This window comes from Lissotriton vulgaris, chromosome 10, assembly GCF_964263255.1.
Source record: "Lissotriton vulgaris chromosome 10, aLisVul1.2, whole genome shotgun sequence".
NCBI lineage: Eukaryota > Metazoa > Chordata > Amphibia > Caudata > Salamandridae > Lissotriton > Lissotriton vulgaris.
Genome location: NC_141698.1, coordinates 24838380 through 24910468, shown reverse-complemented (window position 1 = coordinate 24910468; position 72089 = coordinate 24838380).

Sequence of the window (72089 nt, the reverse complement as noted above, 5' to 3'; positions counted from 1 at the left end):
CCCCAGTCTGCAGAGCTGTGCTGCCTGCTCTGGCCCTGTTAATGCGTCCCTCTGCCTGTGAAGTGATGCCTCAGTCTGCAGAGCTGTGCTGCCTGCTCTGGTCCTGTATATGCGCTGCCTGTGAAGTGTTGCCTCAGTCTGCAGAGCTGTGCTGCCTGCTCTGGGCCTGTATATGCGTCCCTCTGCCTGTGAAGTGATGCCTCAGTCTGCTGAGCTGTGCTGCCTGCCCTGGACCTATATATGCGACTTTCTGCCTGTGAAGTGATGCCCCGGGTCTGCAGAGCTGTGCGGCCTGCTCTGGGCCTTTATATGCTCCCCTCTGCCTGTGAAGTGATGCCTCAGTCTGCAGAGCTGCGCTGCCTGCTCTGGGCCTGTATATGCACTGCCTGTGAAGTGATGCCTCAGTCTGCAGAGCTGTGCTCCCTGCTCTGGGCCTGTATATGCACTGCCTGTGAAGTGATGCCTCAGTCTGCAGAGCTGTGCTCCCTGCTCTGGGCCTGTATATGCACTGCCTGTGAAGTGATGCCTCAGTCTGCAGAGCTGTGCTCCCTGCTCTGGGCCTGTATATGCGCCCCTCTGCCTGTGATGTGATACCTCAGAGCTGTGCTGCCTGCACTCGTACTGTATATGCGCTGCCTGTGAAGTGATGCCCCAGTCTGCAGAGCTGTGCTGCCTGCTCTGGCCCTGTTAATGCGTCCCTCTGCCTGTGAAGTGATGCCTCAGTCTGCAGAGCTGTGCTGCCTGCCTTGGGCCTGTATATGCGTCCCTCTGCCTGTGAAGTGATGCCTCAGTCTGCAGAGCTGTGCTGCCTGCTCTGGCCCTGTTAATGCGTCCCTCTGCCTGTGAAGTGATGCCTCAGTCTGCAGAGCTGTGCTGCCTGCTCTGGGCCTGTATATGCGTCCCTCTGCCTGTGAAGTGATGCCCCGGGTCTGCAGAGCTGTGCGGCCTGCTCTGGGCCTTTATATGCTCCCCTCTGCCTGTGAAGGGATGCCTCAGTCTGCAGAGCTGCGCTGCCTGCTCTGGGCCTGTATATGCACTGCCTGTGAAGTGATGACTCAGTCTGCAGGGCTGTGCTGCCTGCTCTGGCCCTGTTAATGCGTCCCTCTGCCTGTGAAGTGATGCCTCAGTCTGCAGAGCTGTGCTGCCTGCTCTGGGCCTTTATATGCTCCCCTCTGCCTGTGAAGGGATGCCTCAGTCTGCAGAGCTGCGCTGCCTGCTCTGGGCCTGTATATGCACTGCCTGTGAAGTGATGCCTCAGTCTGCAGAGCTGTGCTCCCTGATCTGGGCCTGTATATGCACTGCCTGTGAAGTGATGCCTCAGTCTGCAGAGCTGTGCTCCCTGCTCTGGGCCTGTATATGCGCCCCTCTGCCTGTGAAGGGATGCCTCAGTCTGCAGAGCTGTGCTGCCTGCTCTGGGCCTGTATATGCGCCCCTCTGCCTGTGAAGGGATGCCTCAGTCTGCAGAGCTTTGCTGCCTGCTCTGGGCCTGTATATGCGCCCCTCTGCCTGTGAAGTGATGCCTCAGTCTGCAGAGCTGTGCTCCCAGCTCTGGGCCTGTATATGCGCCCCTCTGCCTGTGATGTTATACCTCAGAGCTGTGCTGCCTGCACTCGTACTGTATATGCGCTGCCTGTGAAGTGATGCCCCAGTCTGCAGAGCTGTGCTGCCTGCTCTCGTCCTGTATATGCGCCCCTCTGCTGCCTGTGAAGGGATGCCTCAGTCTGCAGAGCTGTGCTGCCTGCTCTGGGCCCGTATATGCGCCCCTCTGCTGCCTGTGAAGTGTTGCCTCAGTCTGCAGAGCTGTGCTGCCTGCTCTGGGCCTGTATATGCGCCCCTCTGCCTGTGAAGTAATGCCTCAGTCTGCAGAGCTGTGCTGCCTGCTCTGGGCCTGTATATGCGTCCCTCTGCCTGTGAAGGGATGCCTCAGCCTGCAGAGCTGAGCTGCCTGCTCTGGGCCTGTACATGCATTCCTCTGCCTGTGAAGTGATGCATCCGTCTGCAGAGCTGTGCTGCCTGCACTCGTACTGTATATGCGCTGCCTGTGAAGTGATGCCTCAGTCTGCAGAGCTGTGCTGCCTGCTCTGGGCCTGTATGTGCGCCCCTCTGCCTGTGAAGTGTTGCCTCAGTCTGCAGAACTGTGCTGCCTGCTCTCGTCTTGTATATGCGCCCCTCTGCCTGTGAAGTGATGCCTCAGTCTGCAGAGCTGTGCTGCCTGCTCTGGGTCTGTATATGCGTCCCTCTGCCTGTGAAGTGATGCCTCCGTCTGCAGAGCTGTGCTGCCTGCTCTGGTCCTGTATATACGCCCCTCTGCCTGTGAAGTGATTCCCCAGTCTGCAGAGCTGTGCTGCCTGCTCTGGGCCTGTATATGCTCCCCTCTGCTGCCTGTGAAGTGATGCCTCAGTCTGCAGAGCTGTGCTGCCTGCTCTGGGCCTGTATATGCGCCCCTCTGCCTGTGAAGGGATGCCTCAGTCTGCAGAGCTGTGCTGCCTGCTCTGGGCCTGTATATGCTCCCCTCTGCTGCCTGTGAAGTGATGCCTCAGTCTACAGAGCTGTGCTGCCTGCTCTCGTCTTGTATATGCGCCCCTCTGCCTGTGAAGTGATTCCCCAGTCTGCAGAGCTGTGCTGCCTGCGCGGGTCCTGTATATGCGCTGCCTGTGAAGTGATGCCTCAGTCTGCAGAGCTGTGCTGCCTGCTCTGGGCCTGTATATGCACCCCTCTGCCTGTGAAGTGATGCCCCAGTCTGCAGAGCTGTGCTGCCTGCTCTCGTCTTGTATATGCTCTGCCTGTGAAGTGATGCCCCAGTCTGCAGAGCTGTGCTGCCTGCTCTGGTCCTGTGTATGCGCCCCTCTGCCTGTGAAGTAATGCCCCAGTCTGCAGAACTGTGCTGCCTGCTCTCGTCTTGTATATGCGCCCCTCTGCCTGTGAAGTGATTCTCCAGTCTGCAGAGCTGTGCTGCCTGCGCGGGTCCTGTATATGCGCTGCCTGTGAAGTGATGCCTCAGTCTGCAGAGCTGTGCTGCCTGCTCTGGGCCTGTATATGCGTCCCTCTGCCTGTGAAGTGATGCCTCAGTCTGCAGAGCTGTGCTGCCTGCTCTGGTCCTGTATATGCGTCCCTCTGCCTGTGAAGTGATGCCCCAGTCTGCAGAGCTGTGCTGCCTGCCTTGGGCCTGTATATGCGTCCCTCTGCCTGTGAAGTGATGCCTCAGTCTGCAGAGCTGTGCTGCCTGCTCTGGGCCTGTACATGCGTCCCTTTGCCTGTGAAGTGATGCCACAGTCTGCAGAGCTGTGCTGCCTGCTCTGGGCCTGTACATGAGTCCCTCTGCCTGTGAAGTGATGCATCCGTCTGCAGAGCTGTGCTGCCTGCCTTGGGCCTGTATATGCGTCCCTCTGCCTGTGAAGTGATGCCCCAGTCTGCAGAGCTGTGCTGCCTGCTCTGGTCCTGTATATGCGTCCCTCTGCCTGTGAAGTGATGCCCCAGTCTGCAGAGCTGTGCTGCCTGCCTTGGGCCTGTATATGCGCCCCTCTGCCTGTGAAGTGATGCCTCAGTCTGCAGAGCTGTGCTTCCTGCTCTGGTCCTGTATATGAGCCCCTCTGCCTGTGAAGTGATGCCTCAGTCTGCAGAGCTGTGCTGCCTGCTCTGGCCCTGTTAATGCGTCCCTCTGCCTGTGAAGTGATGCCCCAGTCTGCAGAGCTGTGCTGCCTGCCTTGGGCCTGTATATGCGCCCCTCTGCCTGTGAAGTGATGCCTCAGTCTGCAGAGCTGTGCTTCCTGCTCTGGTCCTGTATATGAGCCCCTCTGCCTGTGAAGTGATGCCCCAGTCTGCTGAGCTGTGCTGCCTGCTCTGGGCCTGTATATGTGCTGAAAGTGAAGTGTTGCCTCAGTCTGCAGTGCTGCCTGCTCTGGGCCTGTATATGCTCCCCTCTGCTGCCTGTGAAGGGATGCCTCAGTCTACAGAGCTGTGCTGCCTGCTCTGGGCCTGTATATGCGTCCCTCTGCCTGTGAAGTGATGCCTCAGTCTACAGAGCTGTGCTGCCTGCTCTGGGCCTGTACATGAGTCCCTCTGCCTGTGAAGTGATGCATCCGTCTGCAGAGCTGTGCTGCCTGCTCTGGGCCTGTATATGCGCCCCCCTGCCTGTAAAGGGATGCCTCAGTCTGCAGAGCTGTGCTGCCTGCTCTGGTCCTGTATGTGCGCCCCTCTGCCTGTGAAGTGATGCCCCAGTCTGCAGAGCTGTGCTGCCTGCTCTGGTCCTGTATATGAGCCCCCCTGCCTGTGCAGGGATGCCTCAGTCTGCAGAGCTGTGCTGCCTGCTCTGGTCCTGTATATGAGCCCCCCTGCCTGTAAAGGGATGCCTCAGTCTGCAGAGCTGTGCTGCCTGCTCTGGTCCTGTATGTGCGCCCCTCTGCCTGTGAAGTGATGCCCCAGTCTGCAGAGCTGTGCTGCCTGCTCTGGTCCTGTATATGAGCCCCCCTGCCTGTAAAGGGATGCCTCAGTCTGCAGAGCTGTGCTGCCTGCTCTGGTCCTGTATGTGCGCCCCTCTGCCTGTGAAGGGATGCCTCAGCCTGCAGAGCTGTGCTGCCTGCTCTGGCCCTGTTAATGCGTCCCTCTGCCTGTGAAGTGATGCCCCAGTCTGCAGAGCTGTGCTGCCTGCTCTGGCCCTGTTAATGCGTCCCTCTGCCTGTGAAGTGATGCCTCAGTCTGCAGAGCTGTGCTGCCTGCCCTGGGCCTGTATATGCGTCCCTCTGCCTGTGAAGGGATGCCTCAGCCTGCAGAGCTGAGCTGCCTGCTATGGGCCTGTATATGCGCTGCCTGTGAAGTGATGCCTCAGTCTGCAGAGCTGTGCTGCCTGCTCTCGGCCTGTACATGCGTCCCTCTGCCTGTGAAGTGATGCCCCAGTCTGCAGAGCTGTGCTGCCTGCTCTCGCCCTGTATATGCGCCCCTCTGCCTGTGAAGGGATGCCTCAGTCTACAGAGCTGTGCTGCCTGCTCTCGGCCTGTACATGCGTCCCTCTGCCTGTGAAGTGATGCCCCAGTCTGCAGAGCTGTGCTGCCTGCTCTCGCCCTGTATATGCGCCCCTCTGCCTGTGAAGGGATGCCTCAGTCTACAGAGCTGTGCTGCCTGCTCTCGGCCTGTACATGCGTCCCTCTGCCTGTGAAGTGATGCCCCAGTCTGCAGAGCTGTGCTGCCTGCTCTCGCCCTGTATATGCGCCCCTCTGCCTGTGAAGTGATGCCCCAGTCTGCAGAGCTGTGCTGCCTGCTCTCGCCCTGTATATGCGCCCCTCTGCCTGTGAAGGGATGCCTCAGTCTACAGAGCTGTGCTGCCTGCTCTGGGCCCGTATATGCGCCCCTCTGCTGCCTGTGAAGGGATGCCTCAGTCTTCAGAGCTGTGCTGCCTGCTCTGGTCCTGTATATGCGCCCCTCTGCTGCCTGTGAAGGGATGCCTCAGTCTTCAGAGCTGTGCTGCCTGCTCTGGTCCTGTATGTGCGCCCCTCTGCTGCCTGTGAAGTGTTGCCTCAGTCTGCAGAGCTGTGCTGCCTGCTCTGGTCCTGTATGTGCGCCCCTCTGCTGCCTGTGAAGTGTTGCCTCAGTCTGCAGAGCTGTGCTGCCTGCTCTGGGCCCGTATATGCGCCCCTCTGCTGCCTGTGAAGTGTTGCCTCAGTCTGCAGAGCTGTGCTGCCTGCTCTGGTCCTGTATGTGCGCCCCTCTGCTGCCTGTGAAGTGTTGCCTCAGTCTGCAGGGCTGTGCTGCCTGCTCTGGGCCCGTATATGCGCCCCTCTGCTGCCTGTGAAGGGATGCCTCAGTCTTCAGAGCTGTGCTGCCTGCTCTGGTCCTGTATGTGCGCCCCTCTGCCTGTGAAGGGATGCCTCAGTCTTCAGAGTTGTGCTGCCTGCTCTCGGCCTGTACATGCGTCCCTCTGCCTGTGAAGTGATGCCTCAGTCTTCAGAGCTGTGCTGCCTGCTCTCGTCTTGTATATGCGCTGCCTGTGAAGTGATGCCTCAGTCTGCAGAGCTTTGCTGCCTGCTCTGGGCCCGTATATGCGCCCCTCTGCCTGTGAAGGGATGCCTCAGTCTGCAGAGTTATGCAGCCTGCTCTGGGTTTGTATAGGCGCCCCTCTGCTGCCTGTGAAGGGATGCCTCAGTCTTTAGAGCTGTGCTGCCTGCTCTACTCCTGTGTATGAACCTGTCGCCTCTGAGCTCTTGTGCAAACAAAGGTCAAAGGTCGTGTTGTCAGCCTCTGGAGATGCAAGCCCTCCAGGTTTTAGAACCTTGTGTTAGATGCACTGAACATAAAGCAGCAGGCTGGCACCATGCCCTGCCTGTCAGGGGGCACAAACACCTGTAGGCACAGGGCAAGGTTGCAGAGGGGGTGAGGCCGAGGGCCTGACTTGCTGGGAGGTCTAAAAGGCGAGCGCTCAGGACCGGGGAAGAGAGAGGTATCTGCAGATGAGGTGAGATTTAAGAAAGCAGGGAGCGAGGGATGCGCAAAGACGTGTCTCAACAGGGAGTAGGGACCACCCCGAGCCTGTGGAGGAAGAGAGCGCTTCAGAGTGAGAAGAGATCTCACAGGCTGAGGGAAGGGACCACCCCGAGCCTGTGGAGGGAGAGAGCGCTTCAGAGTGAGAAGAGATCTCACAGGCTGAGGGAAGGGACCACCCCGAGCCTGTGGAGGGAGAGAGCGCTTCAGAGTGAGAAGAGATCTCACAGGCTGAGGGAAGGGACCACCCCGAGCCTGTGGAGGGAGCGAGCGCTTCAGAGTGAGAAGAGATCTCACAGGCTGAGGGAAGGGACCACCCCGAGCCTGTGGAGGAAGAGAGCGCTTCGGAGGGAGAAGAGAGCTCACGGGCTGAGGGAAGGGACCACCCCGAGCCTGTGGAGGGAGAGAGCGCTTCGGAGTGAGAAGAGATCTCACAGGCTGAGGGAAGGGACCACCCCGAGCCTGTGGAGGGAGAGAGCGCTTCAGAGTGAGAAGAGATCTCACAGGCTGAGGGAAGGGACCACCCCGAGCCTGTGGAGGGAGAGAGCGCTTCAGAGTGAGAAGAGATCTCACAGGCTGAGGGAAGGGACCACCCCGAGCCTGTGGAGGAAGAGGGCGCTTCAGAGTGAGGCCAGATTCCTCAAATAGACAGTGAGGGGACAAACAGGACCTGGGGATGGAGAGATAACTCTAAATACTGAGAAGAGATCTCACAGGCAGTGAGGAAAGGGGCCACACGAGACCTGTGGGGGGGGGGGGGGGGGGAGACAACTCTGAATACTGAGAAGAGATCTCACAGGCTGAGGGAATGGAGTCTGCCTCTAGGAGCTTGCTTCAGCTTGGAGAGATAGCGCTACCTCTGCAGGTTCCTCTGCCCCCCCCCCCTCCCCCCCACACGCACACACGCACACACTCACGCACACACACACTGCTCTTCTCTCCAGGCTGCGTCCTGCGCCCCCTTCATTGCTTGTTAACGAGGTTGCATGAGGTCGTGTGAATGACGGATGCCCGCGCCCGGAGCTGGCATGGCATGGGCACCGGGGACCAGGCAGAGGCCCTAGAGAGGGGGGGGGGGGGGGGGGGGGGGGGGCAGAGCAGGCATCAGTGACTGTGCGAGTGTCTGGAGCCGATAGACCTGCCGCCTCCCCGCGCCTGCCTGTTCGATACAGAATACCGCATAATTATCCGCTACCGGTGGGCGGGGGCACCGGCAGCCGTGTGGGCAGTGCGCCACAGTATTGGGGGTGGCATGCCTGTGTTGAAGCGCTGCAAAGCTCCCCAGCCCCCTCTGCACGCTTTCCAGCCTCCTAGGTAATACTTCAGTTTCCTGGTTTTTCTTTTTTTTAATTTCTTTTTATTCTTTTCCATTTGTAAAAGGTCTGATTTTTTTTCTCATTTATATTTTTAAATATGTTACTTCATCTATTTTTAAACAGTGCGACATGTCATTTCTATCAAGCTGCGACATATATATATTTTTATTCCTTTTTCAGAAAGTGTGACATTTTTCTTGCTTAAGTGTCTGCTTTTAAAGGGGCGTGGACGCATACGTTTAATTTTCTATATTCAGTGTCATGCTTTTTTGTCTAATGTTAGTCGTTAAAGGATGCAGATAGCCGTTATTTTTCATTTTCAGAAGCAGCTTCTAATTTATATTTTCAAAAGGCGCTGAATCATTTTTTTAAAAATAGATTTATCTTTAAATTGTTTGACCCGATTCGTTCTCGTCTCATTGCAATAGATCCGTGAAGCCGAATCCTTATTTTTACATTTTTAACTCCTGTGAAGTCTTCTTTTAGTTTTGTGTTTGGAGCCGCGCGCGCGCGTGTCTGTGCGCGGAGGGCCAGGTACCCAGCCTTCAGGGTGTGTTTGATACGAGTGTGTAATGCGTGCGCGCGCGCGCGTGTCTGTGTGCGGAGGGCCAGGTACCCAGCCTTCAGGGTGTGTTTGATACGAGTGTGTAATGCGTGCGCGCGCGCGCGTGTCTGTGTGCGGAGGGCCAGGTACCCAGCCTTCAGGGTGTGTTTGATACGAGTGTGTAATGCGTGCGCGCGCGCGCGTGTCTGTGTGCGGAGGGCCAGGTACCCAGCCTTCAGGATGTGTTTGATACGAGTGTGTAATGCGTGTTGATTGCTCTGAGCCGGGCGGCGAGAGTGGGCCCGGCTCCTTCCAAGAAGCCTTTGAAGGCCGCTCGCCCTCAGCCCCCCTCCCCCCTGCACCACTTCCACTGACCCCCCCCTCTTCTCTCATCTTCTTTTCTCTGCAGAGAGGCTGTCATTCGGGACACTGAGCGGAAGTACGTGCTCCACGCCTGAGGATTAATTGAAACACTTCTTGCATTCATAAGGACTGTGGGAGAGAGGCGGGAAGAGATCAAGGTGGAAGGGACTGGAGGAGGGGCAAAAAACTGTCCATCTTGCAACTTTCAGAAACAAAAAGCAACTCCCAGGCTTGAGGTAAAAGGCGAAGCAAGGCCCTGCCGGAGCGAGCAAGCGCGTGAAGGGTCAGTGCTAACGACACAGCCGTCCAGCCCTGGAGAGGCTTGGGCTGAAGCCCACGCCAGCCTTCCCATGGTCCAAGAGCGGCCCTTGTTGTGTGTGGAATGGCGACGCCTTTGGCCAGTATGTTGACCACCGCCCTTCGCTCTGTGTGAGGTGCCTGGAGAATCTGTGGGCTCAAGCGAGGGCTGCCGCTATCGCCCCCCTCTGTAGATGCATGCCTACGTATGTCGCCCTTGGACTTGCGTGGCGATTGAGGTTTGATGCTGAGGCACAGGGACGGTGCCCGCGAGTCTTGGCTAGTGCTGTTCAGATAAACCCGCAAGCATGGCAGCCGGAGTGGCGACGTGGCTCCCATTTGCAAGGGCGGCCGCCGTGGGGTGGCTGCCCTTGGCCAAGAGGCCTATGCCCAAGCCGCCCAGCGACAACAAGAGGCGTAGCGACGAGATCCTGGTGGTCAACGTCAGTGGTAGGAAATTCCAGACCTGGAAAAACACGCTCGACAGGTACCCGGACACCTTGCTGGGCAGCTCTGAGAAGGAGTTCTTTTTCAACGAGGACACCCAGGAGTATTTCTTTGACCGGGACCCTGAGATGTTCCGGCACATCCTGAACTTCTACAGGACGGGCAAGCTTCACTACCCTCGGCATGAGTGCATCCAGGCCTTCGACGAGGAGCTTTCCTTTTACGGCATCATCCCTGAGATCATCGGGGACTGCTGCCTGGAGGAGTACAGGGACAGGAAGAAGGAGAACCAAGAGAGGCTGGCGGAGGACACTGAGGCCGAGATGGCCACCGACACCCCGCTGCCTCCCGACAGCACCTTCCGCCAGCGGCTCTGGCGGGCCTTCGAGAACCCACATACCAGCACCATGGCTCTGGTCTTCTACTACGTCACAGGCTTCTTCATCGCCGTCTCGGTCATTGCCAACGTGGTGGAGACCGTGCCCTGCCGACCACCTCCGGGGCACATCAGGGAGCTCCCCTGTGGGGAGAAGTTCCAACTGGCCTTCTTCTGCATGGACACGGCCTGTGTCCTCATCTTCACCTTTGAGTACCTGATGAGACTCTTTGCTGCCCCCAGCCGCTGCAAGTTCATGCGCAGCGTCATGAGCATCATCGACGTGGTGGCCATCATGCCCTACTACATTGGGCTCGTCATGCCAGAGAATGAGGATGTTAGCGGGGCCTTCGTCACCCTCCGAGTCTTCCGGGTATTCCGGATCTTTAAATTCTCCCGCCACTCCCAGGGTCTCCGGATTTTGGGATACACCCTCAAGAGCTGCGCTTCCGAGCTGGGCTTCCTCTTGTTCTCCCTCACCATGGCCATCATCATCTTCGCCACCGTCATGTTCTATGCTGAGAAGGGCACCAGCAAAACCAACTTCACCAGCATCCCTGCCGCGTTCTGGTACACAATCGTCACCATGACCACCCTGGGGTAAGTCCCGCTCTGCTGTTGCGTCTCTTGTGCTAATACGCGCCAGTACCTCACTGCAGTGGCCAAGGGCAGGGAGTATGTGCTTGAGGTGTTTATGATAAGCCACTTTTCCTTAGGCCATATTACTGTTGTAGTTTTGATTGTGGGTCTGCTTGGTTGTAAACTTTCCCTAGTGACTCATCTTGAGATGTCGAGGCTGAGAGGTATTACCTGGTGGACACGAGGGATTCAGGGCAGCATTGAACGTTCAGGGTTTTTGAACGTATTAATCGATTCTGGCCTGGGTGGGTCAGAAAGTGATCTTCTTGCTCGTACCATTGTCATGCAGTAGCTCATTGTTGTTTTTCTTCAAGACAGGGTGTGGCGCGTGCAGACAGGTCACTGTGCTTTGTCCCTTGCAGTGTTTGGGGGCACCAGGCAGCTTCACTTGTTGGTTCACATATTTGCTGTTGTTAAATTGGATTGTATCAGACTGCTTGCTCTCTTCCTTGTGCCTCTTCATATAAAGAAATCGGGTATGCCGATACCCCCACAATGTGCATAAGGCACACCGCCCAGCACGCAAGAATACCGGCACAGGGTGTTGGTGGTGACGATGGTCAGACATCTGGTTTTGAACCTGAGATCAAATGTTTGTTCGGAAAACTCAAGAAGGTGCTCGAGTCAATGGGAGTTTGTTCACAGGGGGGCTCATGACATCCAATGGGGTCATGCTGGAAAGTGACTGGAGGCACAATTACTATTCTTACTCTGCTGGGGGCATACCTCAGGGCTCATGACTTCCACTGGGGTCATACAAAGGTCAATGTGAATTAAGGTTTGCTATAAAAGAAAAAGCATTTCATGGTTTATTTGTGAGCTGTAGGCTGCAGAAACCGCTCTGGCGAGCTAGTCTCATCACTCGCAGGAGCCCGAGCTCTGAAGCTGTTGTTCAGGCAGACCCAGCCACCTTTACCTGTAATGGAAGATGGAGGGTGGTGGTGGGTGCTACCTGCTGGTGTCTGTTACCCGCTTGGCATGGCTGAAAGATGACACAGGGCAGCTGAGTTAAACTCTTTTCTGTTGCCAGAATCATCTTCTCATCAGGCCTTGGCTAATTGTTAACTTGTCTCTCAGAGGCAGGGCAACCTGATATACTGTATGCGGATTATCACCCGACGCTTAAGGGACTGAGTGGCTTATAGGGACACTGTGACTCTGATTGACAGATTGGGAAGGTTCGGGCCTGGCAAGTAACTGACTCTACCTGGGCCATGCCAGCCTGCCAAGAACTCACACAGTTTCTTCATAGGCCTCAGCTTCGGCGAGTAGTAACTGCAAGGCCAGTTAAAATAGCACATGTAGCAGTGAAAGGTGTCATTGGATGTCTATTAAAAAGCTACCCTAAGTGGGAAGGGTATGCCCAGACGTGGGTCCCGTGCTCGCTCTGCCGCTGGATTCGAGCTAACCTGGCTGATGCTGGGTGATACCCTGAAACCAGTTCCAGGATGCTTGTTTCCGGTCCAGGGAGGACCTGGCCTGGTAGTTTGGGCTGGACTGTTCCCATTGGGCGCAGGGTCAAGACTGATTAGCAAATTGCTGGGTCCCAACTTGGGTGACGTGGTGAGCCAAAAAATGGATTTTACCCAGATCTGTGACTGAGTGTGACTATTTGACAATGTTCAGCATTCCGTCCATCATCTTTTTGTGTTGCTATAAAAAGTGATGTCAGACCTTTCTCACTCGCCAGTAACAGCTTTCAGTCAAAGCACACATAATGGCCCAATTATTCCAAAGCGCGAAAGCAACGTGATAGGGGCTGCATTGCATTGCCGCTTGTCTCTTGAGCACATGATAGAAGTGGCTGGAATCACAAAGAAGGTGTTGAGAGCTGCCAGTGGGTGTCTGTTACACAAGGAGACACATAGTCCCCACGTTCATGTTCTTTCCTATCGCCAGAGTCAATTTCCTGTCCAAAAGTCGCTCTCACATGTCCGACTGTTCTTGGCCTGTTACCTGGGCACCTTTTTTAAAGCAATGAAACAGGAGCTGCCTCCAAGAGTATTGGCATGGAAAGTGTGAAGCCACCAGGTCTATCGACTGTGGCTATCATCTGACTGCAAGTATTTGTTCCCGATTTGAAGGCTCCGAAAAAGATCCTTCTGTTTTTCTAGAGGGAAAGTGACTTGATGTAGTGGACATTGCTTCTCAGATACAAGTCTGCATTGATTGTACAGAGGACTCTGTGTGTGGGTGTGTTCTGTAAGGGGAGAGCAATGCATCTAATGGGAGTGTAGGGGTCGCCACAGGGATAGAACACTGGAATATTTCAGAGTCCCAGACTTCAATGAAGCAAGACAAACAATAAACTTTCCGTTGTAGGTTAGAGATTTGGGACTGAAGCCTTTTGCTTGTTTAACGCTACACTCCTGATTATCTGGTTGTTTTGTTTCCATCTTATACTTATGTGTATGCATTTTAAAAAGTAACAGCTAAAGTTATCGTCAAATCCTGGAAATGTAAACCAGAATTCATGGCTGTTTAGGGCAGGAGCGGACCATGTAGGTAAAGCCGTTCCGAGTAGGTCAAACAAACATGCTGTAGAGGCTGGGCTTCAGAGAGCCACAGCATGTTTGTTTGACCTACTCGGAACGGCCTCAGTGCACGGCGGAATGCTTATGGACAGATGACTTATATTGGATTCATTTCAAAGTATGGGGCGCTACTCTCGTTCCGGATAAAAATACTATTTAGAATAGGAACTGATTATTTTCACTGCAAGACGCAAATGTCTATGGATTATTTTTGGAACTTATCCATCAATTATTGAAGCCTTGAAAAAGTTTATTTTAAAGGAAACACGTGTCGGCTGGCGGTCCAACGTCTGACAGGAGGAACATTGTATCACGCTTTCCATCCTTAGAAAACAATGATACTGCTTCTAAATATATGGCCAAGGTTGTTTGTTCCATGTGTATATTAAATTGAACAACAAGTAAACATACATTCTTTGGGTTGCTGGTGTTGCAAATTGATCTATATTGAGAAATATGTATGAATCAATGTTTAATTGACTAGAGTGCTGAGGTTTATATCTATGTTTTGACATTACCACTGGGTTAATTTGGGCCACAGTGGGTTAACACCATACTGCACATAGAGAGTGATGTGCTACCAATAAGACCACCACTACCATTTGTAATTATTGCCCAGCTCCTTCCTGTTCCTGGGCCTTGCTCCTTCCTGTGCCTTGCTCCTTTCTGTTCCTGTGCCTTCCTTCTTCCTGTTCCTGTGCCGTGCTCCTCCCTGTTCCTGGGCCTTGCTCCTTCCTGTTCCTAGACCTTGCCCCTTCCTGTTCCTGGGCCTTGCTCCTTCCTGTTCCTGGGCCTTGCTCCTCCCTGTTCCTGGGCCTTGCTCCTTCCTGTTCCTAGACATTGCCCCTTCCTGTTCTGGGCCTTGCCCCTTCCTGTTCCTGGGCCTTGCTCCTTCCTGTTCCTAGACCTTGCCCCTTCCTGTTCTGGGCCTTGCCCCTTCCTGTTCCTGGGCCTTGCTCCTTCCTGTTCCTAGGCCTTGCCCCTTCCTGTTCCTGGGCCTTGATCTTTCCTGTTCCTGGGCCTTGCTCCTTCCTGTTCCTAGGCCTTGCCCCTTCCTGTTCCTGGGCCTTGATCCTTCCTGTTCCTGGGCCTTGCTCCTTCCTGTTCCTGTGCCTTGCTCCTTCCTGTTCCTGGGCCTTGCTACTTCCTGTTCCTGGGCCTTGCTCCTTCCTGTTCCTGTGCCTTCCTTCTTCCTGTTCCTGTGCCTTGCTTCTACCTGTTCCTGGGCCTTGCTCCTTCCTGTTCCTATGCCTTGCTCCTTCCTGTTCCTGGGCCTTGCTACTTCCTGTTCCTGGGCCTTGCTCCTTCCTGTTCCTGTGCCTTCCTTCTTCCTGTTCCTGTGCCGTGCTCCTCCCTGTTCCTGGGCCTTGCTCCTTCCTGTTCCTAGGCCTTGCCCCTTCCTGTTCCTGGGCCTTGCCCCTTCCTGTTCCTGGGCCTTGCCCCTTCCTGTTCCTGGGCCTTGCTCCTTCCTGTTCCTGGGCCTTGCTCCTTCCTGTTCCTGGGCCTTGCTCCTTCCTGTTCCTGTGCTGTGCTCCTCCCTGTTCCTGGGCCTAGCTCCTTCCTGTTCCTGGGCCTTGCTCCTTCCTGTTTCTGTGCCTTGCTTCTTCCTGTTTCTGTGCCTAGCTCCTTCCTGTTCCTGGGCCTTGCTTCTTCCTGGGCCTTGCTTCTACCTGTTCCTGTGCCTTTCTTCTTCCTGTTCCTGGGCCTAGCTCCTTCCTGTTCCTGGGCATTGCTTCTTCCTGGGTCTTGCTCCTTCCTGGGTCTTCCTCCTTCCTGTTCCTGGGTCTTGCTTCTTCCTGTTCCTGGGTCTTGCTCCTTCCTGTTCCTGTGCCTTGCTCCTTCCTGTTCCTGGGCCTAGCTTCTTCCTGTTCCTGGGCCTAGCTCCTTCCTGTTCCTGGGCCTTGCTTCTTCTGGGTCTTCCTCCTTCCTGTTCCTGGGTCTTGCTCTTGCTCCTTCCTGTTCCTGGGTCTTGCTCCTTCCTGTTCCTGTGCCTTGCTTCTTCCTGTTCTCCGAGTTCCCATTTTCTGGTCGGTTGAGGTGCCCACAATGCTCCCTGTGCAGGCTCAGAAGTCTCAAGGCGCTCTATAAGGCATGGCTCGTGCATCAGTTACATCTTGTGGTGAGGAGGAAGGGTCCGTCTAAGGCGTGGAACCATCCCCGCCACTTTGAAAGATCTTAGCTTCTGTTTGGGAAGTAACATACAATAAAGCTTGGTCAAACCTCTGGGTGTGGTGTATCTGAGCCCTGAGTATCTCAAGAAGCAAAGAGTGACAGGTGAGAGTCAGTGCATTCATCGACTGATAGCCTATTGATAGAAGAATTACTAGAGATGACACTCATTTAAAGATTGTAGCACGTCATGGAGGAGCGAGATAGCAATGAGGATGGGACGATTAGGGTGATTTCACATCCACATACTGAGATGACAAGAATTTAAATTTCTTTTAGCTCCAGTGCCCATCCTTGCAGCTGCGTTTAGAGTGGTTTGCATGGGTGTTAGGTGAGATTCAGCTGAGCCTGTGAGGATAGCGTTCCCGTAATCACGTCTGGATAGAACCAGGGCTTGCGTTGCAGTCTTGAGATCATTAGGCGGGAGGGAGGGCTTGATTTTGTTGAGTAGTTTTAATTTGCAGTGGTCACTCCTAGCGGTGGACTTTTTGTGCGCTCAGGTTAGGGTCCAGTAAGACACCCAATGACTTGGCGGAGCAGGCCGGGGTTAGGTCGAAGTTTAGAGTCCGTAAGCTTAATCCATTCTTGGGCCTGGTGGGTTTGTCCGTTGAAGGATTTCCGTCTTGCCTTGGTGAATTTTAAGCTGGTGTGTGATAGCCAGTTTTGGACTTTTTTTTTAAGTATCCTTAAGACCGCGTATGTCGTTTGGGGAGGAGACTTCCAGGTAGAGCTGGATGTCGTCTGCGTAGAGGTGGTGGGTGATGTTGGCTTGATTAATTATGGTAGTGAGGGGCTCCATGTAGATATTAAATAAAGTAGGTGAGAGGACTGAGCCCTGAGGGACACCTCTGGTTATAGTGGAGGTATCAGAAGTTGCATTGTCTATTTTAATTTGTTGAGAACGGTTATGAAAGAAAGAAGTGAACCATTTCAGCACCATGCCGTCTGCTCCGATCCGCTGTTAAAGGGTGTTGAGAAGACGTTTATAGTCTACCTGTTGCGCTGCGAGGTAGATGCGGAAGAGAAGCAGGGAAGAGTGGATCTCTGTTGCAGCCGTGGTAAATAAAACGAATTTCGTTGCGCGCACTGCATCGCATTTGGGTATGCAGGGCCCGCAACAAAATTGGTTTTATTTATTTATATGTTTACATACCTGTAAAGCTCCGTAATCCATAGATTACTACCCCCCACCCTGCCCCTCCCCCTCCCCGTGTCACCGCCCTGCAGGTACACCCATTACCGACGCAGCTGCTCTGTTGCACTGTGAGGCCGACACTGAAGAGAAGCATTGGGAGAGTGGATCTCTGTTGCACCGCATATTTAACTGGTGAACGAGGAGAATGCTTCACCTTTTTCCTTGCTGTGCATTTGGCCTAGAAAAGGTGCCCGGCAGAGGTGTGTTTGGTGCTCAGACGCCCCTTCACCCCGGAAGCGGTTCGCGTGATGTGTCCGTAGCACCCAGGTGGGTTCGGCTCTGCGGCGGTCATCATGTGCTCTTCCCAGCAGGTCTGGACAGGTCTTATGAAGGAGGCGAAGACTAAGGCTGACCAAACATTATCAGGAGAAGCTCTTAGAGAACAGAGTAATGCATCTTAGGAAAAATCAATATCTGAGTTGATTAAACATTTACATGCTATAGTTACTGATGATGGAGATATAAAGGAGTGTTTTTTTCAGATATTCTAAAATATGCATTTCAGTGAAATGTAATTCTGTGCCCTGTGCGGAAACAATGAATCAATGATTTGCCAATAAACAACTGAGCTGTATTTTGATCCGAGATTTACAAAAGCCCTGAAAAACCATTTGCACAAGCCTGCCTCTGAGGTGCAGGGAAGGAGTAGGCATAGGCTGGCTTCGGTGTTATGTGACCCTGCATCAAACCGGAGTGATGCAGCTATGAAGAGTGGCGCGAGAGACTGACCTACCACAGGGGAGTGATGGCGCCTTAGCCCATATTCGGAGGGTTTTTGTTATTGTAAAACGAATGGGAAACAACCAGTGAAAAGTCGACTGATTCTGGGGTTAGAGAAAATTGCATCAAAAGTACAATAAAGTTAATAATAACTTACAATTTGAATGATATGATTAAATATACGGAATATGTGGAAAAGAAAAAGAGAAAATGCATATATGATAAATACTATGCTAAATACTAAATAACACTTTGTTTTGTTGTATATCCTAGGTAGCAGGTAGGCGGGTGGGTGACTAACCATTGTTTCTGGGCTGGGAGACAGAGCTGGTGCCTTTCCTATAGCTTTAATGTTCATGGAGCTCTTTATGCATGTGGTTACCTAAGGCATAAGAACATGTGCTAGAAATCTTATAGTAATATCTTTAGGATGTATTGAGGTAAACTTAAAGTTCTGAGAAAGGCTTAGTTATGCTTTTTTGGATAAACAACATAACTATAAAAGCATTTTTACTGGACTTGTATCAGAACCAGCACCCGCTGGCACAATCCGACAAGAGGCCGGCGAAGACTAAGGGCATAGTGAGGTAGATTCCTCACCTCCTTCAAAACCGGTGTCCCCTGGTTGGTCAGTCGCACCAGAGTGTGCAAAAAGTGTCCTAAAAACCAGGGACTGACTAGGCCAGGGCCGCCTTCCATGAAAATGCAGCTTCTATGTGGGCGCTCGCTGCCACCTGTGCCAGCAGCCTGGACTGGCATTGGTTGGCACAACAGTGAGGATCTGAGCAGACCCTCACTGGCACCCCGCCAACAACCTGAGCAGAGAGGCCATGGACTGAATATTCACTGGAGTTTATCCACTCCGAGACAAGTTCGCCACCAACCCTGCAGTGGGCTTACAGGTTGCCAGGTCTGCTCTGGGGAATATTTGGCCTGCTAGAGCAGGCACTGTTCATGCTTTGTTTCGTGACTCTCTTCTTGTCATCTTTTTGGGGAAAAGCAGCTGCATTCAAAACAAGGGAGACATGAAGGGTACCTTGAGCAAGGGTATAAGGCTGTATCATGCGGTCCTGTCAAAGAACCTCTAGCACTCATTGGCTGATTTTATTTGTAGGCGCCTTCTTTCTTGGTGCTCCAGTCATCCATGACCGTCTGTCAGAGAAAGGGCGGGCACTCCAGGTAGTCAGAGGCCTCCTCGCTGCCCCACGGTGTACCTCCACCTCAGTGGGTGGATCCAAGCTAGCTACTTCTACTTACATCCATCGCTTGCCCACCAGTGCTGGGGCCTTTCACATGTTACGGCCTGGTTTGTCTTTGAGGACTGTTCAGAGCATGTGAACAATGTTGCAGAGGGGCATTTGGTTATATCACTTGCACAAAAGCTCTCATGAAACAGGTGACGTCACAGTCAGTGATTGAAACCTACCAAAGACCTCCCCATGCCGTAGGAGCTCATTCTGTAGAGAGTGACAGAGGTGACTCCAGTCGGAGCCGAGTTGGAGCAGATGGCCTTTGGTCTGATCTGAGGCTCTGAAACATGCTGGCATCCTTGGCCCACCATCGCAGAGGCACCTTGTTGCTAAGAAGCAAAAGATGGGTAGGCCTCTGTTGCTGGTGAACTGGCCTACCTGGACAGGCCTTCAATGACAGGGATGCACTCTTGCAATTCACGTTAAAACTGCTCTTGCTATGAGCCTATCGGGAATATATGATGTTATAATGCAAACAATTACAACGCATGCCTTTACATCGCATCTACCTTTACAACGCATGATTTTACAACACATGCCATTACAATACATTTTTAGAAACTACCTTTGCAAGGCATTTCATTACAATGCATACCATTACAACGCATACCATTACAACGCATAATGCTTTTATGGTAACAGTAGGGTAATTTTTGGATAGTGTAGGTGTAAAATTACTTTTCCCACTCCAGTGAGTGCAACAGTAGGGAAAGTGTTGGATAGTGTAGGGGTAAAAATTACTATTCCCATCTACCCCAAAACCCATACCCACCCTAAAACAAAAAAACTCCATAACTTACCTAATAATTCATTGTAATGGCATGCGTTGTATTGGTATGTGTTGTAATGGCATGCATTGTTGTGACATGCGCTGTAATGCCTGCGTTGTAATGGCATGCGATGTAAATGCAGTTGTGTTGTAATGACTGCATTGCAAAGGTAGTGCATTGTAATGACTGCGTTGTAATGGTTGTTTCCTGCCTACCCGTATCACCCAAGTACCTTTCAATTCTAACTTGCAGCCCCAGTGTCCGAGGTTCCCTCACACCATAAGACTAGGACATCCTCCGAGGTGCCTCTGCCAGATAATATAAATGGATACCTTCTTGGCTTAAAGTGGTGCATGGATCTACAGGGTGTACGAAGACGTAAGCAGGATGCTGCTGAACTTAACACCAATATCCATGACCCCAGATGGGAACTCTTCCGACATCTGAATCCCTTTCAGGGCTAGAGGGAGCATTTTCATAGGAGCACCAGGTGCTGAGCATCCATGCCACTGCAGTGAGGGGATACACTACAAAAGATACCACGGTACCCCAAAAGGCCTCAGATTCCCATAATAGGAAGAAATACAAGAAGGGTTCGGTCAGTACCCAAGCTCAGCTCTTCCTGCTTCTCTGGGATAATAGCATCTGGTTCCAAGCTACATCTGGCGATGAAGCAGCCTAGAAGCTCATGGACCACATTCTTGATCAGTACCTCCTAGGATTATAGGATTGTTCACATAATCCCTCTGGTAGGTCACAGGACCTCATTTTTCACATCAGGATTCATTTTGCATATCTCAAAGGAACTCATAGATGAGTCTTTGATTCTAGGTGCCTCCTACAACACTCTGCCCTGATGATGATCCTTTCTGCTTCATTCTGCGGTGTGGGTCGAAACGTCGACAATTTCAAATGTGGACTGTTTTTTTATTTGATTGTGGATTTCGACACTCGTATTATTAGAGTTGAAGATAACATCACATTGTCCCTATCAGTCACATGTACATATTATTATTGAATATAGCACTAGCGCACTATTTGTTCACAATATCACTTTCAATGCGTCATCACTATATAGGAGCACCTTGTCTTTCTGGGTTCATTTTCAGGACTCATTTCTCTTCTATACTGTTAAAATCTGAGTTTACATTTTGAACCATTTTTTGTGAATTCAGAAAAAATGTACAAAACACATAACAAAACCTTACTTCTAAGAAGGGTTCTTTATTACTATTGCCGTGAAAGTCAAGGGCTACACTTTCCCCATAGGGACCACTTTTATGATAATAATTGTCCTACCCAGGGCCCCGGGTAACTGGGCCACCCCTCTTGCTCTATGAAGTCTCATAGAATTAGAAGCAGCATGACACTTTTCGACAATGGAAGGAGACTCCGCTTCAGTAACTCCATCAAAGTCTTTGAATCTAATGCGTGAGAACTTCCTGAAGGAAGCCTTCAAGGTCTATCAGATGCCATTGTCAGACTCTGCGATTCCAAAAAGAATAGTCAAGAAACATACAGTACTTTTGTAGTAAATTGTGTGCTTTTCCTCACTTGAACAGACACAGCACTGGGTAGTTTCGACAGCTCTGAGAAAGGGTAGAGAAGTGTAGAGCGGTGGCAGAATTTAGAAAGCACTATGAGGTGGAATTAAGTGTGGGCCGAAAATTCGTTCCGCTCGTGGAATTTGCGGATTTTCCGCGATCCGCAAATCTCACGAAATCGCAGAAAATCCGCAAATCCGTGAGCAGGACGAATTTTCATGAAGCACTTACAGGGTTACAGCAGCAAGTGCACAAGTTGAAGCTAATTTCTTTGTAACCATTTACAAAAGGGTTACAAAGAAATTATCTTCAACTTGGGCACCTGCTGTAACCCTGTAAGTGCTTCCTGAGTGGCTCCTTGTTGCCTACTTGCAACTATTCTCTGACCCTGCTCTGACCCTCGAAGCAGGGTCAGAGAATAGTTACAAGTAGGCAAGAGGCGCCTGTCCCAAAAATTAAACCTCAACAGGAAGCACTTAAAGATATAAATAAAGCAGGTGCCCGAGTTGAAGCTCAAATTCAGTAACGTAGTAATCAGCCCTAAAAAATTGTGAGCAAGGTCGAGGCTGGGCAAGTGTCCTTTATCCCCATATCAGCCGTTGGAAATGAGCTGTAATCCTTGAGGAGGTCTTTGCATCCATGTGTTTCTCGAGCGCCATCCCCGTGTAGTTCCTGTGACCAGGAGGCTGCTTTCTTCTAATCTGCTGCTCTGCTCGGTCTCTGACCCTTTATAAACAAGAGGCATGTGAACTCGAATTGAAGCCCCGCCGCACACACTAGCGCTATGAAACATATTCCCGCCCTTTCCTCACTATGATGGACAGCTCACTCAAGGCACCTCGGAGCCTTTTGGTGCGGTGGCAAAGTTACAGGTACACATGGTCACTGGAGACACATCTTCTGTGATCACAAAAGGTGATACTGGTGAATTTTTATAATAACATGCCATACAAGGAAGTGGAATTGATTTTGAACAAAATGATCCATCATATCCACAAACTGAGAGATCAAAGCACGGGGGACCACACACTACTGTGGGTGGGAGATTTCAATTGTGCCATCTGTCCGTCTTCTGAGTTAGGTTTATGCGGCCTTTCAGATCGCGAGGAGGATGGTCCTTTTCACTTCTCACACACCAATCTGGGGTCTCTCCTTAACAATATCATATTCTCTTTTGATCTTACCTTCATCAATCAGGCATGCTCCCCCCCAGTTCCCTTTGCCCCAACATATAATGGAAGAGGCTGTGAAACTACAATCGATTTTGCACTAATATCTCCCACTAATCCCAATTTTATAACTTTTTGGGAGATTGGGGATGACCCAATGAGCGATCATTATCCTATTATTTTTGGGGTAAGGTTGACAGAGGGGAAAGCAAAGGAATCTAGCGGGGCTCTTTATCCACTTGAGGTCACCCTAACAAAGATCAATGGCTATGTAATAAAGTGGGAGAAAATGAACCCTACAACCTTCTTTCACAACCTCATATCATCCTGCTCTACAGACATATTTGTCTGTTTAGAAGAAGACACTGATCCAAAGGCCATCATGGCAGCCTTTTCTAACATTCAGCGATACATAAAAGATACGCTAACTAGGAGCCACAAAAAGAATGGGAAGCACACACATGGGTGGTTTGACTCCAGGTGTACAGCTGCCCTGAAAAATTTAAAGAAAGTTTTATCCGCTATCCCAAAAGACAGGGTTCAAATTTGCCAGGCGAGACGAGAGTATAAGAGGGCAATTAACCAGCGAAAGGCGACAATGAAGAGGGAGGCCTGGGAAGCCTTGGGGGAAGCTGCTAGGAATAAGGACACTAACCTCTTTTGGAAAGTCATAAGATCTGTATATAACACAAAAGACAGTGACAATTCCATAGACGTAGCAATTACGGCAGAGCTCTGGGTAGAACATTATGGCAAACTTTATCCCAATAGCCAGGGTGACACCCGGAACCAACAAGAGGCGACTTCACCCTTGGATAAAATAACTGAGGATTACCCGTCAAGTGCCACCCCAGCATCCCCCTATCCAATTGACCTGGTTTTTACCACTCTAGAAGTGGAAGATGCCCTTAGGGAAAGCCCGTCAGGGAAAGCCCCCGGCCCTGATCACACCCCAGTGGACGTCTACAAAACAAATCTGGATTTCTGGGTTCCCCTGTTAACTAACGTATTAAATATGGGAAAAAAATGTAGCTTAATTAACACCTGGTCAGACGCAATTGTAGTGCCCATCTTTAAAAAGGGGAACAGGGACGATCCTGCTTGCTACCGTCCAATATCGCTATTGGACGGACTTATGAAAATCGCAGGAAGGATCGTCCTTAACAGGATCCAGTACTGGGAAGCAGAGAAAAAGGTCATCTCGGAGCTCCAATATGGGTTCCGAAAGGGACTGGGCACACAGGAACAATGCTTAAACCTGTCTTTATTGGTCTCCAAATACTCTGAGGCCAAAAAAGGGGACCTGTTCGTTACCTTTGTTGACCTTAGCTCCGCATTTGATTGTGTGGACCATGCGCAGCTCTGGTCAACATTGGAACACATTGGGGTGGATCCTATCATTATCATATTCATAAAAGAATTATATAGAGACGCTGGTGCCAGAGTGAGGTTCGGGACCCAGGGGCAATGCACTCAAAAATTTGCCATAAATAGAGGAGTTAGGCAAGGCTGCATACTTGCGCCCCTCCTATTTAGTTTTTACATAAACTCCATCGCAGAGAATTTAATAAATTTGCCAAGTGACTACCCAGCTGTCAATGGTAGGCCTGTACCCATTCTCTTATATGCCGATGACGCGGCAATTATGTCTAGGACTAAGATAGGGTTGCAGAGAGCCGTAACTGAATTTTCATCTTACATGGGGAAAAGAAACCTGAAAGTGAACATCTCTAAAACCTTCTCCATGTCCTGCTCCCAAAAAAATAAGAGACCACAATGCTCAATATACCTGGAGCAGCAAAAAATTGAGATCACGGACACCTTCTGCTACCTGGGCGTTGTTTTTGAGAGGAGAGGAAGCTGGAAATATGCAGTATCTGCCAGGAAACTTGCCTTCAGCCGTGCTATTGGGGCCCTGCGAACTTTCGCAGCAAAAATTGGGGGTAAACCTGTTGCCGAGATGTTACAGATCTATCGGGCAAAGTGTATAGCAACGGCCACCTATGGAGCAGGTCTATGGAGTTTCGAGAATGTGTCCTCACTACAAACCTGTGAGAACATTTTTATCCGCTATTTACTAGGTGTGAACAAAACTACTTCGACTTTTATGATCCACATTGAGACTGGCCTCAAATACCTCAGTGACATTATAAAGTTATCACCTTGTTTGCTTTGGCATAAAATTTGGACCACCGTGGAATGCCAATTGAACAGAGAACTCATCAAAGACTGCTTGACCTTGGATGGCGCATCAAAAATTAAATGGCTACGATACGTCCAGATGATGTTCTCTAACATTGGACACCCCGAATTTTATGATGACCCAGAGTCTTTAGAAACCTTGTCTAGGCCGGCTCTCAAAAAACTTTTAATTACATACCTAGAAAGCGCCAGATGGAACACTGAGAAACTCAAAAGCACTACCCTGAGTTACCAGAAAATTACCCCCACTGAAGGTTTACAATTGTATCTCAGGATTGAAACTGCACCCTACCCTCGCATGCTTCTTACTAGGCTGCGTTTAGGGACTTTCTTTCGCATGGTCACTTTCCCAAAACAGAATGATTGGACCTCGTCGAATCTAATTTGCCCATGCGACGATCATTCACCACAAAGTAACATTCATATCATGTTCTTTTGTAATCTGTACTCCACCCCGAGGAAATTGCTCCTTTTACCTCTACTTAAACGCTGGGGGATAAGAACATGTAAAACTGCTTATCTGAAGTTACTCTTGCTAGATGAGGTGTATGTTATCTTTGTTGTTTCTCGCTTTTTAATGTCAGTAATGAAACACAGAAACTCAATGACCTAAGCTTTATACGTTTAAATCAACTAAACACTTCAATATGAGGCCTTCCGTTTAAATGTCTATCACAGACTTTTAATATCTGGAAAAATGTTTTATAGATTTTTTATAAATTTTGTCTATGTGGAAACTGTTTTTAGATTTATGGTATAAACTGTACTTGTACGCTTTTATGATTTTCTGATAAATCGAATAAAGCTTAATTTGAATTTGAATTTGAATTTGACACATCTTCTGGCCCTTTACGCAGCTGCAGTGTAGTGACAGCACTATACATTTACCCAACGAGGGAGCACTTACTGGATTAGCCAGTAGAAAGTACTCCAGTGCAAATCGCAAAAATATCCACGATTTCGCGGGATAATCCACGAATTTGCAGATTTTTTTGCGATTTCACGGACCGTGAATTCGCAAATTTCGCCCATACTTAGTAACGTGGAATCAAGAGAAGACAGCCTTGGTATTCATGAGATAAAGACACAGGAAGTCTAGGGTGGTGGAAGAAAGAGGCATGAGATGGAATCAAGACTAGACAGCATTGGTATTCATGAGATAAAGAGACAGGAAGTCTAGGGTGGTGGAAGAAAGAGGCATGAGATGGAATCAAGACTAGACAGCATTGGTATTCATGAGATAAAGAGACAGGAAGTCTAGGGTGGTGGGATTAAGAGGCATGAGATGGAATCAAGACTAGACAGCATTGGTATTCATGAGATGAAGAGACAGGAAGTCTAGGGTGGTGGAATTAAGAGGCATGAGTTGGAATCAAGACTAGACAGCATTGGTATTCATGAGATAAAGAGACAGGAAGAGCAGAGTGGTGGAAGAAAGAGGCATGAGGTGGAATCAAGATCAAGCAGCCTTGGTTCATGAGATAAAGAGACGGGAAGTGTAGAGTGGTGGAAAAAAGAGGCATATGGTGGAATCAAGACCAGGCAGCCTCAGTATTCATGAGATAAAGAGACAGGAAATGCAGAGTGGTGGAAGAAAGAGTCATTAGGTGGAATCAAGACTAGGCAGCCTGGGTAGTCATGAGATAAGATGACAGGTAGGGTTGGGTGGTGAAAGAAAGAGCATTGAGGTGGAATAAAGACTAGACCTAGCAGGTGAACTTCGCTCTGTTCACAGAGTTTGCAGAGTTCTCTGCACTTCGCACTCCGTGGAGTTCACGGAGTGCAGAAAACTCCGCTTCGTGATGTGCAGCAGAGTGTTTTGCCCACTCGTGATCGCGAACGGTTAGCTCATGATTGCGAACGGTAAGTTCGCGCGCGCGAGCTGCCTCTCGGGTAGAATTTCTACCCAAGCGGCAGGAATACCAGCGCAAACTGCAGTTTTCACTGCACTCCGCCACTCGCAGAACTTCATGGAGTTTTTTTGTAACTTTGGGGAGTTTCATGTAGCGAAATTCCACGAACTACGCCCAGACCTGATCAAGACTAGACAGCCTTGGTACTCTAAACCCCTTCTCTGGCAAGGGGATCTCTGAACAATATCTGAATCATAGAGAGGCCTCAGTCATCCAACAGTCTCCTCTGGTGACAAGTGGCCGCTCTGATCTTCATTGCTCGATGGGTCACTTCCTGTATTCTGGAATCTTACATGATTGCCGGAATCTTTGCTGTAGAGGTCGTCATGCAGATGCTTTAAGCGTTAAATGAAGATGAGGCTCTCTCTGCAATGCATCCTTTGTAAAGAATAAGTGTCAGGCCGAAGGGTTTGCTCAGAAGCCCACCGTCGGCACTATTAAATATCGGGGTACCGAATACCAAGACTGCATAGTCTTGATTCCCCCTCATACCTCTTTCATCCATCACCGGACATACCCTACCCCATTAGCTCACTCTTTCAGGTGTTTTCATCCCTACTTCCTTTTTAGGTCGAGCCTGGGCAGCGCATGCGCTGCCCTGCCAACCATGCTGTATTGGAGTATGTACTTGAAGCCCTGCCCACTCACCGCCCATATTTGTCATTGGCTTGTGTCATTGTCCTTCGTAAATGCTGGCTTCTGATCCGTTATTAGGCGTGTTCGTACCTCCTTAGTACTGGCTTCTCTTCATTTGTAACCACCAATGAGGACTGGCCCTTTTACTTTGGTTGATACGCGGTACGTCCTCTTTGTTCTGTAAGCACTCATTTCTTTAATGAGTTTCTCTTACTGTAGGAGGACAGGAGGGTCTCTCGTGCGCAGTTGTGACCACCGGCTTGCTTAACTCATAGTAGATGGGGAGCGCTTCAGGGTCCATGGGCGACAGAAGGGGGCAACTCAGCGATGCCTTTAGGGAGGTCAAAGGTGCGTGATGTAAATTCCGCTAGATCTGGCGTGTTTATTTTCTGAACGAACATATATGTTAAACATGAATATGCTTTCGGTTTGATCCTCCGCACACTTTCTAAAACCATGACTTCAACAAAGGGCTCTTACCCTCTTTTCTCCTTTTGTTCCTCTGTGCAATGGATCCAAAAAAGAAAGAAACTCTTTGGCTGCAAATATCTCAGTTTGACACACTCTCCGCAACCGCAACCGCGAACCCGACCGAACAGTATTGGAGCGCTTTACTGAGCAGTACTCCAGTTCCAAAGTGGCGGCTCGCTGTGCTTTTTTCCTCAGCTCAGATTACCTGTAAAGGGTGGGCTTTCACCCCCAGTGTAACGTTGCTTTCGCTCATTTGCTTTTCTCCCGTGCGCGCCTCATTGCTCTGTCTATTATTTGCTTCCCTATGCCCTCTGTGCCCCTTCCCCACCACGCCATCATTTTTGCTTCCCCACACCCGCACCCTCAGTTTTGCTTCCCCACATCTTCCCTGTCTGTGTTCCTTTTGCTGCCTTATGTTTGCAAACTCCCCCCCACACACACTTTTAATCAAGCATTTGCAATGCAATAGGTCTCGCATTTGTGAGAGTTTAAGCTATTGGCATTGTAAATGACAATGACTTTTATTTATTTTTTAAAAAACAAAACATAAATAAAAGGCATTATCATTTACAATGCCAATAGCTTAAACTCTCACAAATGCGGGACCTATTGCATTGCAGATGCTTGTTTGCCACAGTTCTTCCGTTTTTCTCTTCCTGCTTCTTTCCCTCCATTTGTACTCTTTTCTATCTTACTCTGGGTCAAAGTCCAATGCACAAAAATGAGAGCAGTGGGCCCCACCTGCAACCACCGGCTCAAATTGAGCACTGCTTCTCAGACTATGTTATGCTTAAAGTAATGTGCTGGGTTTGACTGTGATGGTCAGTACCCTGTGACGGTACAAAAGGGGGTGGTTATGGACGGAGCATCTGAATCAATCAAGCACTCACACCCAGTCAAAAGATCTGGGTTTAATCCATCACCGTTCTTTAGCCCACTCTGCCACCCCAGTTCACACATGGCTATATGCAAATCAGTCTGACCCTGTGCCTCATGGGAACAGTCCAGCCCGAACCGCCAAGCCATGCCTTCCCTGGACCGGAAACAAGCTTCCGAGAACCGGTTTCTGGCATTCCAGGCGTCTTCAGCCCGGCTTGCTTGAATCCAGTGGCAAAGTGAGCAAGGGACTCACGTCTGAGCATACCCTACCAAACTTATGGCGGCCAAAAGCGGTACAAAAGGGGGTGGTGATGGACGGAGCATCTGAATCAATCAAACACTCACACCCTGTCAAAGGATCTGGGCTTAATCCATCACCGTTCTTTAGCCCACTGTGCCACCTCAGTTCAGACATGGCTATATGCAAATCAGTCTGACCCTGTGCCTCATGGGAACAGTCCAGCCCGAACTGCCAAGCCATGTCTTCCCTGGACCGGAAACAAGCTTCCGAGGACTCGTTTCTGGCATTCCAGCCGTCTCAGCCCGGCTTGCTTGAATCCAGTGGCAAAGTGAGCAAGGTACTCACGTCTGAGCATACCCTGCCACATTTATGGCGGCCAAAAGCAGTACAAAAGGGGGTGGTGATGGACGGAGCTTGTTTCCGGTCCAGGGAAGACATGGCTTGGCAGTTCGGGCTGGACTGTTTCCATGAGGCACAGGGTCAGACTGATTTGCATATAGCCATGTCTGAACTGAGGTGGCAGAGTGGGCTAAAGAACGGTGATGGATTAAACCCAGATCTTTTGACTGGGTGTGAGTGTATGATTGATTCAGATGCTCCGTCCATCATTGTACCAGTACCCTGTGACGGCCGGTACCGAGCACGCGGGTTGCGAGAGTGCACCACATTTGTGCACAGATTCCGCAGGGGCCCCACAGGAGGCCCCGTGGCACGGCTCGCTCATCACACACTGCTGCAGTCCCCCCACTGCACTGTTTACACCCCGGACAGTGCTCAGAAGCTTCTGTTTCTCAGGAAACGGAACGGCAGAAAAAGCCCAGAAGGCCTTCCATTTTGCTTTTCAAGCAGTCGGTAAGTGGCCCACTTAGGCTTCAAGCACGCCTCTTAAGACGAGGGAACAAGCTCTCCAGGCTCAGATAGCGTCGCACGGCAGGCGCAGGAGGCCCAAGGAGCCGTACGCACGTGTTTATAGTAGACAATGCAGCTCAGTGGGTCAAGCGCCCGTGGCCGAGAACGGCGGCCCGGCTGCAGGCCTCTTAAGACGAGGGAACAAGCTCTCCAGGCTCAGATAGCGTCGCACGGCAGGCACCAGAGGCCCAAGGAGCTATACGCACATGTTTACAGTGGACAATGCAGCTCAGTTGGTCAAGCGCCTGTGGCCGAGAACGGCGGCCCAGCTGCAGGCCGCAGGCGTGACCCCTAGCGCCTTGCTTCATTCGCATACCGCAGTGCCTGAGCTGAAATACAATAGCGCGTGGTTTATGCTGCTGTGGATCTGTATGGCTGCATTACAAGCAGCACCGCATGTAAAAGGAAAGCAGCCGCTGTTGTAATGCATCCAAGCTGCGGCCTCCCCTCTAGGCAGAGCCGCCAAGGGCCTCTCCCGGTCCTGCCTAAGCATGGGCGAATTTTGCGAATCTGGCGTTCGCGAATTTTGCGAATTTGCGAACTCGCAATCCGCAAAATTCGTGAATTTGCGGATGTTTTTTTTGTGTTCGCAAGGATTTCTGCCAGTTCGCAAGGATTTCTGACAGTTCCCGAGGGTTTTGTAACATTTCGCAATCGCGAACTTACATGTCGGCTCGCAACGGTCACAATTATGTTGTTTCTACGTCTGGTTCATCATCATAGGTTCCCAGCACCCTCTGTTTCACCCCTGCCACCCTCTGTTTTACCCATGCCACCCTCTGGTACATCAATGCCTTATGCCACCCTCTGGTTCATCATCACTGTAGATTATGGGGGGAAAAAGCAAGCACACCTGCCTGCTTCAACTAACATGAATTAATTTGGGGTTGATTTATTAATGTGTCACTGTTTTAAAATTCCAGTCTGGCACCTGCATTCTTATCTGTAATTTGCTTTCTGTTGCAGTGCAATTTTTTTTTCCAGGACCTTTGTGGCCTACTTGTAGCTATTCTATGAGCCTGCTGTGAGGGTCAGAGCAGGGTCATACAATTGTTGCAACTAGCAACTGAACTCTGGAGGGGCCCTTGTCAGGAAGCACTACAGGGAATGGTTACTAATGATGAGTTTGAACTTTTGAACCTGCTGAATGCTTTTTTTGTGTTCGCAAGGAATTCTGCCAGTTAGCAAGGATTTCTGCCAGTTTGCGGGGGTTTTGTACCAGTTCGCAATTGCGAACTTACATGTCGGCTCGCAACGGTCACGATTATGTTGTTTCTACGTCTGGTTCATCATCACAGGTTCCCAGCACCCTCTGTTTCACCCCTGCCACCCTCTGTTTTACCCATGCCACCCTCTGGTACATCAATACCTTATGCCACCCTCTGGTTCATCATCACTGTAGATTATGGGGCGAAAAAGCAAGCACACCTGCCTGCTTCAACTGACATGAATTAATTTGGGGTTGATTTATTAATGTGTCACTGTTTTAAAATTCCAGTCTGGCACCTGCATCCTTATCTGTAATTTGCTTTCTGTTGCAGGGCAATTTTTTTTTCCAGGACCTTTGTGGCCTACTTGTAGCTATTCTATGAGGCTGCTGTGAGGGTCAGAGCAGGGTCATACAATTGTTGCAACTAGCAACTGAACTCTGGAGGGGCCCTTGTCAGGAAGCACTACAGGGAACGGTTACTAATGATGAGTTTGAACTTTTGAACCTGCTTTCACTTTTGCAAAACTCGTTTTTCTGCAGAGCAGCATTACAGCAACTCTAATGCCCCACCAAGCTTATATGAGAAAGTTGATTTCTAATCCAAAAGTTATCCAAAGAAAATCAAAAGGCCTCAAATCTAAAAAAGTGCAGGCAAATGTCAACCTGAGGAGTTATTCTGATAAAAATAATCATTTTCAGAAGGTCTATGCTGCTTGCTAGTAGATTTCTTGTGCGGAATTGCAATTTTTGTAATTTCGCGAGTGCGAGATTGTTGCTGCCCGCCGCACCTACATGTTCGCAATTGCGAACTTACACCGCAAAGAAAAAAAATCCGCTACGTGCAAATTTGCGGATTTTGCGGGAAATTCGCGAATCTCACGGATTGCGAATTTACCGAAAATCCGCAAAATCCGCGAGCGTAACGGATTTTCCGCCCATGCTTAGTCCTGCCATGATATGGGGTTGAATCACTTGAACGGCAAGTTATGAGGTCCTGTGAAGAGGAACAGCGTCGTGTCTAGACCCCAGCGCCAGATGGGTTTGTTACCTTCCCTTGCAGTCAGTCAAGGGGTGAGGGGGTGGGGGACATAGGTGCAAAAACCTCGTCGCTGTCACTCACCACAGGCTCCAGATTCGGCGGAAATGACATCATAATGACTGCCCAAACCACGCCTTACCGTAGTCAGTTATGCGAATTCCTGGAAAGTAAATAAAACCCCCGAGATATCGTTTGAATCAGAGCCCGTTGTTAGCTGCACCTCGCAGCCTCTTCAGCCGCCTCGCTCTTCCACGCACAGGGTGCGTTTTTATCAAAGTTGTACATTCATAATGACGTAGTGGTTTTCCTCTTCTTTTTACTACGGGCAACTAAACAGTATAGCCCAGAATTTCACCTTCTAATTTCAATCAACATTTCGTATTTAAAATAGAACTCCCCTTTATATCTATCTGCCCCCAAATAAATGGAATGTGTAGTATAAAAAATAAAGATCAGGTCACGTGCCATATCTTGCCGTCTTGGGGTTCTTGTGACATTTACAATGAGCAGTTTTTTGGAGGTTCACTTCTCTGCCTGTGCGCAGGGGGCCACTGACATTTGGATTATGCAGCAGCACAGGGCCAAATTATGCTGCAGGGTTGTGTAAATTATGCAGCAAGAAAATGCAAATTATGCAGCATAATGTGACACGTTTCATGATAGTATTGCTTCATTATGTTGTCATTTTCACGCTTGTTAACACTGTCTGGACATTGGTTGCACCTCTTTAGTTCCAGTTCAACACCCAAACTATAGCAGCATGCAACAGAAAGGTGACCAGTCATCCTCTGCAAAGGGCCTTCCACTGCACCGCAACAGGTGATTATGCAGTGGAGGATGGCTTATGTGGCAAATGTGGCAAACCTATAATCATGTGAAAAATTCTGCTGCCGCACAATCACACAATTCTAGTTGCCCTGCAGATACCGCACCGGAGAAACTGCAGCACCCTAACCGAGATCGCTATAGAAAGTCTGAGATAAAATCTTGAGACACGAAGAGTTATATGTCAAATACAGACTTCTAGGCGCTGACCCGGCAATGCTCCCAACAGTGTGAATGAGCAGAGATCTTTAATAGAGTGAGTTCCCTGCGCTATGTGAGGTCGGCGTTGACTGTCCTTAGAGGCCAGAGAGCGCAAGTAGCGGGCACGCAAGGAGGTGCGTGGAAGCAGCTTTAAAGAGTCCGGGTGTCACACACCTACTAGTGCACACGCATGTGAATGGTGAACTGGACACTAGAGGTGGGTGGAATTTGCGTAGTCGTGCTAACCAAAGCTCTGCAAAACAGTAAAAAATCTCAGCGAGCACGCAAAAGTTCTGCGAACACACGGAATTGCATGTTTTGCCCATTCGCGATGCTATATCCCTGTTCACGAACGTTTTTTGCGTGCTCGGGGAGAAATGTCTTGCGAACAAGCAAAAAATTCAGCGACGCCGCGGATCATGGAATTTTTGGCAATTCCGCGTCCTCCGCGGAATGCAAAATCATCCACATTCCTCAAATTCCGCGAGTGGAATGGAATTTACCGCCCAGGCCTACTGCACACCTGTGTACATGCGAACAACATGGCTGCCATGCCGGGTATCTGCAAGAGGTCATATGAAAGGTCACTGGGCATCGTCTGCATCTTGCACATTTACCCCTTCTTCTTCTTAAAAAGTAGTCCAGTGTCGGTATATTGTCACCTTGAAAAGCTGTGACGCAGGCCAGATATACGATTAAAATGTATATAACGTATCAGACTGCTGCAGGAACGGCCCATGCTGTTAATCAATGCCGTTCCTCTCTTTCGCCTTTTTTCATTAAGAAAGATTCGCCCCCGAGAGTTCTCCTGCAGTTGGCTTCATTTGCGGTTATTATCTCAATAATCCTTTGAGACTAATATCATTCATTGCACAGTGGGGGCACGTCTCTCATTTAGAACCAGAACGTGCCTTTTCTTAATCCTAAAATGCCCCCTCCCTTGGGTTTAAGCAGCTCATTTGAATAAATTCAAATGCAGAAGATGTCCCATCAGTGGCCTACCCAGTGGCGGCTGGTATGTTTTGGAGGGAGGGGGGCGGCCGGGACACACTCTCACACACACACACACATACACATAACACTCAAAGCAATGTATTCGCACACACGCACACAAACGCATCCATTCACAACAGGTGCGCAACGCGCATCGGGCTCAAAGGGCTTCAGCCCCCCCCCGTCGTGTGTGTCAGCTCGGGCTGAGACAGCTTCCCCTGCACAGACACAGACAGTGTTTGTGCTGCTGTGGCCTGGCTGGTCTGGTGTCCGTCTTAATGCAGGGGCACCGAGTACTTCACAGGTCTTTAAAGGACCATTTACTTGTTAACAGAGGCTTTGTTGTTTTTTCACCCCTCCCCCCCCATTAGAGCCCATGCATCTCCACTCTGCCTATTGCTGGAAGAATTAGCCCCCCCTGAAATTTTCATTAGCTCCCCCCCAGAAATGTGTCTCTACTTGCACCTCTGATTCACAACACTCTTCAGCAAACATTCAAACATACATGCACACACGCACACACACAAACACATCCATTGCCAACACTCTTCACCAAACACTCATACATATGTGCATGAACGCACACAAACAGTTTAAAAGAAAAACAAACACTTACCTGCAGCCAGCTCTGCCTCAGAGGTTTCAGGAAGCTTGGGACTGCTGCCTTCCCTCATTGGCTGACCTAAGGTCAACCAATGAGGGAAAGCAGCAGGCCCAACGTCATCACAGAGTGGCATGAAGTCAGTGAGACTGCTGACCCCCCCCCCAATCTGTGATGAAGTGTCACTGATTGACACTCGACCCTGGGCGCATCAGGGCTTAAAACTGAAGCGCCCAGTTACGAGGCAATCAGTGACGCTACCCCTCGTCACTGAGGGGAGGGGCCCAGGGACCTTTGCTAAGCTGAGGCCGTACCTCCCACAGGAGCTGTGACTTCCTCAGCCCCACAAAGTTTAGCTCAGGCAGCCAGGAGTCCGCGCTGAATGCGCATGTCTAGCTCCTGGCTGCGTGACCTTTGTGCAGCCTGACAGACACTGTTCATGAGGGGCGAAAGGTGGAGGGGCATGGCCCCTCAGCCCCAATGGACTGGCCGCTCCTGGGCTTGCCACTAGCCCGGTCCTTGCCTCCCCACCCTGATCAGAGTCCAGTGCGTGGAGTGCAGGGGCGCAGGGAGGGCGTGGAGGCTGAAACACTAGGGCAGTTGTCTTGAAACTATTTAATACTGCCTCCCCCCCCAGTGCAAAAAAAAAAAAAATTACCTGGGCCCCCTCAAAACTATTTACAATTATTCTATTAAACTGGCAATTTTAAAATGTGTCTAGACTTATTTAAACATTGCAGATATGTACTGTTATTGTTTTAAAAATACAATCAAATACATGATTGCTATACGCTTCCTGTCAGGCTGGCCTTACTAACGCGTAAAAGTATCCACAGTGTGATTATTAGAAATGGTGGCGGGGGTTTCTGAAGAATATTTGGCGTCCCTTCACTTTCGACACCTTCTCGCAGCCAGGATACATACGACAAAAGATGTTAGTGATGAACTATTACCGGGCGGCTTACGGCTGCTCGTTTTTCCCTCACTGAAAACAAAGCACTGTTATCTGCATAATTCTTCTTTTGGCCACAGCCTGGTGCCCCCCCCCCCCCTCCCTTGATCACTTGAGGCCCCATAAGGGGGCCCGCCCCCCAGTTTGAAGACCCCTGCACTAGAGTCGTCGTGATACACCGGTCCACATCAAGGACATAAAATCGAGACTAGCGGCTGCCTTTTGTTGTTGAAAAAACCTTCTAGACTAGGGGTTCCCAAACTTTTCTATGCCCCTCACCTCTAGGAAATGTCTGATTATTGTTCGCACCTCCTGCGCCTCTTCTTGACAGATTCCTATTAAGCATACAGTACATACTTTTCCTCTTTGTCGCACCCCCTGAAATGCCATCTTGCACATCCTGGGGTTCATTCACCCCAGTTTGGGAACCCCTGTTCTAGACCTTGATTGCTGCCCCTGACCGTGGGGGCATCCTGGGGGGGGGGGGGGGGGGGGCACCTGGGTCACCGCTTTGTCCACATACAACTTTTCACATGGCCTCTGCTTGGGATCCCAGATGAGACCTTTGGCATCTCAAACAATGGAGGAGAATGTATGACACGTTGCGGCACCGCGCAGTCAGATGCCAGCCTTCACCTGGTGATCTCTAATGTGCTTAAACCGACAACTATTGGTCTGACTAGTTTAGGCAGCAGAGTTCCATAGTGAAATATAACAGCATTTTATTGTTTTTTTCTGATGTATGAAAAATTGTTTGTCTGCAATTAAATGTGTTTTATTGATATTTTCCCAACTTGACACATTCCTTGATGAAAGGGCAGCGGGGAGGGGAGGGATTCCCCCTTCATGGGAAGAGCAGGAGCATATCGAAGGATGAAAACAATCTATTACTCCATCTCAACAAATACACTCTGTGCTGGAGCTGTGCACAGAAAGAACTCACCGTTAATGAACAGACACCAGCTCTAACCAGCTTAAATAACATACCATACCATACCATAACATAGCATAACATAACATAACATAACATAACTTAACATACCATACCATAACATACCATAACATACCATACCATACCATACCATACCATACCATACCATACCATAACATACCATACCATACCATAACATAACATAACATAACATACCATACCATACCATACCATACCATACCATACCATACCATACCATACCATACCATAACATACCATACCATAACATACCATACCATACCATACCATACCATACCATACCATACCATACCATAACATAACATAGCATAACATACCATAACATAACATAACATAACATAACATAACATACCATAACATAACATAACATACCATAACATAACATAACATACCATAACATACCATACCATACCATACCATACCATACCATAACATACCATACCATACCATACCATACCATACCATACCATACCATACCATACCATACCATACCATACCATAACATACCATAACATACCATACCATACCATACCATACCATACCATACCATAACATAACATACCATAACATACCATACCATACCATACCATACCATACCATACCATACCATACCATACCATAACATACCATACCATACCATACCATACCATACCATACCATAACATGCCATGCCATAACATAACATACCATACCATACCATACCATACCATACCATACCATACCATAACATAACATAACATAACATACCATACCATACCATACCATACCATACCATAACATACCATACCATACCATACCATACCATACCATACCATACCATACCATACCATAACATAACATAACATAACATACCATAACATAACATAACATAACATAACATAACATACCATAACATAACATAACATACCATAACATAACATAACATACCATAACATACCATACCATACCATACCATACCATACCATAACATACCATACCATACCATACCATACCATACCATACCATACCATACCATACCATAACGTGTATTTGTAAAGTGCACGCTCACCCAATGGTATCTTGGACCTGAATAACAGATGTTTATTGGTGAACATATGTCGCCTGGCTTCAAAATGCTTTGGTTTACCGAAAACCAGTTGATGCAAAGATCTGTGTACATTTTCACAGTATCTGAATTAAAACAACCCGGGCTCCTCGCAGTGCAGACCAGTTTGTGAACGGTTCTCCGAAAATCAGTGGTCCCACTGATTTCTTCAGCTCCGACTCCAGCAGCAACAAACAGTCACACACACACCTACACCTGTACTGTAGCCTCTTTGAACACACACACCTACACCTGTACTGTAGCCTCTTTGAACACACACACCTACATCTGTACTGTAGCCTCTTTGAAGAAAACTTTTTATCACAAGGGCAATAACCTCCCCACACACACACATTTTACCCTAAAATCAGCCTTAAGTAAAAGATAAGGACCTGCTTCTAATCCCTCTTTATTGTCCTTAAGTCATGTCTCAAAAACTAATCAATTTGCCTCCTCAACAAACATTCCACTCCACCAGAACCAAGCACCTCGAATAAACACGACCACCCTTTGACAATCTCAAACTCACATTTCCAAAGTAGGCGCTGGCACACCCCAGTCCCAGCTCTCCCAGTGCCAAGGGATGCCTAACATGTCTGCACCCACGCCCACAGACCAACATGGAGGTGCAACACCAGCTCCCAGACCCTCGATACTGCATGCTGCTACCTCCGTAGGCATCCAATAGGAGCACCTTCTACAGTACGTATGCTTACTTATGGGAATGTAAAGCATGGTGTTACCAACCACATGACATGACAGTCCGGGCTGGACTGTTCTCATGAGGCAAAGGTAAGACTGATTTAGCACTGAGACATCCACGGGTATTTGTGCGCTAGAAATTGCTAACATAACATAACATTTGCATATGGCTGGGTCTGAACTGGGGTGGCGAAATGAACGACGATGGATTCAACCCAGATCTGTTTTTATGAAAACTAACCTATACACCGGGTTATGTGTGTGTTTCTTAAACTCTATCACACATTGGTAATAAATAGATTGGAGTAACAAGATATATGTATTTATAAAACTTCTTTTTAATTATTATTTTTTTTAAACTTCTCACAAGTGATTATGTGACTTTTTTCCTTTTCACACTTTTTTTATATATATACATAAATAAACATTGATATACTTTTTCACAATTCATACAAAATTCTAAATATAGATATATATCTGATTACAATGATTTATATACATATATTGATACATAAGTCAACAACTGATTATTCATAACCAATACAAAACTAGATCCAACGCGTTTCGGCGAATCGCCTTCATCAGGAGTTTTGTATTCTTTGCAGTTGATACTTGAATATAATAATGAGGATTCTATGCGAGATAAAGGGAAGCAGTATCTGGATGGCGACGACTGGGAACATCCTGGACAGATTTAGAATCTGTGAGGAGATTTATTTTGATAGAAATAAAGTCCTTTGATTAAACGCCACATATAGAGGTATAGTTTGCAGTGTTCCCCTGATATAGGGTTCTGCCGTATTGTACAACTGTTTGTAGTTGATGTTTAAGGATATACCAGCTATGATGGATGACTTTATGTCTTTACAGGGTGCACTGAAACCAATGTTAAAATACGGCCGTCGCGGAATCCCGTCATCCCCGAACTGCTGCCAACCCAGATCTGTGACTGGGGGTGCGTGTCTGAAAAGTTTCAGCGCTCCGTCAATCATCTCCTTGTGTTTGCTTTATTACCTACCACGCAGCGTTGGATTGGTAACGGGGGCATTCAGGTAATGCCCGAGGGGCTGGGGGCCGAGTTCCACCTGAGGGCTGCTTTTGAGCAGCCTCAGGGCCGATTTGGGCCGTGCCTCTCTTCGTCTATCCCGCCAGTGGCCCAGTGGGTGTCCGAGTGGCCTTTCTGGAGGGAGATGGGCACTCGGTATCTCCCGTACAGCAGCAACAGGTAGAGGTGTCACCCATTTTCTTTCGCTGGGCCTCCCATTAATGTAGGCATACTGAGCGGGGCAGGGGGCCTGTGCAGAAGTGGCCTCACTTGTTTTCAGGGGTGTTTCACTAATGCAAACTGATGCATGCATTTTTTTAGCCCCCCACCACCCCCCTTTATATGTAAAATTACGCTGAAAGCAGTAAATGGAGGGAAGGCATTATGCAAATGTGGGCCGATTTTTGTATGCGGGCCCGGGCCGATTTTTAATTCCAATCCAACCCTGCCACCACGGAACATAGGATAGCGTTACGTAAACCCCACAAACCGACTGTCCTATTGTGCTTGGAACGTGGCGTCCAGAACAGATGGCACAGGCACCATTTACGCACCTGCAGAAGGAGAGATGCAGAGGGGTGGAATATATGTCATATCCAGCATCTGTACAGGTGTGGGGTACTTTAAATAACAATTGTCTCGTTGAGGTTGAGTAGGAGGCTTTTTCACCTGCTCCTATTGGCTAGCTTGATTCCATGTCACGGCCTCACCTTCCTGGTGTGTTTTATTCTGCTTTTTCACTGTGATCTTGCTATTTGTATGGCTGTGTTGCTCGAGGTTTTTGCAAAGGGTGTACATTGCCATCTGCGACCAATGAGGAGAGTGCGGGACAAATCAGAATCAACACACGTGGGGCCTCCTTTACGAGGAGCTGGCGTGGGGCAGCGCCGCTTTCCTTCATGCTGCACTTCCCTATGGGCGCTGCCCTACGCCAATGTGAAAGGGCAGGAATGAACTGTATATATGAAATATGGCGTATTAGAACATTGGAATGTTGGGAGCTCCATTGCAGGCAATGCAGTGCTCCCTGCTCCTACGGGCCGGTAAAGGCCCGCAGAGCAACAATCCAATGTTCTACAAAGGCTTCTCGAAGCTCGAGGGGATTTACATTCCCTCGAGCTTCGAGAACCCCTTGTTTAATTTGTTAGAACATTCTGCCCTCTAGTGGCAGAATGTTCTAATAGCCTTATAGCCCTTCGTAGCAGGGCTATACCAGCAATTAAAGTCCCGCTGTCTCGTTAAAGTCCCTCGCCTTCGGCTCGGGCCTTTAACGATTCAGCAGGCCTTTAATAGCCGGTATAGCCCGCTACGGCGAGCTATAAGGCTATATTCCTGTCCTTTCGCCCTGTGTCGGTGCATAACATGCTGCCGTGCGCCAACGCTGGCATCCTTGGTCCAGGGTGCAAGGGCACCTCCATTGCAGGCAGGATTGTTTTTGTGCAAGAAGGGACACCTTCCTGCACAAAAACAATCTAGAGAGGCGTTTTCCTCTTTCTATGCATGCTGCAGAATACAGCACAAGTGCAAAGAGGAACAAAAGAGGAGAAAAACAATATTTTTCTTCGTTACGCCTGCTCTGGGGAGGGGTATGGTTTTGGAGCTTCCCCAGGTTTACGTGATTAAATTTGGGGCAAGTCAGAATCCATGGGCGCTGCATGGGAACACCCACTGCAACGCACATGGAACGGCTCCCTGGAGCAGAGTAAAGCGAGGCAGCGACTTGCGCTGCTTCATCTTACTCTATAACAATGAGGTCATTCAAAGCCACGTAGGGTGGCTTTGCGTCGCGCCATAGATAGGATTGAGAGGCCTGAGCGTCAATGAAAGTGACGCTCAGGTGGCAGCGGCCTCTGATATATAAGCCCCACCGTCACGTATAATGCGCATTGCCTTTAGACTGCGGCCTCTTCCAAGCTGTTGTTTACGTTATTTGTCAGGTAAACGCTGTGCTTTCTTCAGCACACACCGCCTGGTGCTGCTTGCCCTGGGCTCCCAGCCCCTGATAAAGAGCTGCGCTTGCGCTGCGTGTGTACATGCTCTCCGGCAGTGTTTTGCTGCCGCTGTGTGTTGCGGGTGCTCCTTTGTTTGACTAGTCATAACATTGAAATTGTTAGTGAAGGGTTGCTCTGGCTGGGTAGTTGCTGGAGACAGGCTAATGGCTTCGCGCGCAGCACTCAGCTCTCGCGGACAGAGTTATTTATAGACAGAGGTGATCCGTGCTCCCTAAGATACCTCCGGCTCACCTTCTGGTAGGTCCTCCGAGCTGGAGATGCTGCTAGGGGAAAATGTGATGATTCACCAGACAAAACAGTTGAAGATGGAAAGAATATAGGGCCTGGTTTAGATCTTGGCTGACGGTTTACTCCGTCATAATGGTAACGGACATCCCGTCTATCGAAATATCAATGCATAGGATATAATGGGATTGATATTTCGGCCGACAGTATATCCATCACTGTTGTGGCCGAGTAACTCATCCGCTAAGATCGAAATCAGGCCTGTAATGCCATTATCATTTACATAGAGTGGGCTTTGGCTCCTCCCAGAGGAATAGTTCTTGCTCTTCCCTCTTCCTATTGGCTGTTTGGTGTATCATTCTGCCTCCTATGGAATGTTTCCATTGCCATGCATGAGGGAGTAGTTTACATATTAAAAGTAAACTGAGTCATTGCACATTATATTCTTTATCTCATAGAAGCATTGTATACAGAATGCATTTTTTTCATGGCAACAGTATTTAATTTAATGTTTTAATCCAATGCAAACCTATCAGATATGCCAATACTTGTGTTTCATTGCACCGCATGCTGGTAAAAGAAAGAAATGGACACTGCCCCCATATCCTGAGAGAAAACTCTCAGCAAGCCAGGGACATTACTATTTTACTTTCGGAAAGCAAATCTGCTCCGGGCGTTAGTATTGGCAGTACAATCAAACATCCCAACGAGGCTTCCTTTCCGCTTTGGCGTGGCAAGACAGCTAGCACTGCTTGTTTTTTCTAAAACTGGTCTTGCGTGTTGGCAGGAAGTTTTAGAAAACATTGCCGCTGACTCAGCAGCGGACTCTCGATTTAATGGACAGATAGCGGCTATGGTCGCAGAAGCAACGCCTCCACCGCTCCACCCGCATGTCGACCCAACGGCCAAGGTCCTTACGGTCTTCGTGGAAGTAGAACCCAGCAGTATTATGACTCGGTTTCAGGGCCATATTGGGCACCGGGCATTTTCCCGGTGGGCCGGAAGGGTGGGGACCGGTTTTGGACCAGTGGGGTCTGGTTTAGGTACAGGGGGCTGGATTTACAGTATCTGCTACCGTACCAAAAGCAGCAGCAGTATTTCCCACCAGCACCCCCCAACCTCACCCCTGATGGTCCGACTTAATTGCCAGGGCCGGTTTGAATTCCCAGCCCTGCCCTCCTCGGTTTATTGGTGGCTCTGGTTGTTCCCACTGAACAAAGTTGGTGAGAAGATTACATTTCCATAGTGCGGGAGCTGTGGCTGAGAGAATCCAGCAACGATGTGAAGCGTTTCGCACGGCTCTTAATCAACACCTGAGTTATTAGCTAGACTTAAGGATTTTTTTTACATTGAGCTATAACGCCTAATTCATCCAGCACTCAGAATGAACTCTCTCTCTAAACAAATTGTATTGAGTGAATATGTTTAGTAGTTTTCCTTGGTTTCTTGCTCCATGCCATCTCACTAGTTTTCGTGGTGTTTTAGTGTCTTGACTTTCTTAAGATCATGGGGAAAGTATACCGCCTCTATCTAACCCAGTGGCCTAATGCTGCACCCTGTGTAAAAAGCAACAAATATTCTTCATGCCCCCCTTAATTTTTTACAATAATTCTGTTAAATTGGCAAAACATATTTAAACATTGCAGTTAAGTTCTTTTACCTCTTTTACACATACTCGCAGTCAGGATATAAATGACAAAAGATGTTTGCGATGGCTGCTTATTTTTTATCACTTAACCCCTTCGGCGCTTATGACGAGCTCAGCTCGTCATGAGGCACAGTGGAGCTGTGCTCATGACGAGCTCAGCCCGTCATAACAGCCGCGGAACGCTAATTCCCCTCCTGTGCGGGCATTCCACAGGAGTGGGCGGAGTCGTGACAAGCTCAGCTCATCATGAGCACAGCTCCGCTGTGCAGGATGACGAGCTGGGCACGTCACGAGTACCGCGGCGCTGCACACGCCACCTCCCTCCCGCACTGCGGGGGAATTAGCCCTGCGTGGAAGGGGTTAAAACAAAGCATGATCCTTCTCTTGGCCAGAGCCTGGCGCCCCCTCTGGGATCACGTAAGGCCCTCCCAAGGGGGCGCGCCCCCCAGTTTGAAGACCTCTGCTCTAATCTCTCCTATGCTGGGAGATCAGATCAGTGTTTACATTGTCACGGAAAGAGAGCCGGTAAAGGACAACACTGTGAAAAATCGCCATTCAGGGAGATGTCCATCAAAATCAGAAGAGTAGCGCGCTCCGCGTCACTGCAGTACTCCTGTTGCAAATCCAGGTACTGGTTCAGGAGTTACCCTTCTGTAGAGCTTGGAGAGGACCTCACGGTGTAATGTGTGTGACGGAACCACGTGCAGTGCACTCCCCGCCCCTTTTGAACTATGTGAGACCACCTCGTGAGCACGCCCACTCAGCTTGACAACAACAATGACCTCCATCTTGGAATGTTGAACACACTTTGTAAGTTTTACTAGGACCACACGTAAATCTAATCTTTTTCATTAGTGATCTCTGAAGAGACAGCCACACTATCACACAGCAAGCGTCCACAATTTTCATCGAATAGTGCATTAGAATTCAAACCATAAGCCATGCTCTACCAACATACTCCGGCATTAAAATAATCCGGCCAAAAGGCTAGATGGGCGGGGGCTGAAGGGGAAACAAAAGTCTCTATAATGAATCAAATTATCTTTATAAAAAAACATGTCGCCACCCCACCACCCTTTTCCCAAGTACTCTTTAACCGCGCCCCTTCTGTAAAACAGCGGTCCCTGGTTGCCCGCCATGGTAGCACACATCAACCTTGTCCCATGTTGTTCAAAAAACCACATTTTGTAGCAAACTCATTTCTTCCTTCCGTAGTGGACTCTGAGTTTAATTGGGTTTCTGACTGAGGCTACTACGCCCCAAGCCTACCGTTTTTTTTTTTAATCTCCAAAAGTCTGGAAAATATAGGAGTTGTCTGATCTCAACATCACTTTACCCTTTTTAATGGCAGATCCTAGAACTCTGGTTCCCACGTCCACAGTGTTAGGGGCCACCATCACTGGACTTCCAGTGGCCAGGATGTTGCTCTGGCATTTCTGGGGGAAGGTTCCCCATTGGTTTACAAAGCCACCTCCACCCATAGCAACTCACATAGCATCATGTATAGCTTGAATCTGGTGGCATAGCAAGCACGGGACCCACGTCTGGGCATACCCTTCCCACTTAGGGTGACAAATGCAAAAAGAACAGAGGATGGATGGAATGCTGAACAAATCAAACACTCACCCCAGTCACAGATCTGGGTTAAATCCATCGTTTTTTCAGGCTGGACTGTTCCCATGAGGCACAGGGTCAAGACTGAGTTGCATAGGGCTGGGTCCAACTTGAGTGGCATAGTGAGCAAAAGAATGATGGATTAAACCAAGATCTCTTTGCTGGGGTGAGTGGTTGAAAAGTTTCAGCGCTCCGTCCATCATCTTGCTATGTTTGCCTTGTTTCGTTATGACATCAGAAAGAAGTAAAAGAGATTTCACTGTAAATCTAAAAAAGGTGAATGTGTCTCTGCATTTTACATTTGACATAGGAATACTCTGTGCTTGGCAAAAACCAACATTTCTAATGGACATTTACCTAGGCTATTGATAACATACTTGCTGATATTTTAATATATGTATAATGTGAACTTTCTTTTCAAATGGTACATCATTCCATTGCCATCAAAACAAATAGGCTTTGTTTGCGGGCACGGGGCCTAATGGCATTCACATTTTGCTGTTGGATTTTGTGCGTCACACACTTACGTGAATAGAGTGAGGTTGACTGCCTCCATCTACTGGTACCATCTCTGAGAATCTAAGTGGGGTTAAAAGCGGATATGTCATCTATATATAAACTACTTCCATGTAAAATGTGTTATTCCATTTTTCATAATTACGTTTTATTGATTTTCAGTGAAGGACAATATCTCAATTTTAATATTAGTTCCATACGTGTCAGTGGAGGGTGAAATAATATTGCTGGCACGAACATGTCTTTCTGTTTGCCTGGCTTTGTTCATTCAATTAATTATCGTGTTCTGTAGCTGTAGGTCTTGGGGCCTTGGGAGAGCTTTCACAAAGGACAGCTCTTTATTTTTAAAGCTGCAGCGAGGGCTTTCGTCAAACAGCAGATGCAGCAGTTGAGCTAATAAAGGGGGGAAGGGAAGAGGACACCAATCTGATCGGGAAACATCGTTTACAATGCGGGGATTACATTGCGATGCTATTACATCGCGGTTTTCACAACGCATGTCGTTACAACGACTTGCGCTGGATGGCGCTCTAGGACAAGGAATAGTAAAATGTACTATCCAACACCTACCCTACTATACGAAGACTGGAGTTGGAATAGTAACATTATACTACTCCTAAGTCCAGCGCCCTCCAACGCAAGTCATTGTAACGACTTGCGTTGTAAAAACGGCGATGTAATGTACCGCAATGTAAATGTATGCGTTGAAACGTCATACATCCATCTGATCCTACCCAGCTACTTTATTGGAGAATTTCAGCCCCTGAGACACTGTGGCACTAAAATGATAGGGACAGCAGTAGTGACATCACTCACACACTTTGAACCCTTGAGGGAAAGAAGGGCTCGGCCCTTTGACCTCTTGTTCCTTCATCAAATGCTGTGTTAAGGGAATATGGGAAGGAATACGTGTGGAAATTCCAGAGAGTAAAAATGGCGAGTGGAATCTTGGTTCTTTTCTGTTGCTGTGCAGCCTGATTGACCCCCAGCAGGGACCATGCAAGTGACGTCAAAGTGCAAGCAAGGGCTAGCAGCTTCTCCTTCCAGGGGGTGGATCTCAGGCTGCTGGTGCTGCTGTGAGGGCAACTGCTGTGACTTCCACCACTAAGCACAGTTCATTTCCCTGCCAGTTTGTCCCCTAAAAAAATACCTTTAATCCTATGCAGACTCTGTATCATTGCATGCTCTCTATACAACTTTTACATGTATTAACACACTGCAAACCGTGTCATTTAACCATAATTTGGATCCACACGTACATATTAACCTAGATGTCCACACTATAGCGCCAAGAAGCGGTTAAGGCCCAAGAGGCAGGCGCTAAAAACAAATATTATATATTAATTGATTAAAAAGTAAATAAAAATTCCATGTATATGCTAACATGACTGATATTTATATTTAGTTATGTACATGAGATTCTTTATATACATTTGGCGATGTACATAGGTTTATGCTTCCTTTTTACCAGAATATACATATATGTAGAAATTTAAAACAATAAAAAAGAAAACATATATTTATGCACAAAATACTTGCATGTATTTAGCCTTGGAAAATGTTATTACATATATGCACATGTGATATTCACTGAAAAAAACAAAGGTTATATTTAGTTGAAAATGTCAGTGAAACGTAACATTTAAAACTCAAAAATCCAATTAAATGGGCCAGTTATAGCGAACGCAACTGAAGAAACTATAACTCCCGCCCCCACCAATTATGTCATTTCAGATGTCATCAGGGATGTTATCAATGATGTCAGAAAACATTTCAAGAGTGATGTAATATGTGAGGTCATAAACAGTGAATTGAGCAGATGTGAGCTTTAGTTCCTTCAGTTAACTATATTTAGTGAATTTCAGTGATTTCAGTGTTTTTTAGTTCAAAATATTAAACTGTAACTGACATTTTCACCTACCTAAAACATCGCTTTAACTTTTTTTTCAACATTTATTTTTGTTCGGTGAATTTCTAAGGTTTTTTCCATAATCCAAAGTAAGAAATTGTCACCGGACCTAATTACAACATCACTTTAACCTTTGGTTTTTTCCAATTAATTTCTAAATTTTTTGACATAAAGTAAGATGTGATTACCACATGTACCTATGCCAACTCTCCACCGTGCACCTTTGGCTGTGCACAGCATTGTGTTGGCCGGAGGTGTGTTTTCCACATCACGCTTTTTTTATGAACCTAATTGCAACATGCCAGTAGAATTGGTTTCCTCATTGTATTCTATATTTTCTGTAAACCACAGTGTTGTTCCCTGATGAAGGGCAACCCGCCCGAAATGCATTGGAACATCGAAATCAAGAGAGATTATTTGCCATATATAGATAACAGACAACTTCTGTCAACATTTGTTTCATTTGAATCCTCATGGATTGAACCACTTGGCCGCGTCGCAAATTTCACCGCGGCGTGGGGGTGGGTGGGGGGTGAGCCCGGCGCCGCTTTGCTGTTGATGGACCCACACCGTCATGAGTCACGGGCGATATGTGCTAATGGCGGCATGGTTCCGTCAGAGCCCAGCCCGCTCATTAATTCACCCCACCGGCGGGGAATTATTGCCGCATGGGCGGAGCTGCAGCCGCATGATGGAACCACGCCGTCATGAGCACACGCCGCCCACGGCTCATGAAGGCGACATTCCGTCATGAGCAGGCAAGGGGTTAAATTCATGTCAATACACTTGAATCATTTAACTGTTTACGAAGCATTTTTTGTGTGGAACTTGTTGAACATAACAACCCTAACAGAGCACATCCTTCAGCCATGCTTGATGCCAACCACCTATGGGTGGCCAAACCTCAACCGCACATTGCCCATTTTTAAATATTTGTTTCTATTCCTGATGACTGTCGCAATAGTCTCTCAGGAGCCAGCGTATCTGCCTGTGCTCCTACGCGACTCTCTTGGGAGCATATGGGGGACTCATAGGCTCCCGAAAGACCATCTGTGGGAGTGCAGCGGCATAAAAAACTTTTTTTTTAAATTTGGCCCCAGAGTGAGGGGTTCCTCACTCACCTATATACTTATACCTTATACACGTATACCTTATATTTTTAATTTTGAGGATACGTAGTCCAAGTCTCCGGGTTTTGCAATGGCAGTCGTAACATTTCTGTTTGTGTTGTAGCCAGACAATCAAAGCAAGTGCTCTTGCGGGACTTGCGACAGCCTCTCATTGCCACGAAAACGAGGTGGCCTATTGGGGGAAAAGCCCTTGCAGCCAATCAAATCGCTACATTATTTGGAGTTGTGTGCCCGTGGGAATCTCAGGATGCATACCCAACCGTCCAGATATCTATCAATTATGAACCTTAATTTATAAAAACTACAGAATGAACAAATCACAGTAAAGATCTATCTTTCTGTCAAATTTGGTGTAATTCTGTTCAGTCGTCTTGGCTCTCTAAAATTCCCTATGGAAATTGCATGATGGAATTGCATTTTGTATCCCCCTTTTTCCTTGTCCCCTGCATGATGGATCACCTCAAAAGTTTCAATGAAGTTGCCAAGGATGAAACCACTTTTTTTTTTTAAAGTTTTGTGAAGATTCTTTAAAAGGCTTCAAAGTGATAAGCAAAACAAGTTACTGCCTGTCAATCAAATCGCTTGGCCAAGCCCATATATCTATACATTTTTTACCTTAATTCCTCCAACTCTACAGAATGTAATTACACCAAATCCCAAAAAGCACACCTTTCAATCAAGATCTACCTTTCTGCCAGATTTGGTGTAATTCCGTTCAGCTGTGTTTGCAGTATCACTGTTCAATTTTCAGATGCAAAATTTAATGGAGAAAATGTGTTGTGGGACCCCACTCCTTTTTCTTGACCCCAGAGGGGCCCTGGTGCTGGTAAAGAAACAAGTGTCTGAGTGGAACTGATTTCTTTAATGTTAATGCAGTCAGTTGATACCAAGTTGTCGGACAGCATACATAGCCAATGCTGAACGACCCACAATAGCCAATATATCAGACAGACCTACTGGCTTTGCTGGTGATTGTTTGTAGCTGTGAACGGCAGTGACTTTTCTTTCATCTGTGTATGTATTTGGTGATAGTGCGAACATAGCCAAAAGGCGGTAGAGCGCTGTAGAAGGTCCAAGACCCGCATAAAGGCAACAAGGGATTGTGGATGGATGATATATTGCGATATAGTATTCTTTACCCCTTAGCTGCGATGGCTATTCCGCCGCAGCGCTAGGGGGGAGGGGGGCCGCAAGGCACTCCCATCTTCATGACGGAACCGCTCCGTCACGAGCCCCGGGTGGGCTGTGCTTGTGATGGAGCTGTTCCGTCACGGCCCCACCCGCTTAATAGAACGCGCTGCGCAGGCGCAAAATCAGCGCCGTGCAGGCGTGGCGAACGGACCGTGATGGAACCGCTCCGTCACGAGCACAGCCCACCCGAGGCTCGTGACGGAGCGGTTCCGTCACGAGCACGGAACGGGTTAAAGAGGAGCGTTGCCAACTCTTTCCTATAGTGACACAGCTTTAGGGTGCGGGCAGCCCGCAAGAGGGCTGATACCACTGGACCATTTACACCAGTGAACAACAACCTTGTGCTCACCTTTTGCAGGGCCGCAGGAATTATGCAGCAGGAGAGGGCCAAATTATACGGCAGGAGAGGGCCAAATTATGCAGCAGGGATGAGTAAATTATGCAGCAGGAAAATGCAAATCATGCAGCATAATGCAGGACATATTTAAATAGTATTACTTTTTTATTTTGTACTTTTTACACTTGTTGGCACTGTCTCTGCATCGGGTGCACCTCATTCATACCAACTTAATTCCCAAATATAGCAATAAGCAACAGAATGGTGACCAGTCCACCTTTGCAAAAGGCCTTCCACTAAGGCCTTCCACTACGCGGCAACAGGTTCAGCTGAATCTTTAGTAACTTTTGAACCGTTGGAGCTAGAAATAGTATTTTTTTGGTTTAAATCTGTATATGATGGAGCAGATGATGGATTCTGTGGAAAATGAGGCAAATCTAAAATTATGCAAAAATTGATACACAGTCGCATAATTCCAGTGGCCCTTACTTTTGACCAGACTTGCCAGCGCAAAAACGAAATGTGAATTAACTAACCAGGGCTAAAATACATATTATGCAGAGTTTGACGCATGCAATGTTTGGACCAGTCGATGATGCAAAGACAGTTTCTGCACTGTTGCCATTGTTGGTGCACAATTACCCTACAAAGGGCCAAATGTGTGCAATTTTACCTCTAAACTATAGCTTTCTGATTTAGCTTTTGAGCTCCATGAAGTTACACAATTTGTGTGCCCAATGAGGTTGCACAAATCCTCATCTGTAAAGATGCCTGTATTTCTGAGGTCCATCGATAGTGACTGCAGTGGCGGCTCCTTAGCTAAGGCGAAGGATCATCGACTCACTGTTTTTGAGCAGTGAAGTAAAGGAAAAATACAATGGAATAATAATAACTTTGATTTATTATCGTTTTGTGTTTCCTTTGTGGGCGGGAGGTGGGTGGGCGGGGCTGCTCTGCTCACGGAGCAGGGCGGGGAGGAGTGGTTTGCCTAATCCTATATGCACAATGACTGTTCCGTCGGCACTAACGGGCCGCCCAAACCAGTCATGCGCACTTTTCTCATTCTCCATGCAGGTTGCATTAAAGCCTGCACGGAGAACATGCCCATACTCCCATTCCCTGGTTGAGCTTCGAACCAGGACGCTCAAAACCAATCACAACACTGCATTGCAGCATTCTGATTGGTCAGGGGAGCCTGGCTGTTCTTCCTGGCTTCCTGTTTCTCGAGTCCCACGAGGAGAGCAGGAGCCGAGAGTTGCGGGATAAGTATATATATTTTTTTGCATTGTGCATCAGCTCGCGTCCCGCAAACCCCCCGCCACCCATGAGTCATGCCGCGCGCCACTGAGCGTCTGGCTGCGGGACAGAAGCACAGACTGCCGGATGGATATTATTAGACTAGGGCCAAAGGCAGGCTAGCATGTGCCAAACCTCCAGATAGTTCTGAAAGATTGGTTGTCTTATATTTGCTTCTGCCACCAGGAGCAGTGGAAAGACTCTCGGCATTCCAGGCAAATGATCCTTTTGCCACAGGCCTGCTCCCCACTCACTAATAAAACAACACATTCTCATTATTTTACTTCCTACAGCCTCTCAGGGAGCCCCAACCAGCCCAAGGCCAATGAATACCTGTGAGTTACAGGAGACCGGGGGTGGGGGTGGGTGGGTGGGTGGGTCACCTCATTCTGGGGGAGGGGGGGAGCATTATTTTGCATTTTGCCACGGGTTGTAAATACGAAAGTTTACGCTCTTTAGGGCAATGTTAAAATGAATGCTTATAATGCTGTCTGTTCAGCCTTCACGATGATATGAACTCGTGTTAGCAGCTGTATTAAGATCTATTTAAAGAAGAACTCGCTCTCTGAGCTCTGGTGGGGGCGTGATGACTCAGGCAGGCCCTCACCGATTGACTTTCACTTTCAGACTAATTGCAGCTCTCTGCGAAGCTTGCATTCGCTCCCTCAGACCTCGCCGAAGCCTGTCATGCAATTCAGTAATTATGTGTTGTGACTTCGTCCTTTATTAAACCCTGTAGAGAAAGAATTAGGCACGACGTCGGGGGGAGACACTGGTAGCTCGTGGGCTCCCCAGGAATAAACATGGCTTGTCCAAGCTGCAGCCAGGGGGAGGGCTGATGGAGAAGGGGTGGAACTGGCAGCTAAACCCCCGCATGGCGCCCCTTGCTCTTCCGTGGAGGTACTGCCCGCATTTTCAGGGTAACAGTTTAAACCCCCGCAGGGCGCCCCCTGCCCTTCTGTCGAGGTACTACTCACAGCTTTCAGGGTAACAGTTTAAACCCCTGAAGGGCGCCCCCTGCCCTTCTGTCGAGGTACTGCCCGCATCTTTCAGGGTAACAGTTTAAATCCCTGCATGGCGCCCCCTGCCCTTCTGTCGAGGTACTGCCCGCATCTTTCAAGGCCACAGTTTAAACTCATGCAGGGTGCCCCCTGCCCTTCTGTCGAGGTACTGCCCGCATCTTTCAGGCTAACAGTCTGATGAGGATGGTGGCAAGGGATAGCTCATCCATGGTACCACCCTGTGTAGCATACTCAAGGGGGCACTAAAATGGCATAGACGCCTCCTGCACTGATTTTGGGGCCACTACCCCTAGTTGCCACTACCTGTTTGCAGAAGCCCTGAGCAGTCTGCCTGGCTGGTCCACCATTGTGCCAGTGGAGGTATTTCCATGCAAGAACAACATGAAGTAAGTGGTGGGCCTTCAGGGAAAGGTAGTCATGGTGCCCCAAATCTGTTCCAAATCCAGCCTTATATGTAGCACCCACTTTGTATTTCCACTTCACATGACCTTCCTGTGGCCATGGTTAAGCCGGGTCCTCATGGTAACAGGTTCAAATCCCGGCAGGTCCACTCAGCCTTTCATCTTTCTGAGGTCGATAAAATGAGTGTCATTGAGTTGGGTAACAATAAACATCTGTTATTCAGCGCCAAGATCCTCTTGGGTGAACGTGCGCTTCACAAATACTTATGTGAATGTCCTCATCGTTGGCTGTTGCTCACCAGAGTGTTTGAGCCCCCCCCCCCCCCCGAGGAGCTTCTTTTGTGTTAAAACATTAAGGCCAAAAAACCAATCCAAAGTATCTCTTCCCATGGCGGATGCTGCAACTTTAGTGGAAACCCTCCAGTGCCTGCTGGTTAATCCAACATTTCAACAGCTGCCTTGTCAGAGGGTGTAAGTCTGCCAGCATGGTGGGTGGAAATTCCACGAACCCGAGTCGAAAGGCGTCTGTTCGTAGTGTCATTAAAGACAAGGTACAGGTTGCTTTCTTTTCAGTAATCCCATTCCGGCCACATCCATAAAGGCGACCCTAAGCTTGGCCGCCTGTCTCTCCGTGTAGGACAGAATAGTGCCCTGGGGCATCCTGGGTAAATGCTGGTAATTTAGAAGTCCAGCAACAGGCGACAACAAGTGCTACTGGACTCTTGTAATGCTCTATATCAGTGTAGACGTCATCTAGGGGTCGCCATGGATACCAGTCGCCAGGCCTGCCTTGCCTTCAGTACCTCTAGCACTGACATTACTACCTCCTTAAACACAGGGGCAGGGAAAGGAAGTGAACAGTGCTCCAGGAGCCAGGCCCACTTACTGTAGTCTCCACTACCTACCCCTCCCCTGGGCCTGTAGCAGCCAATAGAAGGCTATTATGTGCCTACGGGTAGGACAAGGGGCCAAGACTGCAGTGTCACTGTGACCAGTGGGCGAATGTTGTCACTTCCAGTGCCCTAACTGTTTAATAACCCCGGGCGTAGTGGGCATAGCGGGGCTATGCGGAGGGCCACGGAGTTGATAACAAACTCCGTGGAGCTCCGCTATGCGACCCGCCTCCCACCCACCCCATTAACAAATATTTACAACTTTTATAAAATGACTTAAAGTAAATAAAAATAAACCTTAACTTAGCTGCGGCGCCCCCAGGCTGCCCTCCTCCTCTTCATCGCGTTCTCTGTGAAAACTGTACAAGTCGCCGCACGAGCACCCTGCAGTTCAAGGCGTTCTTCTGAGACCGTATGCAGTGCATAGTCTTCTGAAGACGGGTCCCACGCTATCTCCAAGTTTACTTCAAATATAAAAGTTTTTTTTTGTGTGTGCAGTTTTATATTGCACAAACTCGACCCGAAGAGAGCCTTTACAGGAGCACCGGTGGCATTACAGACCGACCCATTCATTTTTAGGCACGGGGAGCTTAAGTGATTTGCCCAGAATCACAGGCTGTTTGATTCTCCCGGCAGACTCAACCCTGGTTCCCTAGCTTCAAGGTCCGCCGCCCTGGCCGTTAAGCCACACCCTCTCACCCTAGCGTCGCGCGAGCCGCACCCTTCATGTAGCTCAGGGCTGACAGCCGCAGCGCTCGCGCCTGCCTGGCAGCGGGCCAGGAAGGTGGCCTCGCTCAGGGGCTGGGTGTGCTTGCAGCTGACAGCTCTGGCGGGCTGGGGGGCGGGCCCTGTTGATGGAGCCGCGGGCAGGCTTTGATGCCGCTTAGCATACAGGTGAGCCTCCTGCTGAACGCCGTCCCCTGAGACATGGCTGGAGTGCTCAGACTGTTCTGTGCTTAGTATATCAAAGGCAGGTGCCACCCCATGCCAAGGCATCTATTTCAGCCCACGGTTTCACAGCTTTTTTTTTATTTCCATGTGTGGAATTTTTGCACCTGGTGCTCGCTGCCGAGTGGTCGATGTCTACAAGTGTAGGGCCACGATTTTCCCATAAATATAGATTTGCCGCATTTGCCACATAATCCATCATCTTCCTCATAATCTGCAGATTATAACAACAAAAAATGTGTTTCTAGCTCAAACGGTTCAAAAGCTACAAAACCTCCAGCAGCACACTGCTGCTCAGTGAAGGTTGACTGGCCATCTTTCTGTTGCTTATTGCAATATTTGGGTATTAAAGTGGTACTAATGAGGCGCACCCAGTGCCCAGACAGTGTTAACAAGTGTAAAAAGTACAAAATAATGAAGAAATACTATTAAAAAATATTGTGCCGCATTACGCTGCATAATTTGCCATTTCTTGCCGCATAATTGACTCAACCCTGACGCATAATGTTACTCTCTCCTGCCGCATAATTCTAGTGGCCCTGCTTACCTGTGTCTAGACTTGAACCACATGCCACATTGTTCAAGCACACGCCAGCGTTTCATGTAATGCACAACCGTGAGCTAGAGTGCCTGATGGTCTCATGCAAGGAAAGGAACCTGGGAAAATGATTCCAGGCAGTTCTCAAATTGGTGTAAAAACAGAAACAGTTTTCGATTTAATCAGTCATAGAAGTAAAGACGTGTCCTCCTGTTTTATTACAAAGCGGCCTACGTCAATCTACATTTACCTCTCATTTTTCTTCCCGAGCTGGAAAAATACCCATTCACCCAGGAGCACAATTTCTGTTTTTTGTGTGTATTTTCTGAATTCTTAAAAATAAGTTGGCGGAGAGTCTTGTTTCTTTCGCCCCAGGATTTTGTTTAATTGGTCCCTTTTTTTAACCCTTCTTTTGACCACTTGTTTACCAAATCTGAATGTTGTCATGTTGGTGAATGGCCAAAGATACTGATGAATTTCTGAAGTATGTCGCATGGATGAATTGGACTGATCCAGCCGCTTGGTGGGGATGGGACCCCGGCTCTTGCTTTTCTCACTGCAGCCTCTTGGTAAATATGACCAGGGCCACTGGAATTATGTGGCAGGAGAGGGGCAAATTATGCGGCAGGGGTGAGTAAATTATGCAGCAAGAAAAGGCAGATTATGCGGCGTAATGCGGCACATTTTTTAAATAGTATTACTTCATTATGTTGTACTTTTTACACTTGTTAACACTGTCTTGGCACTGGGTGCACCTCATCAGTACCAGTTTAATACCAAAATATTGCAATAAGCAACAGAAAGGTGACCAGTCAATGTTTGCAAAAGGCCTTCCACTGCACCCTAACACGTGCTGCTGCGTTTTTAGTAACTTTTGAACATTTTGAGCTAGAAATCAATTTTTTTGTAAAAATCTGCAGATTATATAGCAGATGGTTGATTATGTGTCAAATGCAGAAAATGTATAATTGTGCGAAAATTGCTGCGGCCGCACAATCGCATAATTCCTGTGGCCCTGAATATGACATAGGTCTCCTGGTTCCATGATCTTGCCCCATAGGGTGAAGCGGGCTGTTAGCAGCTGGCGTGGGCCAGGTGCAGTCTGTGTCTGACTTTGCCTTCAGCGACATTGCCCGAACCAGGTCCAATTACCTTTAAAGGAGTGTTTTCCGTCTTAGAAGCAATGCTTGTGGAACCATATCTGTACTGTTAAGCAGTTGGTAGATTGCACACTTGTCATTGGCGCTTGTGATCAGAGGTCTGTCCATTGGTAAGTGGAATCTCTGGCCGTCCTTCGTGTGGGCAGGGCTGTAGGAAACCACCTGATACTTACCTATACTAGAGGTTTCCATCCTGTGGTCCGAGGACATCTGGGGGTCTGCAAAGCCTCCTCAGGGGGGTCCGCGACGACTTAGAAAATTAAATAATGTTAACAGATTAATAAAGTGTATATAAATAAACAAGCTAAATGTACAATTGAACATTTTAAAATGTACTGTAACTGTGATGGAATTCAAAATTTGACACTACAAATTAAATTAGTATCCTCAGATTGATTCGCGGGAGCAGTGCGGGTGCATCAAACAGAATATAGTATGGACAACGAGTTGCCTCAATTGAATTTGGAAAAGCTCCAACCTTTCTATTAAAATTAAAATGTAGATTTTCTTTTATTTGCGTGCTTGCAAATTAAATAAAATGTGTCATCATGTGTGTATTGATTTGATGAGTGTTTTTTTCCGCATTTTGTTGTGTATTGTTTTGCAGTTTAAATCATCAACAATGGTTAGGCCGGAGTCCCCGGCTTCCAGTAAATGACTCTGTGAGGTGGTGGCAGGGGGTTCCTTGATTCCAAGAATGATTCAGTGGGGGTCCTCAGGTTCCAGTAAGGATTAACTGGGGTTCCCCAGAAGTCAAAAAGTTGAGAATCACTGATCTGTACAATTAATGTTATAAAAAGCAGTGATATGCAGTAGGTGCTCCTGTTGAGGCCTGTCTATTGGAAGTTGTGAACAGCACAGCACAAGTGCTTCACCGCTTTATCCGGTATTGAGCACAGAGGTGGTAGCAGCCAGTGGCCCTGTGCAACAACCACGGTGAAGTGGTGTCGCCCTTATGTCGATCTTTTGGCAGGGGTGATGGGACCACGTATCAGATAGTCCCTTAAACTTGAGTTTACTGTGCATAAGACACTTCCAGTGCGTGCTTGTGCACGGTCTGGTCTGGTTACCTTTCAAACACACCCACACTATGTGCTGTATGTTTCTTTTCACATAAAATACAATTATTGGCAGTAGAAATTATAGCTGTGTCCTGTCCTGCATAGGGCAGAAAGAGGCATAAACTAAGTGGCATCCAACCCTTGGTGAAAGTGTGACAACAGGGGAATGCTCCTGCTTGGACTTCAGTTTCAGTGACTAAAACAACCAAACTTGAATCTCCATGTGTGTTTACACAGAAAGTGAAAAGTAAGGTCATTCTATAAAAAATAGTTTTGTATACATATATCTCTTTCAAACCAGTAATTTGCTTGGTGAGGTGATTTATCGTCACTGGATCGCTAGACCTGAGGAAGGCCAGATTATCCTGAGTGGGCGGTAAAGATGGCTGAAACATTTTGACTATAAAAGCAGTAAGGAGAGACAAACAGGTCCTAATTTTACCCACTAGACTAGAGTATCTCCACTTTTTTCAATGTTTTTATCCTATCCAGGAAACCCATGATTAAACACATTGAAGGGTATTCCTGAGATAGTATTATATCTTCACTTTGAAGTCTGTTTATATGAAGTTTACTGCGTGGATCCCTACATATTTGTTTGTATTGTCCTTCCCCTACCTTTGCTGCATATCAGGTGTTGGTCTGCATGGGGATGTTGTAGCAGCCCTATGATGAAGCATGCCACTTTAGTGGGTGAGGGCAGTTTTAAACAAACCTTGCTGTTTTCCGAGGGGTATGTTTTCATTACACCAGCCTCTTTCTCCTTTTCCTCTGTTTGTCGGTACCTTTGAAACACACCAACGCTCTGTGATATATGTTCTTTTTCACATACAAAACAGTGGCTATTATAGCTCCGGCTTATAAATGAAAGCACGTCTATAGTCATTGATGGGTTTAGATACTCACTAAGTAATCAGACATGCACGGATGCATCCATTCATCCATCCACTAACTCATTCTTGCATTCACCCACTTACCCTACAACAATAAACCCACACACAGACAACATATGCAAGATAAAAGTTGAAAAAACACGCTGCACCCTAAATATGATGGGCATTTACTTACAATTTGATGGTCGAATGGTGTAGAGGCAGTGGTCGGGAGGGATGTGTTGCAATGAGAAACAGGCAAGCAGAGCATTATCACAGTCTGGGGTTCCAAAAATGAAAATAAAAAGAGGCGAAGGAAAGAAATGAAAAAAGGGCCATCATCCCCGGCTTGAAGAACACTCATTTTTAAGTGATGCGCAGGTTAATCAATTTAATGCTGTCACACACAGATCAAACGATTCAGTGGCTCATGTGAGATAACCCATTGCTTTGCCTCATGTGGTGGGCTATCAAGGAGGGTTGCAGAAGAGGGTTGACATAAAGCCTCTGGCTGCATGTGTTTGACGATATCTCTACATACATGGAGGGGCTTTGGTTTGGCTCAGCCCTCTTATAGTATGTGTGTGACTATATACATATATAGACTATATATATGTGTATAGTCACACACATACATGGAGGGGCTTTGGTTTGGCTCAGCCTCTTATAGTATGTGTGTGACTATATACATTTATAGACTATATATGTGTATAGTTACACACATACATGGAGGGGCTTTGGTTTGGGGCAGCCCTCTTATATGTATCCAAATTAGGGGTGGGCGGAATTTGCGTAGTCGCACTACGCATGGCTCCACGACACAGTAAAAAATCTCCGTGAGCACGCAGAGTTCCGCGAACATGCGGAATTACTTGTTCCGCCCGTTTGCAATGCTTTTTTCCAGTTCTCGAACGCTGTTTGCGTGCTCGGGGGAAATATCTTGTGAACACGCATTTTGAAAGCACAAACAAGCAAAAAATTCTGCGAAGCCGGGGATTGCTGAATTTTTGGCAATTCCGCGTTCTCCGCAGAATGCAAAATTACCCAAATTCCGCGAGCGGAACGGAATTTACCGCCCAGGCCTAATCCAAATAGGATCTGAGGCTCAGACTGGGCTGCTCACACTCCAGGTTGGTTAGAATTCATTTTGGATAATGAACAAACTATTGATCTACTGGTAATCCAGCCTTCCGGAGAGAAAACCCCAGGAGGTAAAAAAAAAGCCTCCTGGAATTTCAGTCAGAAGGAAGCAGAGCCAAGCATGGATTTTTCATAGAGGTTCTTGAAGGTGCTTCAGAAGCTAGCTGAAACAAAAGCAAATGTTCTGTAGATTCACGCAATCTTTCTCAGCCATGCATGCACTTTCAGCAACTGCAGCTGCCTATCTGCTGAGTCCCCAGTGCCCCACTGCAGCCTCCTACAATGTTCTAATAAACAACTAGAGCGCTAACATTCTTATTTATGACAGAAGTATCTTTATGGATTGAAAGTGGTAAAACTTAAAGCATTTCCTTTAGAAATGAACAAAAATGAGGGAGTTATATTTATCATTAAAATTCTGGTTAGTGCAGAAGGCTCTTACTCATTTTGGTGTTCACAGAAGGCACTTACTTATTGATGAGTAAGTGCCTTCTGTGAATACCAAAATGACTAAGTGCCTTCTGTGAATACCAAAATGACTAAGTGCCTTCTGTGAATACCAAAATGAGTAAATGGTAGTAAGTTTAGGCTTTTGTCTTAAGTTAGTTCTGTGAATCGGGCCCAGTGCCCACATGACCAGTTTCTGGGCAAAGCGGGGTTTCCTCAGCACTCTGTTGATCACCCTCTCCCAAATCTCCGCGGTCTAGCCACTCTCGACCCTCTCATAAGTAGTTCCCTTCAGCAGAAGGGTACTAGAGGTACCCCTCAGCAGGTGGTTCACCCAATTATCGTCCTCCGCCGCCCAATGCACCGCATCTTGTGACTTAGTGACATTGTTACAGAGCTCGAAGTCGGGCACGCTAATGCTGCCTCCCTCCAAATCCAATGTAAGTTGTGGTATCGCAACTCTGCATCTTTTCCCCGCCCAAACCAATGAAATCAAGAGGCTATCTGGCATCCTAATATTGTCACGTGACAATATATACAGCAAGTTCTTAATTATGTACAAGCATCGGGGCAGAAACACCATCTTTGCCACAGCTTTACTTCCGACTAGCGGCAGTGTTTTCCGTGACTCTCAAAGGGATCTAACATGGATTATTAGAGTGAAATCTGCTATCCACAGGTTTATCAGAGGGGGTGACAAACACCAAAAGCCTTACCTAATACGGCAATCTGTTAGTTGTCATGTAATAAAATTACCATCTACACCCGGCAACATAGTGTTGTAACAATCTATTGTTATTGGCCTATTGTCTTTGACAAATGCTTTTCAAAATAAACTAACAACGCCTAGTGCCTTTGTCGTAACTGTTCCTAATAAACAGCTCAAAACAAGATCATCAGACCAAGTTTTTCCCAGTGAATCAATAAGGTCTATTGCCTTAGGTTTATTACCTTTATAATTGGCCCTTCACCGTAGCCAACTCAAGCCTTCTGTATTGAGCTTAAGCTTTCCCACTAGGCAACCATCTAGCCGCAGTCATAAAAATCCAATTGTAAACAAAATTTCAATTGGCAGAGAAAAATACTATCTCTCCTTAGAGGAGCTAATAATGATTATCAGCTCCTTTATAAGGAGTTATTGTATTGTCCTGTACGCATGCATATCCATTCCAATGAATCCTGCGTTTCACTGGAACGGGAGCCATATTGGGAAGACAAATGTTGAACTTCTGACAGGCTGTTAGCTGGGAAGTTTCTTATAGCGGATAGAAAATTCCAATTGAAGGTACTGATTTTCTATTCTGTTCCGACTCCTGAGATGATTTGATTCTCCATATATGTTTTCATTTACTGAATGAGTGTATCATTGTTTCTATTGTGAATAGAATGAATTAGATCAAGAGTGGCTGTTTAGCTTTTATCCAACATATTGTTGTGAGGTTAATAGGGCCCGTGCACAAACACTCCTATTTTCACATGTTCACATTTAAAGTTGACAACTTTTTAAATTATGCCTTTTAGGAAATTTGGCTTGCCTGCGAAAGTGTACTCAGAAAGTGTTCTCGCTTACAAATATATTTCTTTGTTGGAACATTATCAAACCATAGTACAATTTGTCCAAGGACTAAGTACATTATGCAAACTGCCTTTGCATACTTTTCTCTTTTCAGAGACATCTCTGAATTCGTGGAATTAACAATGGCAGGACTCGGGCGCAGTGTGAATGGATCCAGTTTTCATTATACAAACTGACCAGAGCCTTTGTTTGGTGGAGTAGCATTTCCATAGATTGCCATAGTCACCCCAAGCCTGAATTCAAGCTCAGCTGAATTGCATCACCATCCTTAGAGGGATGGTGGCCTGTGCAGCTCCAGACTGGCTTCCGGATGAAACACGCACACAGGTAAATGGGGTGTTAGACCACTCCACGGTATCTGGCAGAATCTGTCCAGCCTGTGCTCTCTAGGATAGGTAGTGCTAGGTAGGAGAAAAATTACACGAATCCACATATTTAACACAATAATTATAATGGTTGAATTATTCATCTTTTTCACCATTCTTGTAATGCTGGTTATCATCCTCTGTTTCCTTCTACTGGTTATCGCAGCACACCTATTTTACACAAGAATCCAATTGCTTCAATAAATGTTTGAAATGCCAATTTGTGTATTTCTTATGTCACCCTTTGGGCATGCCTGAGTTAACGATGAAAAGGGTGATCTGTTCCCACCATTTCCTTGGAGGAATTAGGGTTGTCATGTTCTGAGGTTGTAGACACCTTCAGGTATCCTGTAAGGTTTAGGGATTCAGATGACACACTGTGCGAGGTCAGGAACTAGGCCAACATATTGTGATTGTATGAGTGGACTCAGTCCCCATAGTTTTGACCTTTATGTTGCTCAAATGCATGGTCTTATTGAATTAGTAGGAATTGTACAACAATATTTGTCCTACTGTGCGTTAGTTACACTCCCACATTGACAATGGTGACTAGTTCTTTTTTATTTTAGACTTTCTTTTGCATATTTCCTGTGATACTGTGTTCAACATGTTGACTTGAGTATACTGATTCCACTTTTTTCTTCCCTACCCCTGGTGCCTCCGTCACCCGCAGTGGAATGAGGTGTAAGCACGAAATGTTTCGGGCCCCTGGTGAAGTACCACAGGGAGGGGAATATATCTATGAGAGAAAATGATCCTTTTTGAAGACATGCTTAGGTGGAGAGCAATTGATGCAAATTAATTTGTTCCCTGCAATACCTTATGCTGTTAATTTGAATTTGAACACTTTTGAACATGCAGTTGAACAATGGTCGCATAATAAATACGCAACCTTGAAGTTGTACTGAAGGAAGGAAGATAATAGAGAGAGCACAGAGGATTATGCTGCTGCACTCAGGACATTCTCTGGAAGTTGTGAGCATGAAATAATCAGTTATGATCAAGAACTCTGCAATCAAATATTGATGAGGACAAACAATCTAAAAAACCAGGAACCTTCATGGGCTACTCCCAGCTTAACACTTCCTGATGCCATCGACCTGGCCAAGAGTACTGACAATCCTGAGAAATTTGTTGAGGAGATATGAGGCCCTCTAGCTCAGGAACTGAAGTTAATGCCATCAACAAGGACAGACAGAATAAACATTTGAGGAAGGGGGAAGGGGGGAGGGACCTCCGCGCAACAAAGTGCCAATACTGTGTATTTCAGATGTGGTAGTAATGTGGCAGCAGGAGTCATGTGGAAAGTTCAATTGTTCAGCGACCGATAAATTCGGTAAAAGATGTAGGAATGATGAACATTTCACACAAGTGTGCAAGGGAGCAAGCATTAGCTCGGTGTCTAGTGATATGGACGAGGAAGTGAATTTAGGCCCCAATGTCATGATTGCTGTAGGAGCAGAGAAGAGGTGCAAGGGTCTGCCGAATTTCTTGATGGTACGCAGGTACCGATGATGGTAGAGGTATGCGCACGGTGCAATATTTTTGGCTTGGATCTTGTGCAAAGGCTTTGGAAAGGGCGGAAATTGCTACCCTCTGATGGGGTTCATGGGGTACATTGGGCATTGCATAAACATACGTGGTTATGTTTATTCCAATATAGATTTCAAGGATTCTCCAACCTCTTAGTAGCCACCAACACCATCCCCCCATCACAGGACCTCTGCAACAACCTCTCCCACATCATGACACAAAACTTCATCAACCAGCTGCTCTCTACCACCAGGTTTGACCACCAGCTAACAAAATGGAGTCCTCACCAACATCATGAAAACAATCCACTCTGGGGCCCCACTGACCCGTGACCCAACCATATCCACAACTTTGAGGAACCCTGACAAGCTCTGAACTCACCACCATCATCAACGCCTCCATCCATAGTGGAATCCTCCCAGTCAATCGAAAACATGCAGAGGTCATAATTCTTCTTAAGAAACCTTTCACAGGCCCGGAAGAGCTCAGCAACTACAGACCCATCTCTCTCCTGCCCTTCCTATCCAAAGTCATGGAGAAAGCAATCAGCAGGAAATGCTCTAACCATCTAGAACAACATCATCTCCTGGTCGTTACTCAGTCAGGTTTCTGCAGCATCCACAGCATGGAAACCACCCTCGTCAAAGCAACTGATGACATCGGGACCATCATGGACAAAGGGCAAACCGCAGCTCTAATCCTGCTCGAGCTCTCCGTTGCCTTCAACACCGCCTTAGATGGCACCCTCGTCTCAAAAATCCACATCTCCAGAATACAAGGACCCACCCTGAGATGGCTCACCTCCTTTCTCTCTGACACAACCCAATGAGTCAGACTCCTGTCGAACCCAAGAATCTCATCTGCAGAGTCCGGCAAGGGTCATCATTGAGCCCTACCTTCTTCAATGTCAACATGGGAACCACTTGCTCTCGTCATAAGATCCCAGGAAAGCAACATTGTCTCTTACGCAGAAAACACTCAGCGCAACCTCTCCCTCACAGACAGACAGCAACCACACCACCAGGATCGACGTCACAACCTGCATGGAAAACTGAATAAAACAGAAGTGCCTTAAACTCAACACTGACGTAACAGGAGTCCTGATTTTTGAGAACGAGAGCTCGCTGTGAGACTCCTCCAGGTGGCCAAACTATCTGGGACCCGAGTCCACTGACCATGTCAGAAACCTCAGAACCATCTTGGACAACAAGTTCCCGATTACCAAACAGATACATGCCCTACCGCTATGTGCTTCCTCATCCTACGTATGAAATGCAGGATACTCGGATGACTCCCCACAAACACCAGACATGTGAACACCCCGGCCCTCATCACCAGCAGACTGGACTATGGCAATGAACTCTATGCCGGCATCTCGAGTCAACTCAAAGACTCCAGACGACCCAGAATGCCACAGCCAGACTCATCCTTGACATCCCCTGCAGCACACACGCAGCATGCGCCACCTCAGAGAGCCACACTGGCCACCCATCCAGCAGTGCTGCCCATTCAAACTGCTCATCCATGCCCACAAAGCTCTCCACCATGCCACGCCTGCCTATCTCAACCACCGCCTTAACTTCCACCATCCAACTGGGCAGCGGCGCCCGGCCACACTCTTCCTCGCACGGATACCACGCGTCCGCAGAACCAAAACCGCAGGACGCTTCTTCTCCTACATCGCTGCCAAAACATGGAACACCCATCCCCATCACATCAGGATTTCCCATCTTTAATCGAGGTTCACGAGAAACGGGGAGCTGGCTGTTCAACTAGGATCGTCAATTGGTCTAAACATCTGCTCTAGCACCTGGATACCCTATCGTTTTATAACGGCACTATACAAAGCCATAAAATAACATAACATAATAACACAGCATAACAGCATAACATAACATTGTAGGTACAGAAGAAAAGTATATGCATATGTGGCAGATAAGTGCCTGCCATTCTGGCATTGCCACACCAGTAAGAGATGGGAACTAGGCAGAATTCTACAGCTGACTCTGCGATTTATGTCATCGTTCTGGATTGTGATTGGATGAGACATGCTGACCGAGCAGTCAGAAAGAATGAGAGAGTGGAAATTGCAAGTGTGCATGGATTTAAGGATGTTTTTCTCAGATAGAAAGAGCAGTGTAGGGCATTTGATCCCTGTATCAGACTGAAGGATGGAGCCCAATTTATTGAACGCTAAGTTCATAATGCTCTACTTGCTATCAGGGTGCTGTGGAGCCAATCAAATCTTCACTTTGGTTGGACCATATCATACTTTCACTTAGGACTTCCGGGGAATTCGGTTTGTGTGTCGATTTATGCAGCTTTAGTGACTCATTATGGATTAATAGGCACCCTTTACCTAATAAGCATGAGATAATTGTGGCTGTGGAAGGGCGGCTGTATTAACTGCTTTCATTCTTGCCAGGACCTATCACTGTGTTGTGTTGGAAGGGAAATCTGGCCAACTCACTGTATTTGTGACTCTGCAGGGTGTGTACCAATTCAGATGCATGCCTTTCGGTCTCGCGAGCACCGCCTCTGTATTACTGTGCATCATGAAAGCGACCTTGGAGGGTTTGAGGGCATTCTTGCTTTCCAAGATGATATTCTTGTTTTTGGAAAGGATACAGGACTGCATGATTTCTGGTTGAGGATGGTTCTCCACGCTTTGTCTACCAAGGGGCCAAACCTGGAGATAAAGAAATATTGTTTTTCCAGCCTTTAGTGTCGATTATTCAGGCCACGCTGTCACCAATGAGGGCACCCAGGTCACAGAGTGGGTATATGCCAGTTATTTTGGGAGCACCTGAACCGAGGAGCATGGCACAACATGTCATTGTTATGTCTAACTCAGTTTAACCCCTTCACTGCAGCGGCTATTCCGCCGCAGTGCTAAGGGGGCGGGGCGGAAGAGCGGCGGGCGCATGCTGGTGACGGAACCGCTCCGTCACCAGCGTCGGTTGCACTGTGCTTATGAAGGAGCGGTTCCGTCATGGCCCCGCCCGCTCAATAGAACGCCCAGCGCAGGCGCGGAATTTGCGCCGCGCAGGTGTGTCGGGCGGGCCATGACGGAACCGCTCCGTCATCAGCACAGCGCCACCGCGGCTGATGACGGAGCGGTTCCGTCATCAGCAGGGGAGGGGTTAATGCAAACTTCATAGAATACTATGTCAGGAGGCTCGAACCACTCAGGTCTCTACTTAAGAATAATATGAAGTATTTCTGGAGAAAGTGAGCAGAGGAAAGCCTTTGGGATGCTGAAGGTTGATGTGGTGAATGCTCTAGGCCTAATTACAATGATTCAGAGAAGGAGCCACCTGGCCATAGGTCAGTGGTTCTGACAACCCCATGAGGATGGTGCAGTCGCAAAGTTCCATTTTTCAATAGGAGCTTGTGTGTTGGTCCGAAACTGCCCGCAGCACCGCCATTGAAAAATGGAAGCTTGTAAACATGCCTGCATCGTACGGCCGGCACCTCACAGTGCCTGCCACATGGTGCACGGATGTTTAGGGGGGCACCATAAGCCGAAACGCCGCCCTTTGTTGCTGGTAAAAACTGATGAACAAAAATGTAGGTGGTGGTATATTGTTCTGGGGCATTAAGGGAAGCCAAAATACATTTTTCTGCGATAGAAAGGCAACTGTTGGCTTGTACAAGGTCATCTGAGCATTTCTGTCTGTATTTGTGGGGAACTCCTTTGGTTTAAAAACTGGCTGCTATTTCATTTATTTTTTCCCATAGGTGGTAGGGTGATGAATGTCAGGCTGGCCAGGTTGCCAGGCATAATGTAGAGGTTCAAGTTTGTTATTGAGCATGTGTTTGGGGAAAAAACAGCATGCAAATTGATTGTCATGGTGGCCTTTACCGGTTGAATCCGTGACAGCTGAAGAGTAGGAGGGTGAAGGGGCTTCTGTATGTCTTAGGGGGTGCGATGGAGAACTTGTGATGATCAGTTCATGTTCAAAAGTTGAATGGGTCAGATTGCCTAAGAAGATGAGATTTTATATGAGATTCAGAAATACTTACAGATGAGGTGGCCAAATGAGCCGACGTTGAGTGGTAAAGTTAAATCATTTGCCAGGATTCAGTGTGAATTAACTTGGATGAAAGGCTTACCAGATTTTTAAGAGAGCGTGAAATTTTGTGGCGGGAGTGATAAGTCAACCAAATGTGTTGCACCCCCTTACGCTGTGGCACTTCTGGAAAGACCTTGGCAGAAGTTGGGCGTTGACATTCTGGGCCCCTTCCGCGCAACAAGGAAGGAATAAATTATGCAATAGTACTTATAAATTATTTTTCTAAGTAGCCATAGATGAGATTGGTTGAAAGTGTGACTTAGGATGTGGTAATCAATATCTTAATGTATGTATTTTGCAGAGCGGAGATCTCAAAATTTGAAGTTTTGGACAATGGTCAGCATTTTACCATTGCTAAGTTTAGGGCATATTTCGAGAGGTGTGGTGTGACTCACAAGAGGATTGCTGTTTGTTATCCGTAGTGAAATGGACGGGTAGAACGATTTAATTGTGTTATCAAATAATCTGTGCAATTGGCTGTTAATGGAGGTTCGAAGTGCAAGGCAGTGTTGACCACATTACTTTATTATTGGACTACCTCCAGTGCTGTTTCCCTTTTTTCTCCATTTGAGATATTGTAGGGATGCAAACCCAGCACAAAGTTGTCTCAGTAGCGTTTTAGGATTAAATCAAGAATACCATGGAGAGGTCCAGGAGCCATTTTTCAGAAAGCTTACAAGAGTCAACAATTATAATCAGGAAATGGGTTTGGAATTGGAAAGGAGGATAAAGGATGTCTCTGCTGGTAAGATAAGTGTTAGATAATTGGTGCTGGTTAAGTTTCCCATAGGGCATGGTAGGAACGGTTTCCAAGTGTTCGAACCCGCTTAAAGTGACTGAGTTGTTGAATGGGGCTGTACGAGTGTTGGGTGGTTCGGTGCGAAATCTTAACAGAGTGGCATTGTGTTAGTCAGAGAGAACCCATGGTTTTGGTTCAGAATGAAGACATGGATGTGGTATTCTTCAATGTGAATCCTATTCCAAGGCTGGGTGAGACTAGTGCTCCTTTAATGGCAGAATGGGTTGTTCACAACTCACAATGCAAAAGATGGAACAATGGAATGGAATGAGAGGGGAACTTTGATTAGGGGGCGATTTGAAGTGGACATGGAGCTGCTGGAAGCCATCCACTGCTAGCACTGCTTGTTGTTCTTCACTTATACTTGTAACTTTATTTGAATAAATTACTTACCTAGAAGATAGTTGCAGTGTCAATATTTCCTACACCATGCATTTTTCCTTTTGTGCTTGCTTAGCAGTCATGCTCTTAAAGAATGCCGCTTCTGACAGAAAATACCACACAGACTATTAACCCCTTCGATGCTGATGACGGCTTCCAGCCGTCATGCACTACGGTGGGCGTGTGCTGATGACGGCTGGGGGCTGTCATAAACCCGCCCACTCGCGATTCTGCCGCACAGGCGCAGAATCGCAGCCGCGCCCAAGGGTTTAAAAGGCAGAGAGCAGCTCTGGCTCACAGAGAGGGAAGAATCTGCAAGGTTTACTTCTCTGCAGTCTCTGCAGGTCTCATTCTTTTAAAATAAAGATCAGAACTTCTGCCTTCTCTGCACTTTCTCCATTGAATCCTCTCAAGGGCAGTGCTGTCCCCCTTCAGATTGATTTTGAGAGCTGCACTGACACTGAAGTCCTTGCTCCTGAAGACCCCTAGAGCCTCGCTACCTGTCTATGCGCTAAGATATCTGTTAAGATATTCAACGTCGGAGTGCTTGAAGCAGAGATGTTTCATGTCGAGAGTCTCAATGTCAAGACATTCAACGTCAAGCGAGAAGCCATCAAGCATTCATAATATATGCTATTGAAAACTAACTCTGATTCTGAAGGAGAAGCCACCCAGGCCCCCACAATTCATTTAAACCCTTTACAAAGTGCCACCGCTACTTAATTCAACTTTTCAAGCAAATGGCGAGGACTCTACACCAAAGCAGATTTTCCAGAAGTCTCTGTCCCTTTTGGACACAACACACCAAAAGAGAGGTGCACATCCGAGAGGACTGAAGCTCTATTGGCCAGATGTACGCCCCTTCCATTTTGGGGGTCGCAAATTGCGTCATTTTGCGACTTAAAATTAGCGACTTGCAAAATGGAATGTACAACAGTGTCTCAGACACTGTTCGTGATTCCCAGTGGGGTCGCAAATGACCTGCCTCATTAATTTTCATCATACTGACCGCAATTTGCGCACCATTGGGAATGGCCTATAAACACAGGGATGGTGGTCTTATGGGGACAACAGACTCCCATGTCTGTGTTTGCTTTTTCAATAAAGAAGTATTTTTATTTTCAAATGCAGCACATTTTCCTTTACGCAAAACACGATGCATTTAAAAAAGAAAAATGAAATGTTTCTCTTTTATTTTTTAAGAGTAAGCAGTAGTCCATGTGACCACAGCCTACTGGTAAAAATATTTTCACTGGCAGGTACACAGGGCACGGAGTGCCCTGGGGACTCCTTCCTATTTGTGAGTGGCTTACCACCTATTTGAAATCGGTAATAAACTGCAAGTGTTTTGCCACCGCACTTGTGGTCGCAAAACAATCAGACATAGACGTGCGACTTGTTATTAGAAAGACACCCTTGGCATGCCCCTTGCGAGCCGGTAACAGGGTTTGTACATAGGGCAGACCTATTTTTTGGTTGTAAACGGGCGGATTTCCCATTTGCAAATGCAAAAAACAGTTGTACATTTGGCCCCTAAGAAGGAAAACAACTCCTGTCAGGTATTCTGGAAGAGATCAATTGCCTCCTTGAATGCCAAGGAGGTGTCATACACTCCTAAAAAGAGCGTTCAGAGCCGTAATGATGGACATCACATCCCAGTACTTGTAACAGGCTCCCCATCCTGGATTGAGCCTGTGTGCAGTGCCCCACATTCCATGAAGTCCTGACCAGGAGGACGATCTAGCTGAGAATCCTCTTCAGGGCCTCTCGGGCTTGGTCCTTGGTAATGCATCAACCTCTGCAACATCTGGCTCCATGGAGACCCCTCAGGCTTACAGCTCACAAGGACGTCTTCTTTGCACTTGCACTGCAGGGTTCCTTGTTCCTCAGATCAGGCCTGCTGTCGCATCCAGTCATCGGCCTACACTGCCTAAATAATGCCCAAATTCTTCCTCATCTTCATCTACCGTGGATGGGAAGAGAGTCAAGACCTCCAGATTATAATATCTAAACCTTGTCTTTCTACTATCATCATGGCCGAAGCAGATATCTTTGACCGCGAAGCTTTTAATGAGCTTTACTGAATCTCAGTACAGCACTTGGTGTGCCCAAGTTTGACCGTCTCAAAGCAGACGCCCAGCAGGAGGCGATGAACCTAACATTTAACACACTCTAATAATAATAATAATAATAATAATCCACATTTTAAAGCGCACAATCACCCGTAAGGGTCTCTAGGCGCTGGGGGCCATTGGGAAGATTAAGCAAGCTATTGCCCAGAGTCACATGATGCTGGGCTAACCTGCCACCGGCCCCGGGGATCGAACCGTGATCCACAGTCTCCAACAAGTAGCTCCCGAGCTACTGGTAGCTCGCAAGCACCCTTGAAGTAGCTCCCTGAAGTGCAGCCCATCAGAGTACTCAATACAGAGGGTCTACTCTAGCCATGTAAAAGAAGGCCACTTTGCAAGAAAAAAACAGGTTTTCTTTGAATGTGTTTACCCAAAATGCACACTACTTATTTGATAGAAAACTTTGTATTCTGAATAACTGATATGCTGAGGTTTGCAAACAAAAAGATTGAAAAATCAAACAATATTTAAACTTCCATTTGAATTATGGTTTATGCTAAGGTGTGTCGATTTATATCTTTTAGTATTTCCTTTGTGCCAGTGTGACCTTACTTCTGTGGCTGTTATGTATTAGTCATGTGGCAGGATTGTATTATGACAAAGCTTCTCCTGACACTGCTGCTAGCAACCCCGTTGTATGCGTCGGGTGGGTGGTGTTCACCGACAGTATTGAATTCTGAATATCGTTTAGACAAAATAGTGTTTGAATTATGCACACTATTACAATATAAAGTATATAACTGTAAATATAGTTTTATTTATATGTTTTCATTCTTAATTCCACATCTATTTAATTTGAAGATATCTATGAGGTTTGTAGATGTAGAGTTTAGAATTCTAAATCTATATACTTACCTTCATATCTACAGATATTGTATTAGTCAAAGTTCTGGATATTTCGGTAACACTCAATATTGTGACATACATCTGGGATGCCACTACTTGTAATTCTGCATAGTGTGGACATTTGGCGATTTTCTCTGATATGGTCATTGCTATAACAATTGTCAAAGTAATTAGTAGCTCTGGACTATTTTCATTGATCAGAAGTAGCTCTCATTATAGGAAAGGTTGGAGACACCTACTCTAGGACTTGCACATGGATGATGCAATTCGTCACTTGAAGGCAGAAGATGACAATTTGAAAAAAGAGGAAATTCAGCAGCATTCACGTCAAACCCACCAGAAAGAGCTCCCGCCACCTGCTCCTTCTGCTTGCCTTCTGCAAAGATGGACCGCAGCACCAGGGGCAAACATTCCACTACTATGAGAGAAGACCACGAGGAAAGGAGGCCAATAGTCTTCAGCCTTTAAAAAACCGTGACTCAACACCCACTCATTGTCATGACTCACTTATAGTTAGATATCGTTATAGTTATTGATTTATATAGCACTGAATCACCCATGAGGGTATTTCGGCGCTTAGGCTGTGGAACCCTTCCTGGCGCTCCCTGTGAGGGGCGGAGCCAGGCATCCGAGCACTGGTGGGGCCGTTGTGGAGATTAAGCAAGCTATTGCCCAGAGTTGCAGCATGGGGCCCATGATTAGAGAAGGCGCCAAAGCGAGAATTATTGAGTCCGCGGATATTGATCCTAGACCCTGCCGCGTCGGGAATTAAACCCTGGTCCCGGGCCTTATCTTTGCTTCAGGGTCTGCCGCCTCTAACTAGTGAGCCACACTTCTCAGCACCCACTCATTATCGTGCCTCAGCACCCACTCATTGTCATGACTCAGCACCCACTTATTGTCATGATGCAGCCCCAAGTCATTGTCATGACTCAGCATCCACTCATTGTCATGACTCAGCACCCACTTATTGTTATGATGCAGCCCCAAGTCATTGTCATGACTCAGCACCCACTCATTGTCATGACTCAGCACCCACTCAGTCTCATGACTCAGCACCCACTCAGTCTTATGACTCTGCACTCACTCATTGTCACGACTCAGCTTTTACTCAGAGAGGAGAATGCATCTACTTTGTTTTTTCGAGGCCCCAAAATGTCCCATTTTGGAGCTAAAAATAGGACATATGGGTCTGAAGGACAAAAACGTTAGCACTTCTACAAGTGCATCTAGGGTCCTGGGTGTCGCTGTACATCCTCAGGTCTTATACTGCCACATACTGATTAGTCACACAAACACTTCCGGTTCAAACATTTCCCATTACTTTACAGCAGCACCAAGGGC